At 43.0% G+C, this 72,089-nt stretch overlaps 2 protein-coding genes across 3 annotated transcripts; one reads left to right on the top strand and one right to left on the bottom strand.

Moving 5' to 3' along the window:
- Positions 1-26,979: 26,979 nt before the first annotated feature.
- Positions 26,980-46,284, bottom strand: LOC106563020 (TNF receptor-associated factor 2). 2 transcript variants are annotated; one of them, XM_014128212.3, is made up of 12 exons: positions 46,081-46,284; positions 43,643-43,853; positions 42,240-42,318; positions 40,063-40,161; positions 39,639-39,800; positions 39,416-39,490; positions 39,126-39,200; positions 38,875-38,961; positions 37,738-38,217; positions 31,013-31,190; positions 30,643-30,791; positions 26,980-30,433 (listed from the first exon to the last, which is right to left on the bottom strand). In XM_014128212.3, exons 2-12 carry the CDS (start codon positions 43,828-43,830, stop codon positions 30,215-30,217), a joined length of 1,791 nt encoding a protein of 596 aa, XP_013983687.1. In that variant the 5' UTR covers positions 43,831-43,853; positions 46,081-46,284; the 3' UTR covers positions 26,980-30,214. The 2 variants fall into 2 exon arrangements, with proteins under 2 accessions (XP_013983687.1, XP_013983688.1); XM_014128213.3 differs by lacking the exon at positions 46,081-46,284 and adding an exon at positions 45,888-46,074.
- Positions 46,285-65,962: 19,678 nt separating this feature from the next.
- Positions 65,963-68,548, top strand: LOC106563103 (ankyrin repeat domain-containing protein 34B-like). The gene has a single exon (XM_082958134.1). It carries the CDS (start codon positions 65,984-65,986, stop codon positions 67,715-67,717), a length of 1,734 nt encoding a protein of 577 aa, XP_082814260.1. The 5' UTR covers positions 65,963-65,983; the 3' UTR covers positions 67,718-68,548.
- Positions 68,549-72,089: the final 3,541 nt, after the last annotated feature.

The following is a 72,089-nucleotide window of genomic DNA, read 5'->3' as shown; positions in this document are numbered from 1 at the left end:
CGATACAGACTAGACGTCATGTTGGGGAGATCTAAAATCGAAAATACTATGTAAATAATCCATTACCTTTGATTCTCTTCATCAGATGTCACTTCCAGGTATCACAGGTCCATAACGAATGTAGTTTTGTTCAAAAAAGCTCATCATTTATGTCCAAAAATCTCCGTCTTGTTAGCACATGATCTAAGCCAGCCGGACTTCTCGTCATGAACGAGGGGAAAAAATATATTTACGTTCGTTCAAACATGTCAAACGTTGTATAGCATAAATCATTAGGGCCTTTTTTAACCAGAACATGAATAATATTCAAGGTGGACGAATGCATACTCTTTTATAACGTATTGGAACGAGGGTACCCAACATGAACTCGCGCGCCAGGTGTCTAATGGGACATCATCGTTCCATGGCTCTTGTTCGGTCAGATCTCCCTCCAGAAGACTCAAAACACTTTGTAAAGGCTGGTGACATCTAGTGGAAGCAATAGGAAGTGCCAAAATATTCCTCAGCCCCTGTGTTTTTCAATGGGATAGGTTTAAAGGTAATACAACACATCAGGCATCCACTTCCTGTCAGAAAATGTCTCAGGGTTTTGCCTGCCAAATGAGTTCTGTTATACTCACAGACACCATTCAAACAGTTTTAGAAACTTTAGAGTGTTTTCTATCCATATATAATAAGTATATGCATATTCTAGTTACTGGGTAGGATTAGTAACCAGATTAAATCGGGTACATTTTTTTATCCAGACGTGCAAATGCTGCCCCCTAGCCCTAACAGGTTAATGAATGTCGCTTTGAAAGATCCATTCTAACCGAGAGAGAGAGAACAGGACAAAAACTCTCCAACAGGACAAAAACTCTCCAACAAGGATCCCGACGACACACTGAGCGTAAATATATATATTGATTGCAATTGTTCCCGAATGAGTGAGCGTTCATGTGCAAAGGCTTAGCATATCAATTGTTAATATTAATGAACTCTGTGTGCCTCCTCAGCTGCCCTTTATGACCCTTTGTTTAACAAGACACCAGGCATGCCTGTTTAGCCCACTAGGGCACATTACTCTACCAATTCTTTGTGACGATAACTACTGTTTGTATGCTTTCTGTGAATTACTTAGTTTAGTAAATAAATTATTTTAAGACAATTGATGTATGGATGACTTTAGTAAAGGCTAGATTCATGCAGATACAACAATTTACGACGTTTGGAATGAGACTGGACGCGAGGTAAAATACACCATTTAAACCAGAAGATAATCGGCCTATACTATAATATAATATAATATATAATGTTATAATATAGGAAAGTTATATTAGGAAAATTATAACTTTGTAATCTGAATATTTTCCTTGGTGCCCCGATCTCCTAGTTAATTACAATTAAACGATTAATCCGTTTAATCGCGTGATAATAATTACACAGAGTTAATTGATAAACATGTCTTCAGTTGAATGGTGCCCCAAAGACACGACACCGACGTCTTGCTTCCAGACAAACTAAATACCTTCTTTGCCTGCTTTGGGATCTCCTTCTCCGTAGCTGACGTGAGTAAGACATTTAAATTGTGTTAACCCTCTCAAGGCTGCCGGCCCAGACACCATCCCTAGCCACGTCCTCAGAGCATGCTGGCTGGTGTGTTTACGGACATATTCAATCTCTCCCTATCCCAGTCTGCTGTCCCCACATGCATTGTTCCTGTACCTAAGAAGCCAAAGGTAACTGAGCTAAATTACTATCGCCCCATAGCACTCACTTCTGTCATCATGAAGTGCTTTGAGAGGCTAGTCAAGGATCATATCACCTCCACCTTACTTGTCACCCTAATCCACTTCAATTTGCTTACCGCCCCAATAAGTCCATAGATGATGCAATCGCCATAACACTGCACAATGCCCTATCCCATCTGGACAAGAGGAATACCTATCTAAGAATGTTTTTCATTGACTATAGCTCAGCATTCAACACCATAGTACCCTCCAAGCTCATCATTAAACTAGAGGCCATGGGTCTCAGCCCCACCCTGTGTAATTGGATCCTGGACTTCCTGACGGGCCGCCCCCAGGTGGTGAAGGTAGGAAACAACATCTTCACTTCGCTGATCCTCAACACGGGGGACAAGGGTGCGTGCTCAGCCCCTCCTGTACTCCCTGTTCACCCATGACTGCATGGCCATGCACGCCTCCAACTCAATCATCAAGTTTGCAGACGACAACAGTAGTAGGCTTGATTACCAACAACGATGAGACAGCCTACAGGGAGGAGGTGAGGGCACTCGGAGTGCGGTGTCAGGAAAACAACCTCTCACTCAACGTCAACAAAACAAAGGAGATGATCGTGGACTTCAGGAAACAGCAGAGGGAGCACCCCCCTGTCCACATCAACGGGACAGTAGTGGCGAAGGTGGAAAGTTTTACGTTTCTCGGCGTACACATCACAGACAAACTGAAATGGTCCACCCACACAGACAGTGTGGTGAAGAAGGCGCAACAGCGCCTCTTCAACCTCAGGAGGCTGAAGAAATTTGGCTTGTCACCAAAAACCCCCATAAACTTTTACAGAGGCACCATCGAGAGCATCCTGTAGGGCTGCATCACCGCCTGGTATGGCAACTGCTCCACCCACAACCACTGCCCACACACAGACTTGAAATCATTGGCCACTTTAATAAATGGATCACAAGTCACTTCAATAATGCCACTTTAATAATGTTTACATATCTTACATTACTCATCTCATGTATATACTGTATTTTATGCCATCTATTGCATCTTGCCTGTTAGATATTGCTGCACTGTCAGAACTAGAAGCACAAGCATTTCGCTACACTCGCAATAACATCTGCTAACCATGTGTATGTGACCAATAGAATTTGATTTGATTTATTGTGTTGATTGATGAGGAAAAAACGTTTATTTAATCCATTTTAGAATAAGGCTGTAACAAAATGTGGGAAAAGTAAAGGGGTCTGAATACTTTCCGAATGCACTGCATACTCTACTGTTTGAATACTTTCTTAACTTCTTCCAAAGGCATGATTGAGCCCTAGACTGATACACACATCATCCTTCTGTCTATGATTCCAACCCAAGGATACACATTTTGCCAATGCACTCGCAAGTCTATTTGGCAACCTTTCCCTGACAGTCTTACAGAGTCGGGGCTATGACTGGAAGTCACCTTAGCTGCCCTCTAACATCTCCCAGAGAGTGATACTTTAGCCTAGTAGTGGTTGGATGAGTCATGATTCAAGATGAGACCGTGGAACTGAACTGGCAGTGCCAAGGCTTTCCTACAGGAAGTGGTGGGAAGGGAAGAGGTCTGGCCCACACAGATGTCAAAGCTCCTGTAGCTTTATTGTTGGCAAATCTCCCCATTGGGCCTGGACTATAAGCGCTTGGAGGCTGGACGAATCAGCTTTTGTCTCCCAGGGAGCAGTATGTTTATTACATGCCTAATTGAAATCAATTAATGAGTTTGAAAAATGTCTAAGGATTTTTATAATCTCCTAGATTCGTTTTTTTTAACTTTGTTCTGGACATGCTAGAAAGGATGAAAGTACACTATATTACAAAAGTATGTGGACACTCCTTCCAACTGGTGGATTCTGCTATTTCAGACACACCCATTGCTGACAGGTGTATAAAAATTGAGCACACAGCCATGCAATCTCCTAAGACAAAAATTGGCAGTAGAATGGCATTACTGAAGAGATCTTAACGCAACAGCATACAATGACTTTCTAGACGATTCTGTGCTTCCAACTTTGTGGCAACAGTTTGGGGAAGGCTTTTTCCTGTTTCAGCATGACAATGCGTCCATGAACAAAGCGAGGACCATACAGAAATGGTTTGTGGAGATTGGTTTGAAGAACTTGACTGGCCTGCACAGAGCCCTGACCTCAACCCCGCCAAACACCTTTGGATTGAATTGAAACACTGGTTGCGAGCCAGGCCGCCCAACATCCGAACCTCACTAATGCTCTTGTGTCTGAATGGAAGCAAGTCCCCGCAGCAATGTTCCAACATTTAGTGGAAAGCCTTTCCAGAAGTGTGGAGGCTGCTATAGCAGCAAAGGGGGGACCAACTCCATATTAATGCCCATGATTTTGGAATGAAACGAGCAGGTGTCCACATACTTTTGGTCATGTAGTGTATGTGTATGATGCACAACTGCGGTGTTCATGGTCTTGTTAATCAACAATGTTCAATAGCGCCACTTCTGTCTATTCTAGCATGGCCTGTCTGTTGGGCCAAAACCCAAGCCCTGGATAGCAGTCCAGTCCTCTGGCATGTTGTTGATGGGTAGGAGTCAGGGAACAATAAGGTTTGCAGGACTGCCCTCCAAAAAGAAATAAGAGTTTGCTGATGATAATTGATTAAGTCTGGAAGAGACAAGTGGATGGACGGGACAATGAACTCGCACCTGGCACCTGACATTATTGGGTTTACAGCACCAACTGGTTAGCAATGAGTCAGTAAGACACACAGTTGAAGTCGGAAGTTTAGATACACCTTAGCCAACTACATTTAAACTCCGTTTTTCACAATTCCTGACAATTCAAATCAAATCAAATCAAATGTATTTTTATATAGCCCTTCGTACATCAGCTGATATCTCAAAGTGCTGTACAGAAACCCAGCCTAAAACCCCAAACAGCAAACAAAGCATGTGAAAGAAGCACGGTGGCTAGGAAAAACTCCCTAGGAAAAACTCCCTAGAAAGGCCAAAAACCTAGGAAGAAACCTAGAGAGGAACCAGGCTATGAGGGGTGGCCAGTCCTCTTCTGGCTGTGCAGGGTGGATATTATAACAGAACATGGTCAAGATGTTAAAATGTTAAAATGTTCATAAATGACCAGCATGGTCAAATAATAATAATCATAGTAGTTGTCGAGGGTGCAACAAGCACGTAGAAATATATTCCCTGTTTTAGGTCAGTTAGGAACACCACTTTTTTTAAGAATGTGAAATGTCAGAATAATACTAGAGATAATTATTTATTTCAGCTTTTATTTCTTTCATCACATTCCCAGTGGGTCAGAACTTTACATACACTCAATTAGTATTTGGTAGCATTGCCTTTAAATTGTTTAACTTGGGTCAAACGTTTCGGTTGCCTTCCACAATAAATTGGGTGAATTTTGGCCCATTCCTCCTGACAGAGCTGGTGCAACGGAGTCAGGTTTGTAGGACTCCTTGCTCGCACACACCTTTTCAGTTCTGCCCACACATTTTCTATAGGATTGAGGTCAGGGCTTTGTGATGGCCACTCCAATACCTTGACTTTGTTGTCCTTAACCTCTCTAGGGTCGGCGCGCCGAAATCGTCCCACCTACGTAACAGCCAGTGGAATCCTGTGGCGCGTTATTCAAATACCTTAGAAATGCTATTACTTCAATTTCTCAAACATATGACTATTTTACACCATTTTAAAGACAAGACTCTCGTTAATCTAACCACGCTGTCCGATTTCAAAAAGGCTTTACAACGAAAGCAAAACATTAGATTATGTCAGCAGAGTACCCAGACAGAAATAATCAGACACCCATTTTTCAAGCTAGCATATAATGTCACATAAACCCAGAAGACAGCTAAATGCAGCACTAACCTTTGATGATCTTCATCAGATGACAACCCTAGGACATTATGTTATACAATACATGCATGTTTTGTTCAATCAAGTTCATATTTATATCAAAAATGCACCTTTTTACATTAGCATGTGACGTTCAGAACTAGCATAACTAGCCCTCTGTCATACCTAGAGACCCTGGACGGACACACACACACACACACACGTGAACCACGGTACACACACACCTGGTATGCACTGGAAACATACAGTTTGCACTCTCCCCACACACACACATCGCTGCACACATACGTAGATGGTAGTTTGCACAAGCCTGGTGTGCGGCACGTTGATGTCACTACTGCTGTACTTTCTGTCTGCTGTACTGTTTCTATTTAAACTTCCGGTGAATTTACAAAAAATGTACTAAATTACTCACGATAAACGTTCACAAAAAGCATAACAATTATTTTAAGAATTATAGATACAGAACTCCTCTATGCACTCGATATGTCAGATTTTAAAATAGCTTTTCGGTGAAAGCACATTTTGCAATATTCTCAGTAGATAGCCCGGCATCACAGGGCTAGCTATTTAGACACCCAGCAAGTTTAGCACTCACCAAAGTCAGATTTACTATAAGAAAAATGTTATTACCTTTGGTGTTCTTCGTCAGAATGCACTCCCAGGACTTCTACTTCAATAACAAATGTTGTTTGGTTCAAAATAATCCATAGTTATATCCAAATAGCGGCGTTTTGTTCGTGCGTTCAAGACACTATCCGAATGGTAAAGAAGGGTGACGAGCACGACGCATTTCGTGACAAAAGATTTCTAAATATTCCATTACCGTACTTCGAAGCATGTCAACCGCTGTTTAAAATCAATTTTTATGCAATTTTTCTCGTAAAAAGAGATAATATTCCGACCGGGAATCTGCGTTTAGGTAAAAAGACGAAAGAAAATAAAGCATGGGGTCGACTCGTGCACGCGCCTAAGCCCATTGTCCTCTGATCGGCCACTTGCCAAAGGCGATAATGTGTTTCAGCCAGAGGCAGCCTCGATATCATTCAGCTTTTTCCCGGGTTCTGAGAGCCTATGGGAGCCGTAGGAAGTGTCACGTTACAGCAAAGATCCTCAGTCTTCAATAAACAGAGACAAGAAGCTCAGGGCACTTCCTGTAAGGAATCTTCTCAGGTTTTTGCCTGCCATATGAGTTCTGTTATACTCACAGACACCATTCAAACAGTTTTAGAAACTTTAGGGTGTTGTCTATCCAAAGCCAATAATTATATGTATATTCTAGTTTCTGGGCAGTAGTAATAACCAGATTAAATCGGGTACGTTTTTATCCGGCCGTGTAAATACTGCCCCCTACCCCCAACAGGTTAAGCCATCTTGCCACAACTTTGGAAGTATGCTTGGGGTCATTGTCCATTTGGAAGACCCATTTGCGACTAAGCTTTAACTTCCTGACTGATGTCTTGAGACGTTGCTTCAATATATCCACATAGTTTTCCTGCCTCATGATGCCATCTATTTGTGAAGTGCACCAGTCCTTCCTGCAGAAAAGCACAACCACAACATGATGCTGCCACTCCCATGCTTCACGGTTGGGGTGGTGTTCTTCGGCTTGCAAGTCTCCCCCTTTTCCTCCATACATAACGATGGTCATTATGGCCAAACAGTTTTGTTTCATCAGACCAGAGGACATTTCTCCAAAAAATACAACCTTTGTCCCCATGTGCAGGTGAAAACCGTAGTCTGGCTTTTTTATGCCGGTTTTTGGAGCAGTGGCTTCTTCCTTGCTGAGCGGCCTTTCAGGTTATGTCAATATAGGACTCGTTTAACTGTGGATATAGATACTTTTGTACCCATTTCCTCCAGCATCTTCACAAGGTCCTTTGCTGTTGTTCTGGGATTGATTTGCACTTTTCGCACCAATGTACTTTCATCTCTAGGAGACAGAATGTGTCTCCTTCCTGAGCGGTATGACGGCTGCGTGGTCCCATGGTGTTTATACTGCGTACAATTGTTTGTACAGATGAACGTGGTACCTTCAGGCGTTTGGAAATTGCTCCCAAGGATGAACTGGACTTGTGGAGGTCTACAATGTTTTTTTCTGAGGTCTTGGCTTATTTCTTTTGATTTTCCCATGATGTCAAGCAAAGAGGCACTGAGTTTGAAGGTAGGCCTTGAAATACATCCACAGGTACACCTCTAATTGACTCAAATGATGTCAGTTAGCTTATCAGAAGTGTCTGAAGCCATGACATAATTTTCTGGAATTTTCCAAGCTGTTTAAAGGCACAGTCAACTTAGTGTATGTGAACCTCTGACCCATTGGAATTGTGATACAGTGAATTAGAAGGTGAAATAATCTGTATGTAAACAATTGTTAGAAAGATTACTTGTGTCATACACAAAGTAGATGTCCTAACCGTCTTGCCAAAACAATAGTTTGTTAACAAGAAATTTGTGGAGTGGTTGAAAAACAAGTTTTAATGACTCCAACCTAAGTGGATGTAAACTTCCGACTTCAACTGTATGTGACTCTATGCTAATGATAATTGAAAAGCAGATCTGGTTTCCCTACTCTGGTTAAAGGGAAACCTACCAGCAGATGATACCCTCAGCGGGCAGAGGCCATATGCCATTATGCCATTATATTATTCATGTTAGTGTGCATGTCTGTGTGTGTCTGTGTACATGTGTGCGCACACGCATGTTTTGTGTGCGTGTTCGTGTGAGAGCCATTATGACAGTGAGTCAAATCAAAATCAAATCAAATGTTATTTGTCACAATAAGGTCTACACAATAGGTGTAGGCATGACAGTGAAATGCTTACTTACAAGCCCTTAACCAACAATGCAGTTTTATGAAGAAAAAAAAAAAATATATATATATATATATATATATATATACAAATAACAAATAATTAAGGAGCAACAATAAAATAACAGAAGCGAGGCTATATACAGGGGCTACCGGTACAGAGTCAATGTGCGGGGGCACTGGTTATTCGAGGTAATTAAGGTAATATGTACATGTAGGTGGAGGTGGAGGTAATAATAATAATAATAAACACAGAGTAGCAGCAGCGTAAAAATGGGGGTGGGAACAATGCAAATAGTCCAGGTAGCCATTTGATTAACTGTTCAAGAATCTTATGGCTTGGGGGTAGAAGCTGTTAAGAAGCCTTTTTGACCTAGACTAGGCGCTCTGGTACCGCTTGCCGTGTGGTAGCAGAGAGAACAGTCTATGACTAGGGTGGCTGGAGTCTTGGCAATTTTCTGGGCCTTCCTCTGACACCGCCTGGTATTGAGGTCCTGGATAGCAGGAAGCTTAGCCCCAGTGATGTACTGCGCCGTACGCACTACCCTCTGTAGTGCCTTGCGGTCGGAGGCCGAGCAATTGCCATATAAGGCGGTGATGCAACCAGTCAGGATGCTCTCGATGGTGCAGCTTTAGAACTTTTTGATGGTGTTAGAGATGTGCTTGGCCATGCAGTCATGGGTGAACAGGGAGTACAGGAGGGGACTGAGCATGCACCCCTGAGGGGCCCCTGTGTTGAGGATCAGCGTGGCAGATGTGTTGTTACCCACACATACCACCTGGGGGCAGTCCGTCAGGAAGTCCGGGATCCTGGACCTCCTGACGGGCCACCCCCAGGTGGTAAGAGGGAGGTATTTAGTCCCAGGGTACTTATCTTAGCGATGAGTTTTGAGGGCACTATGGTGTTGAACGCTGGGCTGCAGTCAATGAATAGCATTCTCACGTAGCTGTTCCTTTTGTCCAGGTGGGAAAGGGCACTGCAATAGAGATTGCATCATCTTTGGATCTGTTGGGGCAATATGCAAATTGAGTGGGTCTAGGGTTTCTGTGATAATGTTGTTGATGTGTGCCATGACCAGCCTTTTCACTAACTCTGTGCAGCCTATAACCTCTTCATCTCATGCTAGCGGACAATTATACAGGCTGTGGAATGGCTATGGAATTTAGCTTTTATTTTAATAGACATGTAAGTGGAGATGATCCTCCTTGTGCATTGTGGTGGATTGTTTGTGAAATTGTTCCATTGAATTACTTATTGTCCATATTCACATTAACACATACATATTCATCTTTTAACATCCATCCAAAACAACATACTGCAATATACCTTAAGTCACCAACCCAATATTCCCGCCATAGGAAATTAACCTGGATTGTATCAAGGCATGTTTCGATATCTTGCAGTGTTGCAAAGCTGCAGCCAGATGCCGGCCAATTACTTTTACTGTTTGTTTCTGGGCAAACGTGAAAGGAGTTAGTCTGACCATCTGCTATGTATATTTCAATATGACAATGTTTTATTAGAGAACAATGTAAACTGTTGTTTTGAGGGTGAAATTTAAACCACAGGATTATGTCATCATCAAATCAAATTGTATTTGCCACATGCGCCGAATACAACAGACCTTACAGTGAAAAGCTTACTTACAAGCCCTTAACCAAAAATGCAGTTTTAAGAAAAATAAGTGTTAAGAAAGTATTTACTAAAATAAACTGAAGTAAAAAAAAGAAAAAAGAAAAGGAGAAAATAGAAAATAACTAATAATTAAAGAGCAACAATAAAATAAGAGTAGCAAGGCTATATACATGGAGTACCGGTACAGAGTCAATGTACAGGTTAGTCGAGGTAATGCAACGAGTCAGGATGCTCTCGATGGTACAGCTGTAGTACTTTTTGAGGATCTGAGGACCAATGCCAAATCTTTTCAGTGTCCTGAGGGGGAATAGGTGTTGTCATGCTCTCTTCACGCCTGTCTTTGTGTGTTTGGACCATGATAGTTAGTTGGTGATGTGGACGCCAAGGAACTTGAAGCTCTCAACCTGCTCCACTACAGCCTCATCGATGAGAATGGGTCCAAACACACCAAGACAGCCGTGAAGAGTGACGACAACACCTATTCAGTGTGGAGTGCAATAGAGATGACATCATCTGTGGATCTGTTGGGGCGGTATGCAAATTGGAGTGGGTTTAGGGTTTCTGGGAAAATGGTGTTGATGTGAACCATGACCAGCCTTTCAAGGCACTTCATGGCTACGCGAGTGCTAAGGGTCTGTAGTCATTTAGGCAGGTTACCTTGATGTTCTTGGGCACAGGGACTATGGTAGTCTGCTTGAAACATATTGGTATTACAAACAAGGTCAAGGACAGGTTGAAAATGTCAGTGAAGACACTTGCCAGTTGGTCAGCGCATATTCGGAATACATGTCCTGGTAATCCGTCTGGCCCTGCGGCCTTGTGAATGTTGACCTTAAAAGGTCCCACTCACATCGGCTACAGAAAGCGTGATCATACAGTCGTCTGGAACAGCTGGTGCTCTCATGCATGCTTCAGTGTTGCTTGCATAGAAGTCATTTTGCTCATCTGGTAGGGGCAGCGCATCCCTTTGTAGTCCGTAATATTTTGCAAACCCTGCCCCATCCAACAAGCATTGGAGCCAGTGTAGTAAGATTCAATCTTAGTCCTCTATTGACCCTTTGCCTGTTTGATGGGTTGTCGGAGGGCATAGCGGGATTTCTTATAAGCGGCCGGGTTTGAGTCCCGCTTCTTGAAAGTGGCAGCTCTACCCTTTAGCTCAGTGCGGATGTTGCCTGTAATCCATGGCTTCTGGTAGTGGTATATACGTATGGTCACTGTGGGGATGACGTCATCAATGCACTTATTGATGAAGCCAATGACTTCAAAGCCTGGAGCCTCCAGCGACACCTCTCAGCCAGGGGCCTCCAGCGACGCTCCCCAGTCAGGAGCCTCCAGCGACGCCTCTCAGCCCGGGGCCTCCAGCAATGCCTCTCAGCCTGGGGCCTCCAGCGACGCCTCTCAGCCTGGGGTCTCCAGCGACGCCTCTCAGCCCGGGGCCTCCAGCGACGCCTCTCAGCCCGGGGCCTCCAGCGACGCCTCTCAGCCCGGGGCCTCCAGTGACGCCTCTCAGCCCGGGGCCTCCAGCGACGCCTCTCAGCCCAGAGTCTTCGGAACGGGAGCTATGCCCAGAGCCAGAGCCACCTCCATAGTGGGAGGATTGGCAAAGGGGGGTGTAGCACAGGAACCGTCGTTGACGGTGGCCACCCTCCCTTCCATCCCTTTAGGTTTGGGGATGGTTTTGTGGTTTTTTTTGTTTTGGAGGTGCAGTTGGGGTCTGCACCTTTGGGGAGGGGGTACTGTCACATCCTGACCAGTAAAGGGGTCATTTGTAATTGTAGTATGGTCAGGGCATGGCAGGGGGTGTTTGTTTTGTGTGTTTTTTTGTTTTTTTTGGTTCTAGGGGATTGTGGTTCTAGTTTTCTATTTCTATGTTTCTTTTCTATGTGTGGCCAGGTATGGCTTCCAATCAGAGGCAGGTGTCTTTCGTTGTCTCTGATTGGAAGACATACTTAGGCAGCCTGTTTTTCCTGTGTTTTTGTGGGTGGTTGTTTTCTGTATAGCCGTGTGCCTTGCAGAAATGTTGATTGTCGGTTTATTGTTTTCGATTAAGTGTTCTCTTTATTAATAATGAAAGAAGATGAGCACTATACCCGCTGCGTTTTGGTCACCATTCATCAACGCATGTGACAGTTGCGATATAGGAAGCCAATTCTAGATTTAATTTTGGATTGGAGATGCTTAATGAGAGTCTGGAAGGAGAGTTTACAGTCTAACCAGACACCCAGGTATTTGTAGTTGTCCACGTATTCTAAGTCAGAGCCATCCAGAGTAGTGATGCTGGACGGGCGAGCAGGTGCGGGCAGTGATCGATTGAATAACATGCATTTAGTTTTACGTGCGTTTAAGAGCAGTTGGAGGCCACAGAAGGAGAGTTGTATGGCATTGAAGCTCGTCTGGAGGTTAGTTAACACAGTGTCCAAAGAGGGGCCAGAAGTATACAGAATGGTGTCGTCTGCGTAGCGGTGGATCAGAGAATCACCAGCAGCAAGAGCAACATCATTGATGTATACAGAGAAGAGAGTCGGCCCGAGAATTGAACCCTGTGGCACACCCATAGAGACTGCCAGAGGTCCGGACAACAGGCCCTCCGACTTGACACACTGAACTCTATCAGAGAAGTAATTGGTAAACCAGGCGAGGCAATCATTTTGAGAAACCAAGGCTGTCGAGTCTGCCAATAAGAATGTGGTGATTGACAGAGTCGAAAGCCTTGGCCAGGTCGATGAATACGGCTGCACAGTAATGTCTCTTATCGATGGCGGTTATGATGTCGTTTAGGACCTTGAGCATGGCTGAGGTGCACCCATGACCAGCTCTAAAACCAGATTGCATAGCGGAGAAGTTACGGTGGGATTCGAAATGGTCGGTAATCTGTTTGTTAACTTGGCTTTCGAAGACCTTAGAAAGACAGTGTAGGATAGATATAGGTCTGTAGCAGTTTGGGTCTAGAGTGTCACCCCCTTTGAAGACGGGGATGATCGCGGCAGCATTCCAATCTTTGGGAATCTCAGACGATATGAAAGAGAGGTTGAACACGCTAGTAATAGGGGTTGCAACAATTCCGGCAGATCATTTTGGAAAGAGAGGGTCCAGATTGTCTAGCCCAGCTGATTTGGGTGAAGGAGAAATGGTGTGGGCTTTGGCGGGTTGCTGTGGAGGGTGCCGGGCAGTTGACCGGGGTAGGGGTAGCCAGGTGGAACGCATGGCCAGCCGTAAAGAAATGCTTATTGAAATTCTCAATTATAGTGGATTTATCGGTGGTAACAGTGTTTCCTAGCCTCAGAGCAGTGGGCAGCTGGGAGGAGGTGCTCTTATTCTCCATGGACATTACAGTGTCCCAGAACTTTTTTGAGTTAGTACTACAGGATGCAAATTTCTGTTTGAAAAAGCTAGCCTTAGCTTTTCTAACTGCCTGTGTATATTTGTTCCTAACTTCCCTGAAAAGTTGCATATCACGGGGGCTATTCGATGCTAATGCAGAACGCCACAGGATGTGCTGGCCAAGGGCAGACAGGTCTGGAGTGAACCAAGGACTATATCTATTCCTAGTTCTACATTTTTGGAGTGGGGCATGCTTATTTAAGATGGTGAGGAAGGCACTTTTAAAGAATAGCCAGGCATCATCTACTGACGGGATGAGGTCAATGTCATTCCAGGATACCCTGGCCAGGTCGATTAGAAAGGCCTGCTCGCAGAAGTGTTTTAGGGAGTGTTTGACAGTGATGAGGGGTGGTCGTTTGGTCGCAGACCCATTACGGATGCAGGCAATGAGGCAGTGATCGCTGAGATCTTGATTGAAAACAGCAGAGGTGTATTTGGAGGGCGAGTTAGTTAGGATGACATCAATGAGGGTGCCCGTGTTTACGGATTTGGGGTTGTACCTGGTAGGTTCATTGATAATTTGTGTGAGATTGAGGGCATCAAGCTTAGATTGTAGGATGGCCGGGGTGTTAAGCATGTCCCAGTTGGGTCACCTAGTAGCACAAGCTCAGGAGATAGATGGGGGGCAATCAATTCACATATGGTATCGAGGGCACAGCTGGGGGCAGAGGGAGGTCTATAGCAAGCGGCAACAGTGAGAGACTTGTTTCTGGAAAGGTGAATTTTTAGAAGTAGAAGCTTGAATTGTTTGGGTACAGACTTGGATAGTAATACATAACTCTGCAGGCTATCTTTGCAGTAGATTGCAACACCGCCCCTTTTGGCAGTTCTATCTTGGCGGAAAATGTTATAGTTAGCGATGGAGATTTCAGGGTTTTTGGTGGTTTTCCTAAGCCAGGATTCAGACACGGCTAAGACATCCGGGTTGGCAGAGTGTGCTAAAGCAGTGAGTAAAACAAACTTAGGGAGTAGGCTTCTAATGTTAACATGCATGAAACCAAGGCTTTTACGGTTACAGAAGTCAACAAATGAGAGCACCTGGGGAGTGGGACTGGAGCTAGGCACTGCAGGACCTGGATTAACCTCCACATCACCAGAGGAACAGAGGAGAAGTAGGATAAGGGTATGGCTAAAGGCTATATGAACTGGCCGTCTAGCACGTTCGGAACAGAGAGTAAAGGAGCAGGTTTCTGGGCACAATAGCATAGATTCAAGGCATAGTGTACAGACAAAGGTAAGGTAGGATGTGAGTACATTGGAGGTGAACCTAGGCATTGAGTAATGATGAGAGAGATATAGTCTCTAGAGACGTTTAAACCAGGTGATGTCATCGCATATGTAGGAGGTGGAACAACATGGTTGGTTAAGGCATATTGAGCAGGGCTAGAGGCTCTACAGTGAAATAAGACAGTAATCACTAACCAGGACAGTAATGGACGAGGCATATTGATATTAGAGAGAGGCATGCGTAGCCAAGTGAACATATGGGTCCAGTGAGTGGTTGGGCTGACTGGGGACACAGCGATTCAGACAGTTAGCAGGCCGATGCTAACAAGCTAACAGTTAGTAGGCCGGGGCTAAACAAGCTAGCAGTTAGCAGACCGGGGCTGGCAAGCTAGCAGTTAGCAGACCGGGTTAGCAAGTAAGCAGTTGGCAGACCAGGGCTAGCAAGTTAGCCTTTGGGGGACGTTGCGATGGGGGTAAGTCTGTTTTTGCCTCTTCGTGCGGTGACGTCGATAGACCAGTTGTGCAATTAGTAGGGTTCCAAATAGCTCTAGGTAGCTAGTAGGCCGCAGTTAGCAGAATGGGCCTTCAGCGGACGTCGCACCTGAGGGGCCTGTTGGAATCCTCGGGCAGATTATGTCGGTATTCCAGTCGTAGAGGATCGGCGGGGTTCCGTGCCCCGTACCGGCAATAGAAGGGGTCCGGATATTGTAGCCCAGGAGTGGGCTTCGGTGGTAGCACAGGAGCCCTGGCCGGGCTAGCTTCAGGTTAACTGGTGCTTGCTCTGGGATGGAAACGCTAGCCAGGAATAGACACCCGGGATTGCGGTTAGCTAGTTGCGAAGATCCAGATGAAAATGTTCAGAGTTTGCGGTAGGAATCCAGGGATATGGGGGGAATTTTTTTTATAATAATAGGTCCGTTGTGCTCTGGTTTGAGTCACGTTGTTCGAACTGGCGAGAGCTTTCCGAGCAAAAGGTTAGCTGATGACCGCTAGCAATGGTTTGCTGACTGATAGCTGGTAGGTAGTTAGCTGGCTAGCTTCAGTTGAGGGATTCCAGATCCGAAGTAAATAGAAATACTTTAGAAAAAAAACAGATCCACGCCACATTGGGTGAGGCGGGTTGCAGGAGAATATTTAGGAGTTGAGGTTTAGGAAAATATTTTTAAAAGATATGCGAAGAAAAAGATGTAAAAAGATATATACAAGAGACACGACAGGACAAAGACAAAGACGTCTGACTGCTACGTCATCTTGCTATGCCATTTCGGTCATAAGAGATGGTGGCAGAAACATTACGTACAAAATAAGATACAAATAACTCGAAAAAACACACACAATAGCACAATTGGTTAGGAGCCCGTACAACGGCAACCATTTCCTTCGGCGCCATTAGTGATCTCAAGATCATGGTAACCAATTTTCAACATAGACAAACCTTATATAAAATATGTTGAATTTGTACCTTTGAAACAGCGTTAGATCTTCAACTTTATATCCACTATCAGAAAAAAACAATAGTCTATTATTAGAATGAACTGAATTCCATCTGGTTATTGGGACAGACATGAATGCCATTTTGGACATGCGAGACAATCCACACACAAGCAAGGCTCTCCAGCATATACTCTCTGATTACAACCTCCTTGATGCCTGGCGATCACATAATTCTAAAGCAAAAGAGTACACTTTTCTACTCAAACGGCATAAAACATTGTCACAAGCTGATTTATACTATCATCTACACCTCTATTTCTTTAATCAAGAAAATATAAATTCACCATACCTGATCACCACACTTACTACTGCCAACTTCAAATCTTAGAATCTACATAAAGAGTCACAAGATGGCGTTTCATGTTTCATTTCTACAAAATCCTACATTCTGTGATCCATTTCAAACAAACTAAATTAATTCCTGAGGATCAATAAAAATGAAGTTGACGACCCCCAGATTCAATAGGATGCCACCAAAGGTTTCATAAAGAATAATGCAACTACATTTGCATCTGGCTTGAATAAATCACAATTAAAGAAGATATAAGAATTGGAAATGTTAACTGCATTAGAGCGTTCTCAACAAACACTCTTTTCAGACCAGGTAGCTACTACTCTTTCCAAAGTCAAGACCGAACTTAATTTACTGATAAGACAGAGAGCAGCATTTTCCATCCATCGAGTTAGACTCAACCATTACCTTCATGGTAACCGTCCTAGTCATTTACCGGCCAACAAGCTACGCAGTAATAATCAATTAGCTGATATAGCAACTATTGAATCTGAAACAGGGGAATTACTATCAGAACCCAAATTAATCAATCAAAAATTATCCCGCTTCTATAAAGAACTGTACACCTCTGACTGTAAATCACACCAAGCCAGACTAAGTCCTTTTAAAATAATTAAGAACACCTCTCTCAACAGAGGAAGCCACCTTACTGGGAACCTAAATCTCTCTCAATAAACTCAAAAGGGCATTGGATAGCATGAATAAAGGCAAATCCCCTGCGCAACGCCTGTTTTGTGTGTGTGTCTTTGAGTGTGTTTGTGTGTGTGTGAGAGAGAGAGAGCCATTATGACATGATCTCACTTGGGTCCCTGCTCATACTCACAATGTGGCGTTTTCAGTAACAGGCTACCAGTGAGTCACTTCCTCTGTGCAGCCGACAACCTCTTCATCTCATGCTAGTGGACGATTATGCAGGCCCAGTATGGCTGGGGAATGGAGCTTTCATTTCAGTAGACATGTAACTGGAGATGATTCTCCTTGTACATTGTGGTGGCTATTGTTTGTGAAATTGTTCCATTCCATGACTTATTGTCCATATTCACGTTTACACATATTCATCTTTTAACATCCTGCCAAAACAATATACTGCAACATACAGTAAATCACCAACCCCATATACCAGCCATAGGAAATGAACCTGGGTTATATCAAGGCGTGTTCAGATATCTTGCAGAGTGTTTCAAAGCTGCAGCCAGATGCTGGCCAATAGGTTTTACTGTTTGTTTCTGGGCAAACTTGAAAGGAGTTAGTCTGACCATCTGTCATGTATACTTCAATATGACAGCGTTTTATTAGAGACCATGAGAAGGAGCTGCCCACTGGCCACAAACTGGATGAATAAACATTGTTTCAATGTAATTTGTCAAAGTATTGTGACATGGAATGTACACGGACAATACATTGGATTTGAAAAAAGTAATCAACTGTTATTTTGAGGGTGAAATTTAAACCACAGGAATATGTCAACATGGTAACCAATTTTCACCATAGACATGTGTACAGAGAAGTTGTACATTTGAAAAAATGTCAGATATTCAACATTATATCATCATCAGAATAAAACTATAGTCTATCATTAGAATTAACTGAATTGCATCTGGTTATAGGGACAGACATGAATGCCATTTTGGATACGCGAGACAAATCTAATAAGACAAACTACAATCCACACTCAACCAAGGCTCTCTAGCATATGCTCTCTAATTACAACCTCATTGACGCCTGGCGAGCACATAATCCTAAAGCAAAAGAGTACACTTTCTACTCAAGCAGGCACAAAACATCCTCACGAATTGATTTCATGCTATTATCTACACCTCTATTTTCTTTAATCAAGAAAATAGAAATTCAACATATGAGCTTGTCTGACCACCACGCTTACTAAGGCCAACTTAAGTCTTAGAATATACTAAAAGAGCCACAAAATGGAATTTCAATGTTTCATTTCTACAAAATCCTACATTCTGTGATCAATTTAAATTGAACTAAATTAATTCACAATGATCAATAAAAATTATATGGGTTGCTACCAAAGGGTTTATTTAAAATAACGCAACTGCATTTGCATCTGAGTTGAATATATCACAATTAAAGAAATGTTGTTAAATGTGTTAGAGTATTCTCAACAAACACTCCAGACCAGGTAGTTATTACTCTTTCTAAAGTTAAGACAGAGCTTAATTTATTCATGAGACAGAGAGAAGAATTTGCCATCCATCGAGTTAGACTCAACCATTACTTCCATGGTAACCGTCCTAGTCGTTTACTGGCCAACAAGCTACACAGTAATGATCAACCATCTGTTATAGCAACTATTGAATCTGAAACAGGGGAATTACTATCAGAACCCAAATTAATCAATCAAAGATTCTCCCGCTTCTATAAAGAACTGTACACCTCTGAATAGTAAATCACACCAAGCCAGACTTTCTAAAATAATTAAGAACTCCTCTTCTGGTAACAGAGGAAGCCATCTTGCTGGGAGCCCAAATCTCTCTCAATGAACTCAAAAGAGCACTGGACAGCATAAATAAAGACAAATCACATGGATGAGATGGGATTCCTCCTGAGGTCTATTGACAATTTGGGAATCAGTTAGGTCCACTATTGCTCAAAATGATTAATACAGCCGTTCACAAAGGTTAATTTGGGAGAGATGTGAATGCAGCACCAATTTTGCTTTTATATAAAAAAAAGGTAAGGATGCCACCCAGTGTTGTCATTAAACACAGATTTTAAACTGTTGGCCAAAATGTTGTCCTCCTGTCTAAAGACTTACTTACCCAAATTGGTCCACACTGACCAAATCAGGTTTGTTAAAAAGTGTTTATCGTCTGATAACCTCCATCGACTATAAATTATCTTAGATGCTTCAACAGAAACAACAGTTTATTGGACTGTATATTATCTCTCGATGCAGAAAAAGCTTTTGATAGTCTAGAATGGTCATATCGCTGGTCTGTCTTGGAACATATGGGAATTGGCTCCAATTTCTCTAATATGACAAAAAACATATATATGTCAATCCCTCAGCTATAGTTTTAACAGGCAAAATCTGCTCTGCTCCATTCAGAATCACTAGAAGCAGCATACTAGGCGATCCGATTTCTCCTTTGCTTATTACCCATGGAACCCCTGGCCTAGGCAATTTTTCAATCGATGGAATTAACACCAATTTCCTAAAATGTACTGATCACTTCATCTCATTACACTCTGATGATATTTGAATATGTCTACACAATGTATCTCAGTTGCTCCAAAACACATTGAGGATCATAGATACATTCAGCTTCATCTCAAATGATAAAGTTAATCTTACAAATTCTGCCCTACTGTCTCTCAAGACCCTCTTGGAGGACCATCTCTATTTAAGGAATCCCAATCATTTCCCATTTTAAATATTTGGGAGTAGATGCATTTCCTTCCTAAGATAACACCATTGACAGAAATAACAGAACGCTCAAATCAATTAATCCAACCTCAGTAGATTGAATAACATCCCATTTGTTTTACCGGGATAATACCTATTGACAAAATGAATTTATTGCCAGGGCTGAATTTCTTTAGTTCAATGTTTACCATGGCTCCCCCTTCTAGCTATTGAGATCAAATTCATAGTGCTGTTTCAAAATGTGTATGACAAGATAAAATTAACACATTTACAAAGAAGGAAAGGAGGACCATCCGTACCAAACTTTAAATTGATTTTCCAGGCACTAGAATTTTGCCCCATCCTAAATTGGTTAAGACAGGATTCTAAATGGTATGCCCATACTCCAATATTTCACAATAATGCCTTGCGATCAGGAGGGTGGCCTTTTGCATCCCCCCAATGGTCAAAATGTGAAATCCATACCCTTACCGATGTCATGGAAAGAACATTCCAAGATTTGAAAGATACATGCACATTACCAGGCAACTCCTTTTTTCTATATTTACATCTTAGGTCAGCTATGCTGGTCAATGGAGTCCCTTGAGAAACCAAACTCCTAAACCATCTAATGATGGGATTTATAAATAAATGATCTGTGCACCCGAAAGGACTGATCTCTATAATATATAAACAACTTTTGGAATGCTCATACTCTGAGCTAGCCATTTAAAAAGTATGGTCCACAGATCTAGTTGAATCTGAACAACCCTTTAATAAACAAATTAGGCACATTTGGGCAGTCTTGATACAACATTTTGAACAGGAATGCAATGGTTCATTGGATCATTCTAAAACTTTGCCCATACACTGCTGCCATCTAGTGGCCAAAATCTAAATTGCAGTTGGGCTGGAATTCTACATTATGACCTTTCTCTTGGATTTCGAAGATGATGGTACATAAAAATACAAAAGAACAGTTGGTTTTTTCTTTGTATTATCTTTTACCAGATCTATTGTGTTATATTATACTACATTCTTTTCACATTTCCACAAACGTCAAAGTGTTTCCTTTAAATTGGTACCAAGAATATACATATCCTTGCTTCAGGGCCTGAGTTACAGGCAGTTAGATTTGGGTATGTCATTTTAGGTGAAAATTGGAAAAAAAGGGACGGATCCTTATTAAAGTGCATTTCAAGTTTGATTCGATTTTTGGTTGAGATGGAAATGTGAATCCAACGTATCAATTATTCATTTGTAGATAAACTGGATATTGAATTGTGTTTGGTTGTCAACGCAACCAAATATCAACATTTGAAGGAGATGTATCTTTGCTTGGATATTTCCATCTGTGCAGCTGACGTAGTCCAGCTTTAATTCCAGTTTGTCTACTAATTAACTATTGATATGTTGAATTCACATCTCCATCTCAATCAAAAATCTGAGTTAAAGAAGTAGGGATAAATAAAATCTAACTTTAAATAAAAAAACATTTAAGAGGGATATATGATGCGGTTTGGATAACACATTGGAATGATATAAACTTTTCAGCTAGTTGTGCCTGTTATACAGATCATGGGAAAAGAAAAGCATGTGTGTGTGCGTGTGTGTGTGTGTGTGTGTGTGTGTGTGTGCTTGTTTGGAAAGGCAAATTAATAAGTGTGGAAATTATGTGTCTAGTTACACTATTTGATTGAAACTATGCACTGTAAAGTAAAAAAAAAGTTCAAAACACCTACAGTAACTCATCTTCTTCAAGAATGTTTTCCTCTTCAAAAGTGACATTTAAAAACAGCTACAAAAAGTACACAGAATATGAGACTGTATTGAAGAAGCAATAACTACACAGCTGATTTGGTAGTGACACTAACATTTTATCACACTAAAGGCAGTTGCTTAAAGTTTTCTAAGAAAATGTCCTTTCCTAAGGCTCCACACAAAACTTTCAGTCTCAAATCACCTTTTATGCAACACCCTCAGTCGCCACCCCCCATCTTTATTAGTGCAATAACCAGCCCCAGGTATGCTCATTAAGAGGGCGCGGCTCCCTCTAACAAGCACTCTGATTGGCTCTCAGAGAAAACGTGATATCACAGACAGCCCTCTATATTACCAGGTCACAGGTCAGCCATAGTGTTTGTTTACATTTACTTTGTTTACAAACATTGGAGTAAAACAAGCTAATGATTTGGGTTCTGATGGGGTATGGCAGTTTAACTAATCTCATAAGGCATTTATAAGATATATTCTTCAAGAATAAATGGCTACATTTCAATAAATGTATGTAGCAACTGCAGATTTCCCCTTTAAATTGCGCAATCTGTAACACTTCAGCGATACAGATTAAATAGTCCCAAATCTTTGAATGAGGTATTAGACTCCATCTAACAATGAGAGCCCTAGACCGTTACATGTTCCATTGCATGCCCTAATGAACACAATCATGGTGACGGCTTGTTGGAACACTTCTTGCAAAGCCATATTTTTCATGATATCTCTATGTAACACGGTTAGCTGGCAAAAATAGGGATATCTTTGAAGTGTGCCGTATGTCACCATAATGAGGCAGTAGGAAAATGGAAAAACAGAATGCGTGTAAGTCCCTAGTGCGATAATGATCCCATAAGACTGCCATACATCTATGGTTCCACATGCAGGGGCCGGGTAGGAAACCTCAGTTTTTGGCCTGCATACTAGACCTACGGGCCTTCCTCAAATTAATGGGTGGAGCACTGGGGTGATAGGCCCTGACACAGTCCCCCATTCCTCATGAAAATAACACACGGTTACCCATAGCAACCACTTTTACAAGCCCTCTTCCCAAATGTAAAACACCTGGCTGAGTTTTCCAGTGCTTTGGGTCTCATTTTAGACCTCAGTAGAGAGAGGCGAGAAGGAGGGTCAGTCGCTCACACACTATCAGCGATTCCTATACCAAAAAAGTGACATGTCAAAGGCAATAAATCATGAGTTCCCCACTGTGATGATTTGGTACTTGTTCAGGTCCAGGCACCAGATGTACTGAACTGAGGTGAGGAGGGCTATAGAGGGTACATTGTTGATTTATTTGCCAGCATTTTAAAATTGGTTTCACTGTAGATTATTCATACATGGCTATGTTCCACAAGGAATTAAAATATTTTATTTACCGTAGATGGTTATTTGAGAAATAGTAACTGTTTCCGCCTGAATTCTCAATACAGTTGAGTTATTTAGGAAAAAAAGAAAGTCAATGTTTTTCCACTTTGAACCGACAGGTTCCTTGTTTTAATTCCCTGATAATTCCACCACCTTAATGCACAGAGGAAATTATGAGTAAGGTCAAGGAACCTGTCGGTTCAAAGTGGAAAAACATTCACTTTCTTTTTTCCGAAATAACTCATTTTTAAATTCATAAGAGCTAGGTAAATGGGTAATCCGTTTGGATACGGCATTATTCTTTTCCTTTGAGAGCTTTACTTAATTGTTTTATTTATTGATACCTTAAAGTGGCTAGAGATTTGAGTCAGTATGTTGGCAGCAGCCACTCAATGTTAGCAATGGCTGTTTAGGGATAGGCATTCCGCTAGCGACCCACCTTGACAACATCATGTGAAATTGCAGAGCGCCAAATTCAAAATACAGAAACACTCATAATAAACATTTATAAAAAGATACAAGTGTTATACATCGGCTTAAAGATTAACTTCTTGTTAATCCAGCCGCGGAGTCAGATTTCAAAAAGGCTTTACGGTGAAAGCATACCATGCGATTATCCGAGGACAGCGCACCGCTTACAAAAGCATACAAACATTTTCAAGCCAAGTAGAGGAGTCATGAAAGTCAGAAATAGCGATAAAATTAATCACTTACCTTTGATGATCTTCCTCTGGTTGCAGTCACAAGAGTCCCTGTTACACAATAAATGTTCATTTTGTTCGATAAAGTCCCTCTATATATCCCAAAAACTCAGTTTTGTTGGCGCGTTTTGTTCAGTAATCCACTGGCTCAAAGGCGGTCACAACATGCAGAAGAATACATCCTAATAGTACCGGTGAAGTTCGTCGAAACATGTCAAACGATGTTTATAATTCATCCTCAGGTTGTCTATTGTCTAAATAATCGATAATATTTCAATGGGACAATAGCGAATTCAATAGAAAGGAAAAACAATGAAGGGCGTGCAATCGCTCACGCGTGCAAACCAGCTCTCCTCCATTTGAGTGTTTTCTTTCCAATGGTACCAATTATATGCATATCCTAGCTTCTGGGCCTGAGTAACAGGCAGTTTACTTTGGGCACCTCAGTCATCCAAACTTCCGAATACTGCCCCCTATTCCAAAAAAGTTAAGTCTGATTTTCAGTATATCGGTCCCAGCTTCGATGCACCTGTACTGACCTCGCCTTCTGGATGATAGCGGGGTGAACAGGCAGGGGCTCAGGTGGTTGTTGTCCTTGATGATCTTTTTGGCCTTCCTGTGACATCGGGTGGTGTAGGTGTCCTGGTAGTTTGCCCCCGGTGATGCATTGTGCAGACCTCACTACCCTCTGGAGAGCCTTGCGGTTGTGGGCGGAGCAGTTGCCATACCAGGCAGTGATACAGCCCGACAGGATGCTCTCGATTGTGCATCTGTAAAAGTTTGTGAGGGTTTTTGGTGACAAGCATAATTTTTTCAGCTTCCTGAGGTTGAAGAGGTGCTGTTGCGCTGTTGCACCTTCTTCACCACGCTGTCTGTGTGGGTGGACCATTTCAGTTTGTCCATGATGTGTACGCCGAGGAACTTAAATCTTTCCACTTTCTCCACTACTGTCCCGTTGATGTGGATAGGGGGGTGCTCCCTCTGCTTTTTCCTGAAGTCTACAATCATCTCCTTTGTTTTGTTGACGTTGAGTGTGAGTTTTTTTTCCTGGCACCACACTCCGAGGGCCCTCACTTCCTCCCTGTAGGCCGTCTCGTTGTTGTTGGTAATCAAGCCTACTACTGTAGTGTCATCTGCAAACTTGATGATTGAGTTGGAGGCGTGTATGGCCACACAGTCATGGGTGAACAGGGAGTACAGGAGAGGGCTGAGAACACACCCTTGTGGGGCCCCAGTGTTGAGGATCAGCGGGGTGGAGATGTTGTTTCCTACCCTCACCACCTAGGGCCGGCCCCTCAAAGTCCAGGACCCAGTTGCACAGGGCGGGGTTGAGACCCAGGGTCTCGAGCTTAATGACGAGTTTGGAGGGTACTATGGTGTAAAATGCTGAGCTGTAGTTGATGAACATCATTCTTACAGTTATTCCTCTTGTCCAGATGGGCTAGGGCAGTGTGATTGAGATTGCGTCGTCTGTGGACCTATTGGGGCAGTAAGCAAATTGGAAGGGGTCTAGGGTGTCAGGTAGGGTGGAGGTGATATGATCCTTGACTAGTCTCTCAAAGCACTTCATGATGACGGAAGTGAGTGCTATGGGGCGATAGTCGTTTAGCTCAGTTACCTTTGCTTTCTTGGGAACAGGAACAATGGTGGCCCTCTTGAAGAATGTGGGAACAGCAGACTGAGTTAAGGTTTGATTGAATATGTCCGTAAACACACCAGCCAGCTGGTCTGCGCATGCTCTGAGGACGCGGCTAGGGATGCCATCTGAGCCTGGCAGCCTTGCGAGGGTTAACACGTTTAAATGTTTTACTCACGTTGGCTGCGGTGAAGGAGAGTCTGCAGGTTTTGGTAGCGCGCCGTGTCGGTGGCACTGCATCATCCTCAAAGCGAACATGAAGTTGTTTAGTTTGTCTGGGAGCAAAACATTGGAGTCCGAGAACGGGACTGGTTTTCTTTTTGTAGTCCGTGATTGACTGTAGACCCAGCCACATACCTCTCGTATCTGAGCCGTTGAATTGCGACTCTACTTTGTCTCTATACTGATGCTTAGCTTGTTTGATTGCCTTGCAGAGGGAATAGCTACACTGTATTCGGTCATGTTTCCGGTCGCCTTGCCCTGATTAAAAGCACTGGTTCGTGCTTTCAGTTTTGCGCGAATGCTGCCATCAATCTACGGTTTCTGGTTGGGGAAGGTTTTAATTGTCGCCGTGGGTACAACATCACCGATGCACTTGCTTATAAACTCGCTCACCAAATCAGCGTATACATCAATGTTGTTGATCGACGCTATCTGGAACATATCCCAGTCCATGTGATCGAAGCAATCTTGAAGCGTGGAATCAGATTGGTCGGACCAGCGTTGAACAGACCTGAGCACGGGCGTTTCCTGTTTTAGTTTCTGTCTATAGGCTGGGAGCAACAAAATGGAGTCGTGGTCAGATTTGCTGAAAGGAGGGTGAGGGAGGGCTTAGTATGCATCGCGGAAGTTTGAGTAACAGTGATCCAGAATTTTTCCAGCCCGGGTCGGTCATTCGATATGCTGATCAAATTTAGGGAGCCTTGTTTTCAGATTAGCCTTGTTAAAATCCCCAGAAACAATAAATGCAGCCTCAGGATACGTGGTTTCCAGTTTACATAGAGTCCAATGAAGTTCTTTCAGGGCCGTCGAGGTGTCTGCTTGGGGGGATGTACATGACTGTGATTATAATCAAAGAGAATTCTCTTGGTAGATAATGAGGTTGGCTTTTGATTGTAAGGAATTCCACATCTTGGAAGTTCCGCTTTAATATTGTAATTTAACAGCAACGTTCCCGCTTTTGCGGAGATTACATTCCTGGTAAATGCTGCATATATCAATCAGCTCAATCGGAAATTACCTTTACATTTCTATTGCATAATCTGTAACACCTCACTCAGTTTTACAGATTGAACAGAGCACATAGTTCCTTTAGAAGGTACAGAATACGGTCAAGGGGATATTTGCCTCAGAGTGAATCCGAGATTCTCAGAATCTCTGGCAGATGACCAAATCTCATCAAATGGAATGAAATAATTTCTGTTTGAAGATCATGCATTTTAACTGTACGGCTGGTGACAAGTGTCAAATAATGGTGAGCAGCACCCCCTTCTGGTTGAATACAGGAACAGCAAAATCATTGACAACTACCTCCGTCTAACATGGAGGAAGAGACGGAACTCAGAGGCTGTCCTACTGTAAATGGCACCCTATTGGCCAGGGCCGATAGGGGTCAGATCAAAAGTAGTGCACTATAGGTTCCATTTGGGACATAGACAGACGGTTGGTAAAAGACAAACAAAACCCAGAAATCCAAAGACAGATTTATTGCATACTGCATGTTCTGTAAGAGCCTTTATAGAGTTTATAGAGAACATCAATGAACACATTAGAATGTATATAGATCTGACTTCACAGTTTACCAATCACAGAACAAAGTTGTACCCTGTGGATACCTTTAAATAATACAAAGTGCACAATTAAAGTTAATTCAATTCAGCTGCATCAACAACTTAAAACGGAACTGCCGAACTGTTTTCCTCTCACAGAAACAGTGGAGAGGACCACTGCATTAAGGCTTTACATTCAGACACCTAAGGAAAGATATATGATTGTACTGTAAGGAGATATTTTGCTTAACATACTAAATTGACATCTCTATCAGTCTAGCTGGTTCCAAAAGTGACCCATGCATTATACTGGAATGAAGCAAGAATACAAACCATAAACCTTAAATAGGCATTATTCTCCAAGCATATTTGGCACCATATTTGAGCATAGAATACAAGTACAACTTACAATGCAACGTTTGTAATAATATGGAGGTAATATAGCATTTTGGCACAACACAAGAATAAGTATTTATGTAAAGGACTGATCGTTATGTGCACTATACTTACTGATCAACTTCCCCTGTTTGAAGCTAAAAAGCTACCTCTGCAGGAACGATTCTTCCTATAATGAACATGGTCAGAATCTACTCCCGCAGAACCAAACCCTGTCTATAACCATCAGAGGACCAAACAACACCGTATTCACCAAATACTACCCATTTAACAACCAAAGCACCCTTTCTCAGAGGAAAATTATATCAGTGGTCCTCAACCTCTGGTCCGAGGACCGGCACTGGTCTCTGGGATGCTGCTGACTGGTCCCTCAGATTGTTAGCTGACAACAATGTAGCCAGAAGTGCCTTCAAGGACCATAGCAGCTTGTCAGTTCTTGGTACAAGAGGGTCCATTGTTTTCTGGTCCCAGTGGCATATAAAAGGTTGAGAAACAGAGTTAAATTACACAGAATTACTGCAGGAACCTTTAAAGGGTCATTTTGAGGAATGTAAATATAGTGTTTTTTTCCCACCCACAGTTAACCCAGAAGAATAGGGTGCCATGGTTGGTATTATGTGGCAGAGCTTTTGTTGTTGCACCATAATATGGCAATTCAACCAATATATGTTACTTTAAGGGGGTTTCCAGACCTGTCTTAAACCATCTCATAAAAACAAAAAGTAGGTATATAGATATCATTAATAATATATTCAACAATTCTATGTTTATTAATAACAATACGTGTATAGTAACATCAATATATTGAATTGCTCAACATTATGATATTATATGTATAAATTCTTATGAATATATTTAGGCATCTGCTTGTGTTATACAGAAGCAGTGAGAGATATGACATAATAATAACTCTATCTTTATTTATACTCCTCCAAACGAATGCAAATAAATGCGTTCGCCATTGTTCTACGAGGTAAGACAATAACGAACTGCGATACTGAATATGAATTGAACCCTCCCATGCACAGAGAGGTTTCAACACAGGTCAAGACTGGTTTCAAAACAGGCCTGTGAAAACCCTGACGCAAGTCCAGAGGGGGAAGACTATTGGGGTAAATCACCACCCCCTGGTGGACATGCATAGAACCTACAGAAATATTCAGATCTAAAGGATTTCCTCTGATTTAACATTTTGGTAAGCGTCATTTGTGGGGCTTCATGAATAATAACCCCACCTAGGCTAAGAGGATTCACTGTCACCCACAGGTTAATGGGATTTATGTAGAGTTACATCAAACATCAATTAATGATTTTCAACCACTATGGTCCAATGGAAAAGTATACCACCACATTCACTTGTTTTCACTTCGAGGCTACATCCCTCATTATCCTTCCACTTTAACCTCTTCAACTAACGCTCAACTGTCTATGCTAAAATTCGCATTGATCGCCACACATTTGTTTTACACCGGAAACAAAGCTGAGAGAGCAGCAAAACTACATACAAATGTACCGTACTGTAATACGGACAGAAAACAAGGAACACACCATTCCTTCAGTTCATTGAACCTGTATTAACCTCCCTCTGTGGTGGGGCACAGTACTATGTGTTGAGATGTGAGCTACTGTACTGAGCATATCCTGGGGGGGAAAGCTCTTCCAGGTTGGTGTATTTACCAGTGACAGAAATACACTTGTCGTATGCCTCAGGCTTTGATTGGCAAGCTGCCTTATAACACCCTGATAACTCCACTGTATCTTCCACAGATGTACCGAACCACCAATCCCGTAACCCTCGACCCCTAAAGAGAAACAAGAAACGCAACACTAAGTATATGTTAAAAATATATGCCTGGATACAAGACATGCAGGCAATGTCCACCATCACAGGTGGTTTAACTCACTAACAAGTGTAACAACTAACAAGGAAGAGCCCTCCAGCAACTCAATGAAAGGAGAGAGAGAGCACTTCAACACGAACAGGTCAATCAATAAAAGATAGCAGGCATGCAATTTGCGCAAAAAGGCAAACAAATGCCCATATTCTTATTCATAACATAACTCCACGTTTGTCTATGCAAATGTACTCAACAATGGCATTGAGAAGCTCACGACATCCACAATCAAAATCACTCGCGTTGAGATCGGAAACAAGAAAAGAAATGTAATACCCTGCTACACCAAGCCAAGCTCTACTTCTACGATAAGCAGTGGGTCAGTTTTATCCACTGACAGGGAAAAGGTTCATATCCCTCTTTTCACTACCCTCTAAAGGCTACAATTCACTCACTCCAAGGTCTTATGGAAAACAAAGCGAGAAAAAAGATGCCCTCCAACCGTCACGTATCCCCATTTCAATACCACAGGTTCTGTCCTACTCAATATTGAGACTATGTTCTGGAGCTGCTTGTTTGTTCAGTTGCCTTTTCCATGGATTCAAATAATACAGAGCTAAAGTGGGGTTCAAGCACCATGAGGAACCAATATGTAGAGCTACAACAGAATTGCTCTGCAAAGGACCGCCTTGTACAACAGTGCAAGGGCCTCCTGAGCTGGGCAAACTGGAGCCGCATGCAGCACACAGTGTGCACAGTAGCAAGCATGTCAGTCTCCCTACTACTGGAGGGGACTGAAATAGGCCAGAATGGATCCCAAATGGTACCCAAATAGAGCCGAAATGGTGACCAACAGCAGCCAAAACAGAGCCTGAATTGCCACAATGCTGCTTAGTTGCCTCGCACTTCCACTTCAAAGGGTGCATCTAAAGGCCTGTGAGATCCACAATGGCCTTGATGAAGATGATGTCGTCGCGGATGTAGGAGTTCTTGGCGTCAAGCTTTGAGAGAGGGCAGAACAGCGGGCAGCCGCTGGCGATGTTCATCTCGCTCACAGGCCTCTGGAAGGAGGAGGAAGTGATGTCAGGCCGGAAGGCGTCGATGATGTGCTCCCTGCTACTCTGGTCCAGCAGCATCAGAGTCACCTGGTGAGTGGGAGAGAAAGAAAGAGAGAGAGAGAGAGACAAAAAGTGTGAATTCCACATGAGCATGTCTGATTTATACATCACAAATCTTTATGCAAAATCTACATTTATTAAACATTTTCAAACCAATTTGAAGATTTATAAATTACAAGATTGCCGTGAATTTCAGTATGTAAAAAAATATTATAAACGAGTCCACCGGTTCTTACCTTCTGGTTGAAGGGCCACTTCAGCAGAGCATCACTCAGTCCTCTCATCACCACAAAGAAAAGAGACAGGTGACTGCCACGCCCTGTCCCGTCCCCATTCAGGTAGATCCGCAGACACATCTTATAGCCGTATTTACTGGTGTAGAATGCTGTTGGGGAAGAATACATATTTTACAGCCATATTTATTGGTGTAGAAGGCTGAAAGAGGAAAATTGGGATCGGAAACACAATAGCCTACGTTTTGTGCTGTCCTTATGACTTACACTACTACGGAACAATGTAGTCTCGGATTAGACTCAGTTTGTTCTGGCTTCAGTCTTGAAACAGACTGGAATAGCTCTGGTCTATATCACTGGTTCTGGGAGATACCTGGTGAGAACATGGCGGGGGCTCGGCCAGCGATGGCGTCCTGTCTCTTCTTGGTGAAGTCAGAGATCCTCCAGACGAAGACGCCGTCGAATGTGGTGGCCGACATCTCTCTCAGCCTGCCCTCCATCTCCGCTACCGTCAGGTCCTTCAGCCCCACCGTCCTCTCCAGCTGCCGCACCTGAGACACACGTACGCACACCAATGTGCTAGCTTCTACGAATTCAAAAAAACCTCTGAATCTCCAGCTTTATACCCCATTATACAACGTGTGGTTTGGAATTCCCATTGTTAGAGCCTCTCCCGCCCATGATATATGAGACAACATACACATTCATATTAAGTGGCATCGTTTACGTCGTCACCTAGCAACCCCACTACCACTACTACTAGTCTTAGCACCTGTAATTCGTCATGGATGATTTTAAAGTTACTTTTAATTTGTTTTATCTACTAATGTTTAATGAATGGTGCCAACAAGAAGAGAAGGAGGATTTTAAAAGAAATTAAACACGAAGAGCAAGTGGACCAGCAACCCGAGCCTAGCGTTAACGTTAGACATGCAGAAATCAGTAACGTTAGCACTGCTATAGACGACATAGAAAAAGAGAGAAAATGAAGAAGCTTGCGACATCAAGACAGACCAACTGGGCAGTGAAGTGCTTTCTGGAATGGCTGTCAGACAAGGGGATAAACATCGATCTGACAACCGTTTCAAAACACGAGACGTGTGATATTCTCCGGAGTTTCTACGCCACCTACTGAATAAGGTGTGACTTGATTTGCAGTTGCACTTTGGCCGAAAAGGCAATGAAGGAAATTGCAAACTGAAGCCAGACTCATTCGTAATAAAAGAAGACAAAAATTAAGAAACCAGGAACCACAAAAATCCAATGGAAAGAGACAGAGAGAATCGTTGTGCCTGCATGTATGAGAAACTAGGGGAATGAGCTCTGCCCCACGTGGAAATGTGCAATTCAGCATCAGAAATAAAGCTGTCGATGCTGTGACCATCCGAAAAACAACGTCATTGTGGTTTCTTTTCTGATCTGCCTTATCAATGTCTTTGCTACAATGTTTCAGCTCTGTATTCAGATCCATGGACAGCGTCACCATAAAATGTTTCAAACTGGCATTCAATTTCCCTATGGATAGACCAGACGTGCACTGTTTTCAGAACCATGGACAGCATCCCTAGAAACCAAGGATCTGGAACTACCAGTGCCTGGGTAGTTTTGCTTTACATGGCAGTCAACTAACAACCATAGAATGCCTAAAATGTCACTTGACAACCACTTTTAGTGAATGTAGGATCACGTTTTGTTGAAAAATGTATGGTTTGGGAAATAATATAGATTTTTTTATGCTGGTAACCCATTGTATAAAAGCAATAATACACTCGAGGCCATGTGTTATGACATTTCTATCATGGCTGTGGTTGTGTACGCCCCTCGGCTTCGCCTCGTGGCTATGCCCATTTCACAGCCATGATAAAAATGTAATAACACTTGGCCTCTCATGTATTATTGCTTAAGTGAGTCATGGCATTGAATTTAAAGTGGCACTCCAGTCTCCTTTTCACCATATTTAACACCTGATTTACTTAACAAAAAGGCACATCTCAATAGGTGGTCCAGGTACAGTTGAAGTCAGAAGTTTACATACACTTAGGTTGGAGTCATTAAAACTCGTTTTTCAACCACTCCACAAATTTATTGTTAACAAACTATAGTTTTGGCTAGTCGGTTAGGACATCTACTTTGTGCATGACAAGTAATTTTTCCAACAATTGTTCACAGACAGGTTATTTGACTCATAATTAACTGTATCACAATTCCAGTGGGTCAGAAGTTTACATACACTAAGTTGACTGTGCCTTTAAACATCTTGGAAAATTCCAGAAAATTTGGTCATGGCTTTAGAAGCTTCTGATAGACTAACTGACATCATTACAAACAATGGTACGCAAGTATAAACACCATGGGACCACACAGCCGTCATACCGCTCAGGAAGGAGACGTGTTCTGTCTCCTAGAGATTAACGTACTGTGGTGCGAAAAGTGCAAATCAATCCCAGAATAAGAACAAAGGACCTTGTGAAGATGCTGGAGGAAACGGGTACAAAAGTATCTATATCCAGAGTAAAATGAGTCCTATATCGACATAACCTGAAAGGCCGCTCAGCAAGGAAGAAGTCACTACTCCAAAACCACCATAAAAAAGCCAGACTACGGTTTGCACCAGCATATGAGGAATAATATTGTATTTTTTTAAGAAATGTCCTCTGGTCTGATGAAACAAAAATAGAACTGTTTGGCCATAATGACCATCGTTATGTTTGGAGGAAAAAGGGGGAGGCTTGCAAGCTGAAGAACACCATCCCAACCGTGAAGCACGGGGGTGGCAGCATAATCCATGCTTTTGTTACTTCTAGGCTGGACTACTGCAATGCTCTACTTTCCGGCTACCCGGATAAAGCACTAAACAAACTTCAGTTAGTGCTAAATAAAAATTTGATCATATTACTCCAGTGCTAGCCTCCCTACACTGGCTTCCTGTTAAGGCAAGGGCTGATTTCAAGGTTTTACTGCTAACCTACAAAGCATTACATGGGCTTGCTCCTACCTATCTTTCCGATTTGGTCCTGCCGTACATACCTACACGTACGCTACGGTCACAAGACGCAGACCTCCTAATTGTCCCTAGAATTTCTAAGCAAACGGCTGGAGGTAGGGCTTTCTCCTATAGAGCTCCATTTTTATGGAATGGTCTGCCTACCAATGTGAGAGACGCAGACTCAGTCTCAACCTTTAAGTCTTTACTGAAGACTTATCTCTTCAGTAGGTCCTATGATTAAGTATAGTCTGGCCCAGGAGTGTGAAGGTGAACGGAAAGGCTGGAGCAACGAACCGCCCTTGCTGTCTCTGCCTTGCCGGTTCCCCTCTTTCCACTGGGATTCTCTGCCTCTAACCCTTTTACAGGGGCTGAGTCACTGGCTTACTGGTGTTCTTCCATGCCGTCCATGGGAGGGGTGCGTCACTTGAGTGGGTTGAGTCACTGACGTGGTCTTCCTGTCTGGGTTGGCGCCCCCCCCCCCTTGGGTTGTGCCATGGCGGAGATCGTTGTGGGCTATACTCGGCCTTATCTTAGGACGGTAAGTTGGTGGTTGGAAACATCCCTCTAGTGGTGTGGGGGCTGTGCTTTGGCAAAGTGGGTGGGGTTATATCCTGCCTGTTTGGCCCTGTCCGGGGGTATCATCGGATGGGGCCACAGTGTCTTCTGATCCCTCCTGTCTCAGCCTCCAGTATTTATGCTGCAGTAGTTTATGTGTCGGGGGGCTAGGGTCAGTCTGTTACATCTGGAGTATTTCTCTTGTCTTATCCGGTGTCCTGTGTGAATTTAAATATGCTCTCTCTAATTCTCTCTTTCTGTCTTTCTCTCGGAGGACCTGAGCCCTAGGACCATGCCTCAGGACTACCTGGTATGATGACTCCTTGCTGTCCCCAGTCCACCTGGCCGTGCTGCTGCTCCAGTTTCAACTGTTCTGCCTGCGGCTATGGAACCCCGACCTGTTCACCGGACGTGCTTGTTGCACCCTCGACAACTACTATGATTATTATTATTTGACCATGCTGGTCATTTATGAACATTTTAACATCTTGACCATGTTCTGTTATAATATCCACCCTGCACAGCCAGAAGAGGACTGGCCACCCCTCATAGCCTGGTTCCTCTCTAGGTTTCTTCCTAGGTTTTTGGCCTTTCTAGGGAGTTTTTCCTAGGGAGTTTTTCCTAGCCACCGTGCTTCTTTCACATGCTTTGCTTGCTGTTTGGGGTTTTAGGCTGGGTTTCTGTACAGCACTTTGAGATATCAGCTGATGTACGAAGGGCTATATAAATACATTTGATTTGATTTGATTTTGATTTGCTTTGCCGCAGGAGGGGCTGGTGCACTTCACAAAATAGATGGCATTATGAGGGAGGAAAAGGATGTGGATATATTGAAGCAACATCTCAAGACATCAGTCAGGAAGTTAAAGCTTGGTCGCAAATGGGTCTTCTAAATGGACAATGAAACCAAGCATACTTACAAAGTTGTGGCAAAATGGCTTAAGGACAACAAAGTCAAGGTATTGGAGTGGCCATCACAAAGCCCTGACCTCAATCCTATAGAACATTGGTGGGCAGAACTGAAAAAGCATGTGCGAGCAAGGAGGCCTACAAACCTGACTCAGTTACACCAGCTCTGTCAGGAGGAATGGGCCAAAATTAACCCAACTTATTGTGGGAAGCTTGTGGGATCCTACCCGAAACGTTTGACCCAAGTTAAACAATTTAAAGGCAATGCTAACAAATACTTATTCAGTGTATATTAACTAGAGGTCGACCGATTAATTGGAATGGCCGATTAATTGGGGCCGATTTCACGTTTTCATAACAATCGGTAATCGGCATTTTTGGGCACCGATCATGGCCGATTACATTGCACTCCACGAGGAGACTGCGTGGCAGGCTGACTACCTGTTATGCGAGTGCAGCAAGGAGCCAAGGTAAGGTGCTAGCTAGCATTAAACGTATGTTATAAAAAACAATCAATCTTAACATAATCACTAGTTAACTACACATGGTTGATGATATTACTAGTTTATCTAGCTTGTCCTGCGTTGCATATAATCGATGCGGTGCCTGTTAATTTATCATTGAATCATAGCCTACTTCGCCAAACGGGTGATTTAACAAGCGCATTCGCGAAAAAAGCACTGTCGTTGCACCAATGTGTACCTAACCATAAACATCAACGCCTTTCTTAAAATCAATACACAAGTATATATTTTTAAACCTGCATATTTAGTTAATATTGCCTGCTAACATGAATTTCTTTTAACTAGGGAAATTGTGTCACTTTTCTTGCGTTCTGTGCAACAGAGTCAGGGTATATGCAGCAGTTTGGGCCGCCTGGCTCTTTCCGAATTGTGTGAAGACTATTTCTTCCTAACAAAGACAGCCAACTTCGCCAAACGGGGGATGATTTAACAAAAGCGCATTTGCGAAAAAAGCACAATCGTTGCACGAATGTACCTAACCATAAACATCAATGCCTTTCTTAAAATCAATACACAGAAGTATATATTTTTAAACCTGCATATTTAGTTAAAAGAAATTCATGTTAGCAGGCAATATTAAACTAGGGAAATTGTGTCACTTCTCTTGCGTTCATTGCACGCAGAGTCAGGGTATTGGCAACACTTTTGGCCGCCTGGCTCGTTGCGAACTAATTTGCCAGAATTTTACGTAGTTATGACATAACATTGAAGGTTGTGCAATGTAACAGCAATATTTAGACTTATGGATGCCACCCGTTAGATAAAATACGGAACGGTTCCGTATTTCACTGAAAGAATAAACGTTTTGTTTTTGAAATGATCGTTTCCGGATTTGACCATATTAATGACCTAAGGCTCGTATTTCTGTGTGTTATTATATTATAATTAAGTCTATGATTTGATAGAGCAGTCTGACTGAGAGGTGGTAGGCAGCAGCAGGCTCATAAGCATTCATTCAAACAGCACTTTACTGCGTTTGCCAGCAGCTCTTCGCTGTGCTTCAAGCATTGCGCTGTTTATGACTTCAAGCCTATCAACTCCCGAGATTAGGCTGGCAAAACTAAAGTACCAATTAGAACATCCAATAGTCAAAGGTATATGAAATACAATTTTTATAGAGAGAAATAGTCCTATAATAACTACAACCTAAAACTTCTTACCTGGGAATATTGAAGACTCATGTTAAAAGGAACCACCAGCTTTCATATGTTGTCATGTTCTGAGCAAGGAACTTAAACGTTATCTGGCACATATGGCACTTTTACTTTCTTCTCCAACACTTTGTTTTTGCATTATTTAAACCAAATTGAACATGTTTCCTTATTTATTTGAGACTAAATAGATTTTATTTATGTATTAAATTAAGTTAAAATAAAAGTGTTCATTGTTCATTCAGTATTGTTGTAATTGTCATTATTACAAATATATATATATATATCAAAATATCAAAATATATATAAAAATCGGCCGATTAATCGGTATCGGCTTTTCTGGCCCTCCAATAATCGGTATCGGTGCTGAAAAATCATAATCGGTCAACCTCTAATATAAACTTCTGAACCACTGGGAATGTGATGAAAGAAATAAAAGCTGAAATAAATCATTCTCTCTACTATTATTCTGACATTTCACATTCTTAAAATAAAGTGGTGATCCTAACTGACCTAAAACAGGGAATTTTTACTAGGATTAAATATCAGGAATTGTGAAAAACTGAGTTTAAATGTATTTGGCTAGTGTATGTAAACTACTGACTTCAACTGTACATGTAAGTCATGACATTGGACCAGTGAGGGGGCGGGGCCTGTTTTGCTCTTCATTTCTCCTCTTTGGTTCATTAAGTAAGGAGAAGGCTGATGACATCACGGATTCCTATCAGACCAACTGCTTGAATGCCCTACTGTTTGAAGTTTGCAGCTGTGTAAAAAAAAATATATATATATTTTTTTTTCTAAAAACATTTTTTTACCCTTTAATGTGTGTACTTTACTGTATTTATAGTTGGGAAATCGCTTTTCAACAATAAAAGTAAAACAAATCACTGGAGGACGTCTTTAAATGTTGGAAAGGGACTCTATAAAGCAAATTACAATTTAATTTCTGCTTCAGGGTCTTCATTCCTACCTTGTTGCTCAGGGCCTCAATCTTATCCTGGTCCAGGCGATGCTGTCTGTTACCTGCCTCCATGGTGGTGGTGAAGCGTTCTACCTCTCGGTTCAACACACACACCACATTCTCAAACGTCCCCACCTTCACCTCCAGGTCAGTGCACCTGCGTCCCAGCTCCGCCACCTTGGTCTTCTCACTGTGGAGCTGCAGCTCCAGGGCCGCCCCCACCGAGCTAGGCAGGGGGGTGAAGGAGGTGGACACGGTCAGGGTTGGGACCGGGGCGGGAGGTGGAGGCAGAGGAAGAGCCGGGGTAGGAGGCCCGGGGAGACCTAAGGAGGAGGAAGAGGAGGAGGTGGCCCCCTGCACGGGAGGCCCGATCGAGGTGGTGCTGAGCTGGGAGACGCGGACCTCCAGCTCCCTGAGGGAACGGTGGAGATCCAGGAGCTTGTGTCCGGCTAGCTCCAGTCCCTGCGGCTGCAGGCCCTCCATGCTCACCTTCAGGGATACGTAAGTAAACACAGAGAAAATAACCACACCCTCAACAAAACAAAAGGAGCTGATCATAGACTAGGAGACGGAAGATACTGTGGATTTAAATACTGTATTCTCGACAAAGCTCATTCTAATACTTCTACTACTGTACATTGCATTTTAGTTACACTGTTTATACGCACCAGATATTTATTTATATGCTGTATTCTCGACATAGTTCACTCGAATATATCTACTGCCTACATACCATTTTGGGTGAACATATCCGGTGTACATACGCATAGATTGCATTTGGATTACTGTTACTGTGCTATTTCATGTTAATTCGATTTGTTTTCCGAAGTTTCTTGATTTACAATTTTTTATTTTAATTATTTGTCTACTTCATTGACATTTTACTGCATTGTTAGGAGCTAGTAACAAACATTCTGCTGCACCCGCTATAACATCTGATAAACTGTGCATGCGACCAATAAACTTTGATTTGACCAGGCAAGTAAATGCTAAAGCTAATCTAAATGCTAACGCTAACGTAACTGCTAAGTAAATGCTCATGCCACCAACCATAATTTAGCGTAATAGGTGTGTACACTGCTATTCACCAAATAAAAAGGTGTATAAACAGCATTTCCGCTCCACTACATCCATGCTCACCCTCACCTTCATGCCCATAATGTAGTGTAGCAGCAGGTTGAGGTGCTCGTATGCGCAGGCCCTCTCGTGGTCGTGGATCCTCTCCTTCTCCACCTGCACAGAGAGCAGGGGAGAGGACAGCTGTTTTAACAGTAGCACTTTAACCAGGTATTAACTAAGAAATAACATGGTCAAATGGTAACTACACAGTAACAACCTTGTTGTTTCATTAGGATTGGTTAAAACCATAGCTCTGAAAAGATAAGAAAGCTACTTACTGACATATCACACCCAACAACATGGAATCTGCATGGCGTTCTGAATTTGCTGCAGAACTTAATGTGGTCCACATACTTGGGGGAAAAAGCCAAAGAAGAAAAAAAGACAATGATTTGACAAGTTCTACATCCATTTCAAACATCCTCCTTCTTAAAATAGTGTGGATTATTTTTCTCTCAATACTGTGCTTCCTTTTCTGTCATGCATTTTCCAAATGCATTCAGTCACAAGTTCCCAATTACAATATAAAATCGGCTATATTGTGTGTGTTGAAGATTTAAGAACTCACCTTCTCCCTGGGGATTTTCTTCTTGGCACAGCCTTCACAGATCATGGGGTACTTGGGGCAGATCTCGTCGTGGGCCTAAAAAGGACGTGTTTTTGTATAGCTTCTTACACAAATTGAGGCTACAACTCCTTGCAATCTTGACGCGATCATAAACCAGCCATTTGAGAGAGTTAACAACCAACAGACAGATGGACGTTCTCTCAGAGCCTGCATTATTTCTCACCTTGATGTTTTTGAAATGAAATGGTTCCTTGCAGTACTTGCAGTTGAGGGTTCTCTCCGGGCACTCTCGCTCGTTGTGGCGTTCCTGTTCGTTGAAGCGGATCCGCTCTTTACAGGAAGGGCAGGGGATGATCGTGTACTCACACTTCTCTTCGTGGCTCAACTGTAAGAGACCGAAAAGAAAGTTAGGATTCACTTGGCTTTAGTATACGTTCATAACAGTGTAACCAAGTATCTTCGGTCAAACTGATCGTGACAAAAGAGCAAAGCAAAACCCAGACATACACTACAGTACTGAGATGCATTGCTTACAAGCATTTCTGCCACATGGGTGGTGCTCCTTCTTTCAATAATGCCTGTCTGTCTAAATGCATCGTTTGAACGATGAAAAGGTTGATAATCAGTCTAAAAAACAGGCAACCAACCTCGTATTCTTTAATATTGCCTTTCCAAGTGCAACCTTCGTTGATGCAGACAGCAGAGAGGTTTTCGACCTCTCTTCGAGCTGCGTTGTCAGGAAAAGCCTGCAGAAGTGAGAGCAAACAAAAATGGAGGCTTTTGCTGTTACAGTTAATCTGTCCTGTTTTCCAAACGCATCATTTATGATTGCGAGGTGTGTGTGTGTGTGTGTGTGAGCGCGTGTGTGTGTGTGTGCGTGTGTGCGAGAGAGAGATAAGTGCACACGCTCCAAATAACGTGGACGCACTGGCACTACCTTTGCATTATACAACACAAGGAGAAGCTACTGTACACACGGATAACACCAGCTAGACATTACTTCTGAATGACAGCGCTTTTATAAAACCAGTGTAAAAAAGTTGAATGACATCACCAGTATTTAAAGGATACATTTAGATCTCACTTTTTCTTTGGGACGATGAACTGACACTGGAATAAAAGACTGAAGAAGAAGCTCCAAGAGATTGACATCTTTTAAATACAGTGCATTTGAAAACCCCTTGATTTTTTCCCCACATTCTGTTAGGTTATAGCCTTATTCTAAAATGTATTAAATAGTTTTTTTTCCCCCTCATCAATCAACAAACAATACCCCATAATGACAAAGCAAAAACTGTAAGACATTTTTGCACATTTCTAAAAAATGTTTTTACTGAAATATCACATTTACATAAGTATTCAGACCCTTTACTCAGTACTTTGTTGAAGCACCTTTTGGCAGTGATTACAGCCTTGAGTCTTCTTGGGTATGACGCTACAAGCTTGGCACACCTGTATTTGGGGAGTTTCTCCCATTCTTCTCTGCTGATTCTCTCAAGCTCTGTCAGGTAGGATGGGGAGCGTAGCTGCACAGCTATTTTCAGGTCTCTCCAGAGATGTCTGATCAGGTTCAAGTCCGGTCTCTGGCTGGGCCACTAAAGGACATGCTGAGACTTATCCCGAAGCCACTCCTGCGTTGTCTTGGCTGTGTGCTTAGGGTCATTGTCCTGTTGGAAGGTGAACCTTTGTCCCAGTCTGAGGTCCTGAGCGCTCTGGAGCAGGTTTTCATCAAGGATCTCTCGGTACTTTGCTCCGTTTATCTTTCCCTCAATCCTGTCTAGTCTCTCAGTCCCTGCCGCTGAAAAAAAAAAACACAACATGATGCTGCCACCACTATGCTTCACCGTAGGGATGGTGCCAGGTTTCCTTTAGACGTGATGCTTGGCATTCAGGCCAAAGAGTTAAATCTGTTTCATCATACCAGACAATCTTGTATCTCATGGTCTGAGAGTCTTTAGGTGCCTTTTGGCAAACTCCAAGCGGGCTGTCATATGCCTTTTACTGAGGAGTGGCTTCCGTCTGGCCACTCTATCATAAAGGCCTGATTGGTGGAGCGCTGCAGAAATGGTTGTCCTTCTGGAAGGTCACCCCTTCTCTACAGAGGAACTCTAGAGCTCTGTCAGAGTGACCATCGGGTTCTTGGTCACCTCCCTGAGGCCCTTCTCCCCAGATTGCTTAGTTTGGCTGGGTGGCCAGCTCTAGGAAGAGTCTTGGTGGTTCCAAACTTCTTCCATTTAAGAATGATGGAGGCCACTGTGCTCTTTGGGACCTTCAATGCTGCAGACATTTTTTAGAACCCTTCCCCAGATCTTTGCCTCGACACAATCCTGTCTCGGAGCTCTATGGACAATATCTTCGACCTCATGCCTTGGTTTTTGCTCTGACATGTACTGTCAACTGTGGGACCTTATATAGACATGTGTGTGCCTTTCTAAATCATGTCCAATCAATCGAATTTACATCAGGTGGACTCCAATCAAGTTGTAGAAACATCTAAAGGATGATCAATGGAAACAGGATGCACCTGAGCTCAATTTCAAGTCTCATAGCAAAGAGTCTGAATACTTCTGAAAACGTATGTTTTTTATTTTTAATACATTTGTAAACAATTCTAAAAACCTGTTTTCACTTTTTCAATTATCGGGTGTTGTGTGTGGATTGATTAGGATTATTATTTTATTTTTTACATCCATTTTAGAATACGGTTGTAACGTAAAAAAATGTGGAAAAAGCCAAGGGGCCTGAATACTTTCCTAATGCACTGTATGTGTTCAAGGGCAAGTGTGCCTATATGTTCACAAAGACCAACATTGTAGACACTTACACAGCCTTGTTTTAGAATTGACGTGGGCTCTTCAAAAATGTCCTCTTTGATACAAGCATTGCATTTCTGAGGTCCATCTCTGCAATGGGAATACGATGTCAACAAACAGTACAAAAGAACAGTACAGTGTGTCATATTGTCAAATGTGTAACGTACACTGAGTGTACAAAACACTCCTTACATTGAGTTGCACCCAGCCCCCCTCTTTTGCCCTCAGAACATCAATTCGTCGGGGCATGGATTATACAAGGTGTCGAAAGCATTCCACAGGGATGCTGGCCCATGTTGACTCCAATGCATCCCACAATTGTGTCAAGTTGGCTGGATGCAGTGGTGGAAAAAGTACCCAATTGTCATACTTGAGTAAAAGTAAAGATACCTTAATAGAAAATGACTCACCCAGTAAAATACTACTTGAGTAAAAGTCTAAAAGTATTTGGTTTTACATATACTTAAGTATCAAAAGTAAATTGAATTGCTAAAATATACTTAAGCATCAAAAGTAAAAGTAAAAATCATTTCAAATTCCTTATATTAAGCAAACCAGATGACACCATAATTTTTTTTTTTTAAATGTACGGATAGCCAGGGGCACACTCCAACATCATTAACAAACGAAGCATTTGTGTTTAGTGAGTCCGCCAGATCAGAGGCAGTAGGGATGATAAGAGATGTTCTCTTGATAAGTGTGTGAATTGGACCATCTTCCTGTCCTGCTAAGCATTCAACATGTAACTAGTACTTTTGGGTATCAGGGAAAATGTATGGAGTAAAAAGTACATCATTTTCTTCAGGAATGTAGTGAAGTAAAAGTTGTCCAAATTATAAATAGTAAAGTAAAGTACAGATACCCTAAGAAAATATTTAAATAGTACTTTAAAGTATTTTTACTTAACTACTTTACACCACTGGCTGGATATCCTTTGGGTAGTGGACCCATATTGATACAGGAAACTGTAGAGCGTGAGAAACTCAGCAGCGTTGCAGTTCTTGACACAAACCGGTGCACCTGGCACCTACTACCATACCCCGTTCAAAGGCACTTAAATATGTTGTCTTGCCCATTCATCCTCTGAATGGCACGCATACACAATCCATGTCTCAGGGCCTAAAAATCCTTATTTAACCTGTCTCCTCCCCTGCATCTACACTGATTAATGTGGATTTAACAAGTGACATCAATAAGGCATCATAGGTTTCACCTGGATTCACCTGGTCAGTCTATGTCATGGAAAGAGCAGGTGTCCTTAATGTTTTGTACACTCAGTGTATTCATCAAGCATCATATCTTGGGGGGCATTTCAATAGTCAAAAGTTTTACCAGACCAGCACATACACATTACAGGGAAAGGAGACAATAAAGACGATTGTATACAATTGAGATACACTCTTTGAACTCCTACCTCACAGTCATATTGAAGCAGTAGGAACAGAAGCGGTGTCCACACTGGGCTTGGAAGGGCCTTCGCAGCAAGTTGTGACAGCAGTTACAAAGGTGCTTATCCTCCAGCTTATTGGCCAGGATCTTCTTGGGGAAGCCAGGTTTGTTGCTCTCCATGGACGATGGAGGGGATGGTTCTTGCGTGGCCATGATTCACTCAGTACGCCTCAGACCTGGCAACAACAATGTCACAGAGTCAAAATAAATATGAAAACACTACTATGAGGTATTGACATGACAAGGTAGGTTTTTCTATGTGTTGATGACATGATAAAGCTAGAATGATCAGTGTGCGCAGGTTTCCATTTGCCATCTTCTTCTGAGTCTCTTTTTGAAATCAAACTATAATACTGGTTAATACTGGTTAAGCTAAAGGAAGGTGCAGAAGGTACCGCTACATACTGATTTTTCTTGATATGACACTAGGGTCATTTCACCAATTCGGTGCCTTTTGAGAAGTGTAACTTTGTCAATTTCTTTTGTAAAAAAACACATTTCCCCATCAAGGGGTTAAAGAAAAAAAATACTATAGTAAGTGACAATTAAGTGCCGAAATAAAATAACAGGGTTGACTGTATCAGGTCTGACAAATTAATCTAAATATGCCATAAATCCCCTTGTGACAGGGGGAACGGAAGCATGTTGTGCGCAACAGGGAGGGACAAAAGATTGTTAAAATATTTCTAGCCTATCTATAGGTAACAGGGTTGATGTGTTATGCTCGACCCGCTCAGCTTTCCACTGCTACAGGCATTGGGTTTTCCATGTATATTTCGAGGTTGGACGTTAGCTCTTTAGCTGCACTGATTGGCGTCACCTCGTTTAGTCAGTGTGCTAACTTGTCATCTCGTTAGTTGGAAGGTGTTCCACCTGTGCTGGCCCAGTTGATATTTAAGAGTGGCTGGCTCAGTGCTCTTGAGAGATGTGGAGGGTTAACAGCTTTAGTTGGAGTGCCCTATTTGATTTCTCAAAAAACAATCCTTTATCTGATCTTCCTTGTTTTGCTTCCTCTCTTTAAGGTGTGGGTAATTATTTTGTTCTCCCGTTCTTGGGAAAATTTAGTGGGTGCTCATGGTGGGTCTTTTAGGTCCCAGTTGTTCTTAGTCAACTTCAGTGGATACCCACATGAGTCTTTCAGAACCCCTCCTAAAATCCCACCTTTTCTGTTTTGGTTGTTGTCAGTGACAATGTTGATAGTTCCACCTTCTGTTTGAGTGACAATTTTTAATTTTCTTGCTGGGGAACGTAACACCACAAAACACTAGATAATGGCCAATGCGAGGAGAACCATCTGCCCTGCGTTTACACTGATTTGACTATTAGATGTTCAATGTTTTTTGAAAAAAAGTATTTAAAAAGGAATAGTTCCACCATATAACGAGCAGTTCACATAACTGGGTTAACCTTAAAATGAGACAGGAATAAATTAATCACTAATCACATAAATAATACTCTTCAGAAATGACTCAAAGCAACAAAATAACCAGGGCTTTACGACGCTGGTGAAAACTTGGGAGTTGGGGTTCAAATCTTCGTAGAAGGTACAGAGGGTGCATGGAGGGACATGTCAAAATGCTGAGATTGTATTGAATTCTCCATGAGGTCTGTATTAAATGGCATTTCATTTAATATAACATGCTTTTAAAATTCAATAAGTGTGCACAAGTTCTACTTAAAATATCAAAGGGATGAAAAATGCACTCTTTTCATGGAAAGACCCACTAATATAATACTACTTCAGTCATGTCAGAGAGAGACAATTTGGCAGATCTGATAGGTTACAAAAGCGAGCCAATATTGCTTGTTTAAATGGTGGCATTATAGCCAAATAACTGCAAGGTATGGCATCTAGCCTAATCCTTTGACATTCCAAAAAGCTTGTCATTGTTGTACTAGAAAATATAGAAACAAATCATTTTAAAACACCCATTTGAAACATTACGGTACAACAGACACACGATCCATCACATGGTATGCTTGTACTAGTACATGTACCGTGCATAAAGACAAGTCTTTGACACTATCAACGACAACTTCAATGCCAGGCCTATAGAGATAGCATAAGGCCCGTCTCCCTTTGTTTACATTTCGAGTCAGCAGTCATAGCGCCATGTCGCTCGAGCTACATTCGTGTCGGGAACAGTTGATCGTCATGTCACCACAAACGAAATGCTCGGCGTAGTCAAGACAATCCGAATGATGCTTACAAATCGCAAATCCATTGTTGTCGCCCTTCCGCTTTCCCCTGTTGTCGTTGCTATAGCTATCAGCATCTTTAGCTGGAAGTGGTACCCTACACGTCTGCCGCCACGCCTCTTTAAAAAGCAGGTGCACAAACCAGTTTGATGTCGAAAAGGTTTCGTATTGAAAATGGACGAAGGGCAATTACGCGACATTTACCAGCGTTTTAAACCCTCATCGCTTGCAGGGGTAGTAGAATGCTCCTTCTCGTCGCAGCCCCGCGGGCGTTAAATGTACAAATGTTGCATGTGACTCTGCAGAAGAATGATTCGGTTTTCTTTAATGTTAACGACATAATACATATGGTACCGAGAAGCTAGCTAGGGCTGTTATTGTTCAACTTCGCCATTGCACTGTGCTGTGTGGGTGTTACGTCATGTGCAGCCTGAACATGGGCTGACCAATGACGTGCAGGCTCTATATAAATCATTAGGATTGGCTTGACAGCCAGACCAAACGTGAGCCTGTAAAGGGGGATGCATTCCTAACGGTATTCCTTTTCTAAAAGTTTCATATTAGACTCAAATTAAAGTATATTCATACAAAAAATATAGAGATATGGATCAATTCTACATTTTAGATTTGCATAATTTTATATGTTATACAATTTCTAACACTTGACCATTATTTATACCAAATTCCAGTATAGTTACTATATAAGCATACCTCATGAGATACAGTTCCTCAAGTCAGCATTTGAGGTAGCTATAAATTGTAGGCCTAGCAACTGCCACCGCAACTGGTAAAAGGAAAACATTCAAAATAATAGGTCAACAGGACTATCTTCAGAAGTGAAAAGTGACCTGTATCAAGGTTGTGTGAGGTGTTTCCCTGGTAAGTCAACAGTGCTCTGTGTATTCAGAGATATGAACACTGAAAGAGGATACAAATATTTCATTCACTTGACACTGTCAAAAAGTACTAAGTCAATATGAAGCAAGTCTATAGTTTGCTCTGTGGGAAGGTTGAATGGCCGCACTCAAGGTTAATTAGCAGTTAACCCACTGTTCCCCGGGCGCCGATGACATGGATGTCGATTAAGGCAGCCCCCGCACCTCTCTGATTCAGAGGTTGAGTTAAATGCGGAAGACATTTCAGTTGAATGCATTCAGTTGTACAAATGACTAGGTATCCCCTTTTCCCTGCTTTGCCTGAATGCAAATCCTACTCAAAATAGGGGACCATTGTTGGACAAGGTGAGGGAGCCACCAACACTATTGAGATGCACCCCATCTCCCTATGCATCTGTGCCACTCCAGTAGAAAGGGGAGTAGTAGGGTCACTGACAGGACAGAGGTCAGTATCTGGGCTTTCACTCTGACAAAGATTTAAAAAGGAAATTAGGAAAGGAGTAATGAGAGAAACCACTAGCAAAAACAAAACAAAAAACATGAATAAATGAGAATTAGCAACATCTGCTGGTTTGGAGGTGCTACGCCTCGACACATGGCATTGCACAATTATGTTAAATCCTTAAGTGCTTATTGAAAATGCAAGCTATTCACCGAGTTATTAGTGGCATTTAGGTATGTTGAATGACAGTTTGAGATGAAAAATGAAGCAAGAACTATAAATATTGTATTGGCATTGCATCTGTAACAAATGGGAACATGAACAGCAGGCATTACATTTTGCCTTTAGAAAAACATTGAAATAGATGGGTCCTTGGGACCTACTCATATCTGAAGAAATCCCATTAATATTGAAAATGTTCGGATACAGTACTACACATAGGCTAAAGCTTATGGCTTGTCTTCACTAACGGTTGCATCTTGACTTCAAATCTGCACACTAAACGCTAATTTAAATTACAATCTCCCATTGACCTCCAGGCATGATTTAACTGAAATTCTGAGTTATTAGCCGCATGAGTTTGAAGTTAGGATTCGGACCAAGCTAGCTACATTTGCTGAAATGTCTCGATTACTCTGGCACGCAATCAGATACAAAATAATGGGTTTAGTCCTGAGTAGAGAGAGAAGGAAGATACTGCTATTGCACAGAGAGAGAAGGAAGATACTGCTATTGCACAATTAAGAAATGCTCTCTTTTCCAAAGTGGCCGTCTGTTATTTGGCAACAGATTGCAGATCAAATCTGCAGTGTTTTCACCCGCGTTTTAAGAAGGAACTGCTTCGGTCCAGCGACGCGACCAACCGGTCCTTCAGTCAGGTCTCTTCAAATAGCTGCCGGAGATTTCGCTGAATCTGGTTTGGTAGGATTATAGATAGGTTAAATGCATATAATTTGTAAACAATAGAATGCATTAGAGGCTGATGAGCGAAGAACACTCTCACAATGGACTCTTGACAATCCCCAACAAGATCATTATACTATTCACCCATTATGTAACCAAATGGAGAATGGTCACAAAAAATATATGTTATTGTGAAAGCAGAGCTATTGTCCCACTTAATGAAAAGTTGTTAGCTCAGTGACAGAGCTGACTGCGTGGCATGTTTGAGCAGTTTCATGGACAGTGGCGAGGTGACAATGACAAGAGTATTTACAGTGCCTTCAGATAGTGTTCACACCCCTTGACTTTCCACATTTTGTTGTGTTACAGCCTGAATTTAAAATCTATTAAATTGAGATTGTGTCACTGACCTGCACACTACCACATCATGTAAAAGTGGATTACATTTTTTTTATTTTTTTTACAAATTTGTTAAAAATGAAAAGCTGAAATGTCTTGTGTCAAGTATTCAATGCCTTCGTTATGGCAAGCCTTAAGTTCAGGAGTAAAATGTGCTTAACAAGTCAAATAATAAGTTGCATGGACTCACTGTGTGCAATAATAGTGTTTAACATAATTTTTTTAATTCATCATCTCTGTACCCCACACATACAATTATCTGTTTGGTTCGTAAGTCGAGCAGTGCATTTCATACAGATTCAACCACAAAGACCAGGGAGGTTTTCCAATGCCTCACAAAGAAGGGCACCTATTGGTAGATGGGTAAATGCGGCATGGTGTTGTTATTAAGTGCACTTTGTATGTTGTATCAATACACCCAGTGACTACAAAGATAAGTATCCTTCCTAACTCAGTTGCCAGAGAGGAAGGAAACCACTCAGGGATTTCACCGAGGCCAATGGTGACTTTAAAAAGAGTTAGCATTTAATGCCTGTGATAGGAGTGTTGGATTCTGGGTGAAACTTTGAACATTGTTATACTCAGAAGTATAGGAACATTAGTTACAAAAGAGACATGGGGGGTGCCATAAAGAAGCTTGGGAGGGGCTGAGTGCAGGGAACACGATTGCATGTGGCAGTACTGATAAGGGGAGAAACCGTTGAAGGCTCATATAACTTAGTTCCCTGCTCAGCAATAAAGATGCAATGTTTAGTAATGAGGAGACTCCACCCAAAGTGGGGTATGAATACTACCACGGGGGAAGCCATGTCTGTATCTGAATTACAGCTGTATTGACCCTTTGGGAAGAATTCAACTTAGTTAAGCTTCTCTAGTGTACGTGAGTTATTTACTCTGAAAATAAGAACCTAACAGGAGAAAACTGAGGATGGATCTACATTGAAGTTACTCCACAATACCAACTTAAATAACAGAATGAAAAGAAGGAAGCCTGTACAGAATACAAATATTCCAAAACATGCATCCTGTTTGCAATAAGGCACTGAAGTAAAACTGCAAAAATGTGGCAAAGAAATTAACTTTATTTCCTGAATACAGAGTGTTATGTCTGGGGCAAATCCACCAAAACACATCATTGAGTACCACTTCATATTTTCAAGTATAGTGGTGGCTGCATCATGTTATGGGTATGCTTGTCATCGGCAAGGACTAGGGAGTTTTATAAGAATATAAATAAATGGAATAGAGCTAAGCACAGGGAAAATCCTATAGGAAAAACCTGGTTCAGTCTGCTTTCCAACAGACAATGGGAGACAAATTCACCTTTCAGCAAGACAATAACCGAAAACACAAGGTCAAATACTCACTGGAGTAGTTTACCAAGACGACATTGAATGTTCCTGAGTGGCCTAGTTACAGTTTTGATTTAAATCGTCTTGAAAATCTATGGCAAGACTTAAAAATGGCTGTCTAGCAATGATCAACAAACAACTTGACAGAGCTTGACGAATTTTCAAAGAATAATGTTGTACACTCCATGTGTACAAAGCTCTTGTAGACTTACCCAGAAACACTCACAGGTGTATTCACTACCAAAGGTGATTCTAACATGTATTGGCTCGGGGGTGTGAATACTTATGTAAATTATATTTCTGTATTTCATTTTCAATAAAATAGCAAAAATGTCTTAAAACATGTTTTGACTTTGTCATTATGGGGTATTGTGCGTAGATTAAAAAAAAATATATTTAATCCATTTTGAATTTAGGCTGTCACACAACAAAATGTGGAATAAGGCAAGGGGTGTGAATACTTTCTGAAGGCACTGTACACACCCACCCAAACATGGCACAGGAGCTGGGTAAACTAGGACACGCTAGATTAGTAACTATTAGCTACTCCCAAAGAGTGAACTTTAATGAAGTGGATGAAACTACTTTTAGGAGTAGCAAACAGTGAGCAGATGTTGACAGTCTTTTGTTGGCATGGCGACAAACCTTTTCTAGCTTGAAAAGGTTTGTCGACAACTCCCCATAGATTTCTGCATTGAAGTCGGCCTGAAACAAAATATGCTCAGAATTAGCCGTCATGTCTGAATCCAGGTGAATTCAGTTTCAGCTCATTCCCATGGCATGATGCAAATGAAAGACGACAAATGCAAAAGTCCATTTTACTTTATCCCGTCATTAGGATACATTTACGTATTAAGTATTGTAAAATAGCGCTTAAATTTAACACCAAAAGCAATTAACATTTAAATTGTATGGATTTTTAACACAAGTGGATTTTTACAATTTTCTATGGGAAATGTTTGGAAAAATTACATCAAAACCTACACATTAGACATATTCATAACATGATATAGAATGACAGAGATTCTTGACTGACCAAGTCATTCTTTGGGTTTTCCAACTGTTTGTTAAGACAAATTCCAGATTTATCATGCATTAGAACGCCATCTACAGTATAGCAGGGCTAATATGGCTGGATTCTTATTGCATTGCAATTGTTAATATGTTAACTAATTCCCATTGCTGCACTGTTATCTCAGACAAAGCTCTAGTGGCAGCTCTTACTTGGTGTATGCATAGTCCCCTACGGAACCCAACGAGCTCAACTGCTTCTCAAGAACCACAATCTTGAAGTCCATGTAACACGAGGACAAGACAAGGACACTTACTCTGCAAAGACAACACAAAAAACGTCACACACCCATATGAGGGCTGGAATCCCCAGGAACAATTTGGCTTTCAATAAGTAACAAGTATTTACAATTCAACTCCCATTGTTGAATCATCTCCCACATGACACAAACACACAATCCCTCAACCAAGTTAACACCCAGGCCGGGACAAAACGGCCAGTTCGCTTGCCTTGTTTCGACATGCCCAGCGACAAGTGAAATGATTAGCGAAATGACTTGTCAGGTGACTTCGACACCACCTTATCACCCATAATGAGAGGTTACTCACAGGAACAAAAAGACAAGTAGAACGATGTTCAATGATGTCGGCTGTAGCGATTTCACTTTGAATTCAACCCCCCTGGGCAGGCTTGGACGGCCCTACAGATGAGACAGGATTAGTGCACAGGTCAGCGACACAGATGGACGGATTTACTAAGAATTTACACCTACGTATGAAAGGTTTCTTTTTTTCTCCAGAATGGACTCAAATCCCAAAAAGACAAAGCTAAACAAATCTTTATCGACACTTGCAGAACTGCATCTTTAAGATCTTAACCTTCTATTAATGTTTATTTACATTCTGTTCCACTCTTCAGCTTCCATTCCCTCTGGAAAATGATATGTGCCTGGCCCAGAGAATGGATCATTATCACTGCGCAAACAAACACAGAATGCTCTCTGTGAACACCACAGGCCGCTAAGCATGTAAACATTAATAACGTCGCTTCTCATCTCCTTTCAATGCCTAACTACTAACATTTTCAGATGTGGCCTTGTTAATGGGTATCTAATCCGGCTCGCTTGTGCGCACTGAGACCATGTTAGCCCACCGAGCTAAAGCCTAGGCATTCACTTGGGGGGCGAACAGGAGTCTTTAGGTCTCAGGCAAGATTACATTTCACGTGCATGTGGCTCACTCAACCACCTCTGTGTTATACTCAGCCCTCCAATAAGCACATGCAGTGAACAGGTGAAATTACGTACAGGTCTCTCATTGATGTTTGTACGAAGACAATCCGCCTACAACCAATCAATACTTTATCTTTTCAAATAGACGTTATTGATTTGTTCAAACAAACCTTAAAGTCATGACTGTATCACCATGTAAAAAGTAAATAGTGTCTGTTTAAATACAGTTGAACTCTTAGGTCAACAGGCTACAAGAAAAAGTGAGCCTCGAAACAGTAACATTTGGCTACAACTGTGTTTGGGCAGAGAAGCTTAAGTAGCTGAAAGCATCTGATTGCACCTGGCAGTCCAACTCATAACTCAACACTACTTGTGATTCCAACTTATCTATTAGGCTATTGGAAGCTGTTAGTACTGCTCTTTGTTAATCTGTATAGATAAGATTCCTAACTCATGGACAATATCTTAAATTTCTCTTTTATTCTTTCTCTCCACTCATGTAAGGGTATAGTCATAGTTTATTTCTGTCTCCATGATGTTGCATATCTCTGTCTTTGTGTGTAATGATTGTATTGTCTTTCACCAGGAGGATGGTTGGATACCCCTGCCATCATAGAGGGAGAACCAACCCGCCATTTTTTCATAGTCTGGGGTCTGGGAGCCCGAGCTGCTGCTCTCCAGCATGTCCTGCCTCTTGTGGCGCACCACCCCATCTAGGTCTGAGAAGTCTCCAGAGGAATCTTACACACACAGAATATTTACGTTCATTTGATCCAATTGAAATAAAAAAAAGTTCAACTGTCCGACCAGACACAGAGGGTACAATAGAACAATTACAACACACAAACACACTTTGCTGTATGGTCATATATGAGGAAGATTTGGGAGAAAGGCAACCGTCTCAGTACTGACCAGAGGAAGTGATGAGGGACAATCGGCTCTGAAGCTGTTCTCAGCAGAGGAAGTTATGGGGCGGCTCCCTGTATTGTCCCCCTACAATGGTGTCCAATGAGTTAGACTTGAAAAGGCCAACTGCACAATACTAACGCTATAGTTTAAAAATATGTTAAGCCTCACAATGCTGTTGTCTATGATTGAAAAAAAGGAGGAAGAACTTAAATCCAGATGAATGCATCTGAAGCATGCACGAGAGCACCAACTGTTCTGGATGACTGTGTGATAACGCTCTCGGTAGCCAATGTGAGCAAGACCTTTAAACAGGTCAACATTCACAAAGCCGCTGGGCCAGACGTATTACCAGGACGTGTACCCAAAGCATGCGCGGACCAACTGGCAAGTGTCTTCACTGACATTTTCAACCTCTCCCTGACTGAGTCTGTAATACCTACATGTTTCAAGCAGACCACCATAGTCCCTGTGCCCAAGGAAGCAAAGGGAACCTGCCTAAATGATTACCGCCCCGTAGCACTCACGTCTGTAGCCATGAAGTGCTTTGAAAGGTTGGTCATGGCTCACATCAACAGCATCCTCCCGGATACCCTAGACTCACTTCAATTCACATACCGCCCCAACAGATCCACAGACGACGCAATCTCAATCGCACTCCACACTGCCCTTTCCCACCTGGACAAATGGAACACCTATGTGAGAATGCTGTTCATTGACTACAGCTCAGCGTTCAACACCATAGTGCCCACAAAGCTCATCACTAAGCTAAGGACCCTGGGACTAAACACCTCCCTTTGCAACTGGATCCTGGACTTCATGACGGGCCGCCCCCAGGTGGTAAGGGTAGGCAACAACACGTCTGCCACGCTGATCATGAAGACTAAGGCCCCTCAGGGGTGTGTACTTAGTCCCCTCCTGTACTCCCTGTTCACCCACGACTGCGTGGCCAAGCACAACACCATCATTAAGTTTGCTGACGACACAACCGTGGTAGTCATGCTTATCGGTCTATAGGTTAGTTTGCATATTTTTGTGGAATTAAATTGCCGCGTGTGTATTTTCGTTAGTTCGCCATGTATCTCATCACACGCGCAGACTATACAGAGCCTTTCAGCAGAATAATATCACCTGTCGGACAGCGATAGATGCGCAGCGGTCTAAAGGCACTGCATTACGGTGCTAGAGGCGTCACTACAGACCCTGGTTAGTTCCCAGGCTGTGTCACAACCGTCCGTGATCGGTTGTCCCAGTGGCCGGGGGGGTAGGCCGTCATTGTAAATAAGAAATTGTTCTTAACTGACTTGCCTAGTTAAATAAAAAATATTTTTTTAAAGTCTAAACTGCTATTTTGGTGCCAAATGCACTCGTTATCCACAAACGAGCGGGTTAGACCAGCTTTATTTGTAGATATTCAATGGTCAAGTTTGTTCTTAATTAGTAACAATATTATTCTTTCATTGTAATTTGTCATGTGACATCTGTTTTTTCCAGCACGTATTTGCATCCTTCCTGTCACGAGATACATCAAATCAAACTTTATTTGTCACATGCGCCGAATACAACAAGTGTAGGCCTTACCGTGAAATGCTTCCTTACAAGCCCTTAACCAACCATGCAGTTCAAGAACAGTTAAGAAAATATTTACCAAATAAACTAAAGTAAAAAAATTATTAAAAATAACATAATAACATAACAATAACGAGGCTATATACAGGGGGTACCGGTACTGAGTCAGTGTGTGGAGGTACAGGTTAGAGGTAATTTGTAGGTAGGGGTGAAGTGACTATGCATAGATAATAAACAGTGAGTAGCAGCAGTGTACAAAACAAATTAAACCTGATCAGGATACCATTTACAAAAAGACTATTGTGAGCTCAAATTTGTAATCAGTACCTCAACCTGGGATAGGGTTGAAAACACAATGCTAGTTTTGCAAGTCGCTACTAAGCTACAGTGGGGGAAAAAAGTATTTGATCCCCTGCTGATTTTGTACGTTTGCCCACTGACAAAGAAAGGATCAGTCTATAATTTTAATGGTAGGTTTATTTGAACAGTGAGAGACAGAATAACAACAAAAATATCTAGAAAAACGCATGTCAAAAATGTTATAAATTGATTTGCATTCTAATGAGGGAAATAAGTATTTGACCCCCTCTCAATCAGAAAGATTTCTGGCTTCCAGGTGTCTTTTATACAGGTAATGAGCTGAGATTAGGAGCACACTCTTAAAGGGAGTGCTCCTAACGCAGCTTGTTACCTGTATAAAAGACACCTGTCCACAGAAGCAATCAATCAATCAGATTCCAAACTCTCCACCATGGCCAAGACCAAAGAGCTCTCCAAGGATGTCAGGGACACGATTGTAGACCTACACAAGGCTTGAATGGGCTACAAGACCATCGCCAAGCAGCTTGGTGAGAAGGTGACAACAGTTGGTGCGATTATTCGCAAATGGAAGAAACACAAAAGAACTGTCAATATCCCTCGGCCTGGGGCTCCATGCAAGATCTCACCTCGTGGAGTTGCAATGATCATGAGAACGGTGAGGAATCAGCCCAGAACTACACGGGAGGATCTTGCCAATGATCTCAAGGCAGCTGGGACCATAGTCACCAAGAAAACAATTGGTAACACACTACGCTGTGAAGGACTGAAATCCTGCAGCGCCCGCAAGGTCCCCCTGCTCAAGAATACATATACATACCCGTCTGAAGTTTGCCAATGAACATCTGAATGACTCAGAGGACAACTGGTGAAAGTGTTGTGGTCAGATGAGACCAAAATGGAGCTCTTTGACTCAACTCGCCGTGTTTGGAGGAGGAGGAATGCTGCCTATGACCCCAAGAACACCATCTCCACCGTCAAACATGGAGGTGGAAACATTATGCTTTGGGGGTGTTTTTCTGCTAAGGGGACAGGACAACTTCACCGCATCAAATGGACGATGGACGGGGACATGTACCGTCAAATGTTGGGTGAGAACCTCCTTCCCTCAGCCAGGGCATTGAAAATGGGTCGTGGATGGGTATTCCAGTATGACAATGACCCAAAGCACACGGCCAAGGCAACAAAGGAGTGACTCAAGAAGAAGCACATTAACCTGTTGGGGCTAGGGGGCAGTATTGAGAATTTTGAAAAAAATATGTGCCCATTTTTAACTGCCTCCTACACCAACTCAGAAGCTAGGATATGCATATTATTACCAGATTTGGATAGAAAACACTCTGAATTTTCTAAAACTGTTTGAATGGTGTCTGTAAGTATAACAAAACTCATATGGCAGGCAAAAACCTGAGAAAAACAAAATAATTTTGTGGCTGTACTATTTTTTCGAGTCATTGTTAATAGATCACACAGTGAGAAAGGATTCATTTCGCACTTCCTACGGCTTCCACTAGATGTCAACGATCTTTATAAAGTTGTTTGAAGCGTCTATGATGAACAGAGACCGGATGACAAGGAAGAGAAGTTGACCTCCCTGGGATGTCGTCACTTCATTATTGCCTGCACCTGCGCAATCATGTGATGCGAGACATTTTTCAAAAATGTTTTTCAAGACACAGGAGAGGTCGGGTTGAAACATTACTGATGTTTCACGTTAAAAATGGCTCTAAAGATTGATGCTAAACAACGTTTGACATGTTTGAACGAACTTAAATAGATTATTTTTTTTACTTTTTGCCGTGACTTCCCCCCCCCCCACGCTACTTTTTAGTAGCCTACCGAAGCGCTAACAACTTGGAGTTATTTGGACATCAATTATGAACTTTGTTGAAAGAAACCACATTTGTTGTGGACCTGGGATTCCTGGAAGTGCCAATGGATGAAGATAATCAAAGGTAAGGGATTATTGACAATAGTAATTTTGATATTACATGGTTACAAGATGGTGCTAACCTGTATAGCCTAGCCTATTGTTCTTAGCACAGCACCCGGTTTATTGCAAATTGTGATTTCCCAGTAAAGTTATTTTGAAATCTGGCAATGCAGTAGCATTTACGAAATGTTAAACTATAATTATTTGAATGACAATATTATAATTTACCAATGTTTTCGAATAGTAATTTTGTAAATTGTAATGTTGTTCACCGGAAGCATTTGAGAGAAAAAAAAATCTGAATTTCACCGCTACTGTAAAATGCTGTTTTTGGATATAAATATGAACTTGATGGAACAAAAAATGCACGTATTGTATAACATAATGTCCTAGGAGTGTCATCTGAGGAAGATTGTCAAAGGTTAGTGCATAATTCTTGCTGGTTATCCGCTTTTGGTGACGCCTGTCTTTGAATTGACAAGACATTACACACAGCTATTTTCAATGTACTCTCCTAACATAACCTAACTTTATGCTTTCGCTGTAAAGCCTCTTTGAAATCGGACAATGTGGTTGGATTTAGGAGATGTTTATCTTTCAAATGGTGAGAAATAGTTGATTGTTTGAGAAATTGAAATTATTAGATTCTTGCAGTTTTGAATTTCCCGCCATGGTCTCTTGACAATGAATCCCATTACCGGGCAGGGATCCCCAAGAATTAAGGTCCTACAGTGAAGAAGTGTGTGTGTTAATGATATATATACACACATACACACACACAAGGAGGTTGGTGGCACCTTAATTGGGGAGAACGGGCTCATCGCAATGGCATGCATGGAATGATCATCCAACTCATCAAACACATGGTTTCCATGTGGTTCATACCCTTCCATTCACTTCATTTCAGCCATTATGAGCTGTCCTCCCCTCTGCAGCCTCCTGTGATGTACACAGCTATGTACCGCAAACTCCTGTGTGTGTGTCATGAAATCTACCCCAACCCCAGAATTATTATTTATTAGTGTAGCATATATTTGGCCTCTAATGAAATCTCTCTATTTGGCTGAATTTGTGTGGTTTGATTATTGTTCTAATACTGCTGTGATTAAATCAGATTTTATCAACCAAAGCCCCAAAATATGTTAATTCCACTTTATCTGCTGAGGCAGCCAGGTGGGTGATTTTCACTCAGACTCGCTATTGTTAATAATACAGATTACTCATTCATGTGTAATTTACATGTGGCTTTATGTGGCTGGCTGTCTTTTCAGAGTTTCTGAATAGAAGGTGTTGTGCCTGTCAGGGTCTTTCAGCAGTGGAGTAACAGTTTCCACTGTATCATAGCCACGGAGGAACAGTTTCCTCTGTATCATAGCCATGGAGGAACAGTTTCCTCTGTATCATAGCCATGGAGGAACAGTTTCCTCTGTATCATAGCCATGGAGGAACAGTTTCCTCTGTATCATAGCCACGGAGGAACAGTTTCCTCTGTATCATAGCCACGGAGGAACAGTTTCCTCTGCATCATAGCCACGGAGGAACAGTTTCCTCTGCATCATAGCCACGGAGAAACAGTTTCCTCTGCATCATAGCCACGGAGGAACAGTTTCCTCTGTATCATAGCCACGGAGGAACAGTTTCCTCTGTATCATAGCCACGGAGGAACAGTTTCCTCTGTATCATAGCCACGGAGGAACAGTTTCCTCTGCATCATAGCCACGGAGGAACAGTTTCCTCTGTATCATAGCCACGGAGGAACAGTTTCCTCTGTATCATAGCCACGGAGGAACAGTTTCCTCTGTATCATAGCCACGGAGGAACAGTTTCCTCTGCATCATAGCCACGGAGGAACAGTTTCCACTGCATCATAGCCATGGAGGAACAGTTTCCACTGCATCATAGCCATGGAGGAACAGTTTCCTCTGCATCATAGCCATGGAGAAACAGTTTCCTCTGTATCATAGCCATGGAGGAACAGTTTCCTCTGCATCATAGCCATGGAGGAACAGTTTCCTCTGCATCATAGCCATGGAGGAACAGTTTCCTCTGTATCATAGCCACGGAGGAACAGTTTCCTCTGCATCATAGCCACGGAGGAACAGTTTCCTCTGCATCATAGCCACGGAGGAACAGTTTCCTCTGCATCATAGCCACGGAGGAACAGTTTCCTCTGTATCATAGCCACGGAGGAACAGTTTCCTCTGTATCATAGCCACGGAGGAACAGTTTCCTCTGTATCATAGCCACGGAGGAACAGTTTCCTCTGTATCATAGCCACGGAGGAACAGTTTCCTCTGTATCATAGCCACGGAGGAACAGTTTCCTCTGTATCATAGCCACGGAGGAACAGTTTCCTCTGTATCATAGCCACGGAGGAACAGTTTCCTCTGTATCATAGCCACGGAGGAACAGTTTCCTCTGCATCATAGCCACGGAGGAACAGTTTCCTCTGTATCATAGCCACGGAGGAACAGTTTCCTCTGCATCATAGCCACGGAGGAACAGTTTCCTCTGTATCATAGCCACGGAGGAACAGTTTCCTCTGTATCATAGCCATGGAGGAACAGTTTCCTCTGTATCATAGCCACGGAGGAACAGTTTCCTCTGCATCATAGCCACGGAGGAACAGTTTCCTCTGCATCATAGCCACGGAGGAACAGTTTCCTCTGCATCATAGCCACGGAGGAACAGTTTCCTCTGTATCATAGCCACGGAGGAACAGTTTCCTCTGTATCATAGCCACGGAGGAACAGTTTCCTCTGTATCATAGCCACGGAGGAACAGTTTCCTCTGTATCATAGCCACGGAGGAACAGTTTCCTCTGTATCATAGCCACGGAGGAACAGTTTCCTCTGTATCATAGCCACGGAGGAACAGTTTCCTCTGCATCATAGCCACGGAGGAACAGTTTCCTCTGTATCATAGCCACGGAGGAACAGTTTCCTCTGTATCATAGCCACGGAGGAACAGTTTCCTCTGTATCATAGCCACGGAGGAACAGTTTCCTCTGCATCATAGCCACGGAGGAACAGTTTCCACTGCATCATAGCCATGGAGGAACAGTTTCCACTGCATCATAGCCATGGAGGAACAGTTTCCTCTGCATCATAGCCATGGAGAAACAGTTTCCTCTGTATCATAGCCACGGAGGAACAGTTTCCTCTGTATCATAGCCATGGAGAAACAGTTTCCTCTGTATCATAGCCACGGAGGAACAGTTTCCTCTGTATCATAGCCATGGAGGAACAGTTTCCTCTGTATCATAGCCATGGAGGAACAGTTTCCTCTGCATCATAGCCACGGAGGAACAGTTTCCTCTGCATCATAGCCACGGAGGAACAGTTTCCTCTGTATCATAGCCACGGAGGAACAGTTTCCTCTGTATCATAGCCACGGAGGAACAGTTTCCTCTGCATCATAGCCACGGAGGAACAGTTTCCTCTGTATCATAGCCACGGAGGAACAGTTTCCTCTGCATCATAGCCACGGAGGAACAGTTTCCACTGCATCATAGCCATGGAGAAACAGTTTCCTCTGCATCATAGCCATGGAGGAACAGTTTCCACTGCATCATAGCCATGGAGGAACAGTTTCCTCTGTATCATAGCCACGGAGGAACAGTTTCCTCTGTATCATAGCCACGGAGGAACAGTTTCCTCTGTATCATAGCCACGGAGGAACAGTTTCCTCTGTATCATAGCCACGGAGGAACAGTTTCCTCTGTATCATAGCCACGGAGGAACAGTTTCCTCTGTATCATAGCCACGGAGCCAACAAAGGACTGATCTTAGTCATGCACAAGGAGCTGTAGATGAGACGACACACAAAACAGCACAGCACAGAGCACTGCCTGCCTGTCTGTTCATCCATATAGCACTATGCCAGTGAAGCCATGCTTTGATTTTGTCATGAGAACTCCTCGAAAACCCCTAATTATTCACGATGGCCTACCCACACGTGTCCAGGAAACCTTGAGGATCTATTACCAAAGGGAACCTACACATGCATGAGAAAACACACACACTACGGGCTCGAGTGTGTCTGGTAGAAGTCAAATATCAGTGAACACAACCTGCGAACACAATCGCCTTTGCAGACGGTTGTCATGGAAACATTGATGAAATGCACAAACAAATGTCTTTTCGCCTGTATACTTCACCCCTCTACTGCCATTTCACCTCTCCACTGGCCCTGCTTAATTCTAGGGCTGTAAATAGAAAAAGTAGTTTGGCCGTTCTGATTTCTAAACCACAAAAGATGATGATGCTCTCTCAGGTGACAGTATATCAATCCCAGGATGTTGGTGGCATCTTAATTGGGGAGGATGGGCTCGTGGTAAGGGCTGGGAGCGGAATCTGTGAAATGGTATCAAATACAGTACACCAAACACATGGTTTCCATGTGTTTGATGCCATTCCATTTGCACCGTTCCGTCCATTATTATGAGCCGCCCTCCCCTCAGCAGCCTCCACTGATATCAATCCATAACAGACACGTTTAATGAGATGGACTTACAGGGCAGAAGTGAAGTGCCCCTCTGTAGGTCTCTCTCCTGGTGAGTGCAGCTGTTTAATGCAGACCCCCAAAGGACAATACAGGATAACACTGTAATGTTGGTAGTGCAATAGAACATGGACATAATACATTTTATGAGTCTGAATTGATCATCGTTCATCTACAGCTGGTACGTAGATGCCACAATTATCCCCTCTTTTTTTCCTTTCTTCCACTATTTCTCATCTCCTCCCTTACCTCATCACATCAATCTCTCTCTTTCACCCTCTCTCTCCCCTTCTCACTGCTCTCCTGAGCAGCTCGCAGGCAAGCGATTGATTGCTTCCCAGACCTGACTAACGTCACAGCTGCGTTACTCTCTCTCACACACACACACTCACTCACTCACTCAATCACTTACACACACTCGCACAGAGAAAGAAAGAGGCACACACACACATACATCCTCCTTAACTATCTTCTCACGCTTTCACAGGTTCACAGTCATACACACAGCACTGCCCTCCTCTCACAAACTGGATAGTTCTTGCAAGATTTTGACAGTGTGCACGAAGTGTCAAGGAGCGCTGCTGCTGCCGATAGACTGGTAAGTAACAATAACATGTCACCGGCACAATGTTACTGTTCCAAATAATTCAGGCAATTGTTTTTGAGTTACACACACAATAATTAGAATCTCGATGATGACTTGAGATGAAAATATCCAGCAAAGCTTCCCATTGAGTTACCCTTGTGTTGTACATCTCGTTTTGTCCTTGGATAACCACGGTACAATTACATGTATATATTTACAGCTGTAAACGGCAACTGCATAACGTGTAAAACTACTACCGCTGTATGGTAGTGACCACCATCCACTGGTGGAGAATGTAGTGAATCCCTAGCCTGGGTGCTGATCTGCATGTTGTTGCCAATTTAATTGTTGTGTTGCGCCAATCATGACAACTACAAAGCAGTAGGCTATAGCAGAGAAGACTAGCAACCAGGCTAGTGAGGGATTCTCTCTGTGGCTCTGAATGCTATGCCTTTTGAGTTTGGTTAGGGAGAACAGCATGAGTGGGCTCTAGGGCCCTCTTTACTACACACACACACACACACACACACACACACACACACTGTTTGGTGCGTTCTTCTAACATTAGAGCTGGCCTCTTCACTCTGGAGTGGATCTTCCCACTGAATCCCCTACGGAGGGGTGGAGCGTGACATTACTCTGCTGACAGAGTAACACACGGATGAGAGGAAGACAGCCTTATTCTAAAATTGATTAAATCATTTTTTCCCCTCATCAATCTACACACAATACCCCAAATGACAAATCCAAAACAACTTTTTAGAAATTGAGACCTAAATGAGACCTATAGGGAGGGGGTCAGAGAACTGGCAGTGTGGTGCCAGGACAACAACCTCTCCCTCAATGTGAGCAAGACAAAGGAGCTGATCGTGGAAAAGGCGGGCCGAACAGGCCCCCATTAACATCGACGAGGCTGTAGTGAAGCGGGTCGAGAGTTTCAAGTTCCTTGGTGTCCACATCACCAACAAACTATCATGGTCCAAACACACCAAGACAGTCGTGAAGAGGGCACGACAAAACCTTTTCCCCCTCAGGCGACTGAGAAGATTTGGCATGGGTCCCCAGATCCTCAAAGTTTGATTTGAAGTCTTCTTGGGTATGACGCTACAAGCTTGGCACACCTGTATTTGGGGAGTTTCTCCCATTCTTCTCTACAGATCCTCTCAAGCTCTGTCAGGTTGGATGGGAAACGTTGCTGCACAGTTACAGTATGTTCAGGTCTCTCCAGAGATGTTCAATCGGGTTCAAGTCCGGGCTCTGGCTGGGCCACTCAAGGACATTAAGAGAATTTTCCCAAAGCCACTCCTGCGTTGTCTTGGCTGTGTTCTTGGTGTCGTTCTCCTGTTGGAAGGTGAACCTTCGTCCCAGTCTGGAGCAGGTTTTCATCAAGGATCTCTCTGTACTTTATTCCGTTCATCTTTCCCTCCATCCTGACTAGTCTCCCAGTTCCTGATGGTGCCTGGTTTCCTCCAGACGTGACGCTTGGCATTCAGGCCAAAGAGTTCAATCTTTGTTTCATCAGACCAGACAATCTTGTTTCTCATAATCTGAGAGTCCTTTAGGTGCCTTTTGGCAAACTCTAAGCGGGCTATCATATGCCTTTTACTGAGGTGTGGCTTCCGTCTGGCCACTCTACCATAAAGGCCTGATTGGTGGAGTGCTGCAGAGATGATTGTCCTTCTGGAAGAATCTCCTATCTCCACAGAGGAACTCTAGAGCTCTGTCGGGTTCTTGGTCACCTCCCTGACCAAGGCCCTTCTCCCCCGATTGCTCAGTTTGGCCAGGCAGCCAGCTCTAGGAAAAAATCTTGGTGGTTCCAAAATTCTTCCATTTAACAATGATGGAGGCCACTGTGTTCTTCGGGACCTTCAATGCTGCAGACATTTTTTGCTACCCTTCCCCAGATCTTTCCCTCGACACAATCCTGTCTCTGAGCTCTACGGACAATTCAACCTCATGGCTTGGTTTTTGCTCCGATATGCACTGTCAACTGTGGGACCTTATATAAACAGGTGTGTGCCTTTCCAATCAATTAAATTTACCACAGGTAGACTCCAAGTTATAGAAACATCTCAAGGACGATCAATGAAAACAGGATGCACTGGAGCTCAATTTCGATACCCATAGCAATGGGTCTGAATACTAATGTAAATAAGGTATTTCTGTTTTTGAGAAAAAATATATTTAATACATTTTAAAATAAAACTGTAACAAAACAAAATGTGGAAAAAGTCAAGGGGTTTGAATACTTTCTGAAGCCACTGTACACAGAGCGTAAAAAACATTAGGAACAGCATCCTAATATTGAGTTGCACCCCTTTTTGCCCTCAGAACAGCCTAAATTCATTGGTACATGGACTACAAGGTGCAGAAAGCTTTCCACAGGGATGCTGGCTCACGTTGACTCCAATGCTTCCCACAGTTGTCATGTTGGCTGGATGTCCTTTGGGTGATGGACCATTCTTGATACACACGTGAAACTGTTGAGCGTGAAAACCCCAGTAGTGTTGCAGGTCTTCACACTCTCAAACCTTGCGCCTGGCACCTACCATACCCCGTTCAAAGGCATTTAAATATTTTGTCTTGCCCATTCACCCTCTGAATGGCACACATAAACAATCCATGTCTCAAGTCTTAAAAATCCTTCTTTAACCTGTCTCCTCCCCTTCATCTACACGGAAACGGAAAAGAGCAGGTGTTCCTAATGTTTTGTACACTCAGTGTATTTACAAGGACAGAGTGATGTGAGTGAATCACATCTCTGTGTGCCCAGAATGAGACAAAGGTGCCTTCCCCTCCTCTTCTCTCCTCTCCTGACGCCCACACATGACACTGTGCCTGAGTCTCCTCCATGCTGTTTGTCATCCATTCTGCATAGGAAATAGTGATTACCACTATGGCCTGCACAGACTCATGGCCAGAGAGAGAAGTAATGACAAGAGACACAGACACACACACATTTTGGAATGTCAATATCATAAAACAATAATTAAAATTAGCCAGATCTATCCCCTCATCATCCTCTCATTCTTGCCGAACTTAAATAGTATTTTTTGACTTTTTTTTAAACAGAATCATTTACTTATTTATTTTCAGTTCAAATGAAGGTTCTCCCACAATGCACTATGTTTTCTCACAATGCACATGTCTCACTGCCATCCTTCAGACCCTCAGAAAAGGCAAGGACGAGTAGCACAGTGGCCTATAGAAACCAGCTGCCTCTGGCTGAGGCTGGAGAGGACAGGCGCAGAGCTGAATAGGCTCCCCATGAAAAGAAGCTGTCGCTTCAAAGGATCCTTTCTGCCCAGGTTGGAAGACAATTAGCCCAAGGCCTCCGCATCTCATCCATCTGGGGTTTTAAACAGTAAACTGTTCTGACATGAGCAGCTAATACATTGGGAGGTTTTGGATTGTGGTTAAAGACTTTAATGATTTGGATACATAACCAGATAAACAGCCCAATGGGCACAGATGTCATTTCAACATCTAGTTTTCATTAGTTTTGGTTGAGTTGTCAACTAATGTGAATTCAATTTGAAATCAACAAAAAATGCCATTGTATTTAAGTTAAAAGTTGGGTAAAAAAAAGAAGAAAAGACGATGACTTTTCACAAATCGAATCAATTTTCAACATTGATTCAACGTCATCACATTTCATTATTTTGTTGAAATGACGTGGAAACAATGTTGATTGAGCCAGTTTTTGCCCAGTGTGAGACCACCGATTACATGTTGCACTCATAACCCTGTCTACTTTTTGTTTGGTACAGTATGTTTTCCAGTGTTGTTAATGCTTACATGATCTGATGCCTGTCTTCGTGTAATGGCATTATCTTCCCTTTTCTCCCACCTCACTTAATGACCAATCAACCGAAAGACCTAAATCAGTTGAATCATGGCTGTTGCACCCAGAACCAAGGGTTGGTGATGTAAACTCTAATGAAACCAAACAGACCATTCCTTCTCTCTCATCTCCACAGACCACTGCCCTGTCTGAGTGCCTGAGATCCATCCCTACCTGTGCAGGTTGACTCCCCAAGTCAGAGAGTGAGAGATCATGGAGGGGGAGGAAGGTGTGACAGGGGACCCTCCCGAGCCGGGAAACGCCCTCCTCCAGGCCGTGTTCCTCTGCCGCCTGCGCCTTACACGTCTCCTCTTGGAGGGTGGAGCCTACATCAACGAGAGCGACGGGTGTGGCCAGACGGCCCTGATGGTGGCCTGTAAGACGCGGCACGCTGACCGGCAGAGCGCCAGCCGCACCCGCATGGTCCAGTACCTGCTGGAGAGCGGAGCCGACCCCAACATCCAGGATAAGGCGGGCCGCTCAGCCCTGATGCATGCCTGCCTGGAGAGGGCTGGGGCCGGGGTGGTGTCCCTGCTCCTGGCCAGTGGAGCGGACCCAGGCCTGGAGGACCATTCTGGGAGCTCAGCGCTGGTCTACTCCGTCACGGCCGGCGACAAGGAGGCTCTGAAGGTGCTGCTGGACACCTGCAAGGCCCGAGGGAAGGAAGTGATCATCATTACCACCAACACACTCCCCTGTGGGACGTCCAGGACCAAACAGTACCTCAACGTGCCCCCGCTCACCCCCCTCGACCAGGGGGGAGGGCTGCACCTGACGGCTGCTCCTCCCTGCGCCTCACCCTCTGAGATCCAGCTCCTCACCTCCCCTCAGTGCACCTCCTCCTCCTCTTCTCATCCCCCTCACCAAGTCTTTAACTTTAAGGAGGACCAGTGTTCTGGGTGTGTGACAGTGAGCTCCCAGCCTGACCCCCAGTCACATGCTCCCGTTCTGGAGCAGAGCAGGGTGGAAAGGCTGATGCAGCCCCTCCAGAGGCTGAACTCGGAGCCCTGGCTGAGGATTCCTGCCTCACTACTGGCCCTGCATCCCGACGCTGCTCCCTCGTCCTCAGATGACCTCCCAGACATCAGCCCAGAGGAGGAACTCTCCCTCATGACCAGCAGGTTGGGCTGGAACAACTACGACAACAGCGCCCCTATCTGGTACAACTGCAGTACTGACGTGGATAACAACACTGCTAATGTTATTAGCTTTAGCAAGTCTGAGGGGAGGTTGAATGAGGAACAGGTAGGGGAAAGGGGTCAAAGGGAGGAGGAAGAGGGGCTGTTGGTGCGTAAGTTGTCCTTTGCCGGCCTCTCTTCGCCACACTCTGCCTCCAACCCAAACCTCCACTCATACAGCATCGGCACAGGCCAGGGGCCCCCTTTCCCATCTTTCTCCACTGGTACCAGACTCCCCGGCTGCCCCCTCCCCCTTCCTATGTCCAGCCTGCGCAGCATCATCCAGAGACGCCACCTGGGTGCCGACCACTACAACTCTGACCCGCAGCTGGCTGTGCCTACCGGGGGCTTCCCTGAGGAGGGCCGAACCCCGCTGGAGAGCAGGAGACAGGCCACTTCCCGCTCCTCCACCATGCTGACCTCCAGGGAATCACTGGTGGCCCCAAACCTGACCAAGAGAGCCCTCTCTGGGCTGGAGCGTCAGGGCTCAGGGGCCCTCCTCCTGGGCCACATCTCCCAGACCCGCCCAGGGTGCCTACCACCCCTGAACTCTCACAACCACACCCCCATCCCTCACATCGTTGGAGTGGCCAACCCCTGCCCCAGCCCCTGTGTCCTGGGCAGCAGTCCCAGCAGTAGGGCCGTCTGCCGGGAGGTAGCAGGCCTGAGGCCCCTCCTTCCCTCAGCTCCCTCCGGCCTTCCCAAAGACCTGAGGACCAGGAGGATGCTGCTGAGGAGACACTCCATGCAGACAGAGCAGATCAAGTAGCTGGGAGACATTGATGGGATGTTTGGCCACTGAGAGGCAGCAGTGTCTGATAAACCAGTTTCTCGATATTGATCCTGGGGACACATAGCACATGAGTGGAGCCTATATCTGCTGACTTAAAGGCATTGAAAAACACCTACAGTGCATTCGGAAAGTATTCAGAACCCTTACATTTTTCACATTTTGTTACGTTACAGCCTTATTCTAAAATTGATGAAATTACATTTGTCTCCCATCAATCTACACACATTACCCCACACTGACAAATCAAAAACAGGTTTTAAGAAATGTTTGCACAAAACAGAAATACTTTATTTAATAATTATTCAGACCCTTTGATATGAGACTTGAAATTTAGCTCCGGTGCATCCTGTTTCCATTGATCATCCTTGAGTCTACCTGTAGTAAATTCAATTCAAATCAAATTTATTTTTATATAGCCCTTCGTACATCAGCTGATATTCTCAAAGTGCTGTACAGAAACCCAGCCTAAAACCCCAAACAGCAAGCAAAGCATGTGAAAGAAGCACGGTGGCTAGGAAAAACTCCCTAGGAAAAACTCCCTAGAAAGGCCAAAAACCTAGGAAGAAACCTAGAGAGGAACCAGGCTATGAGGGGTGGCCAGTCCTCTTCTGGCTGTGCAGGGTGGATATTATAACAGAACATGGTCAAGATGTTAAAATGTTAAAATGTTCATAAATGACCAGCATGGTCAAATAATAATAATCATAGTAGTTGTCGAGGGTGCAACAAGCACGTCCGGTGAACAGGTCAGGGTTCCATAGCCGCAGGCAGAACAGTTGAAACTGGAGCAGCAGCACGGCCAGGTGGACTGGGGACAGCAAGGAGTCATCATACCAGGTAGTCCTGAGGCATGGTCCTAGGGCTCAGGTCCTCCGAGAGAAAGACAGAAAGAGAGAAAGAGAGAATTTGAGAGAGCATATTTAAATACACACAGGACACCGGATAAGACAAGAGGAAATACTCCAGATGTAACAGACTGACCCTAGCCCCCCGACACATAAACTACTGCAGCATAAATACTGGAGGCTGAGACAGGAGGGATCAGAAGACACTGTGGCCCCATCCGATGATACCCCCGGACAGGGCCAAACAGGCAGGATATAACCCCACCCACTTTGCCAAAGCACAGCCCCCACACCACTAGAGGGATGTCTCCAACCACCAACTTACCGTCCTAAGACAAGGCCGAGTATAGCCCACAACGATCTCCGCCATGGCACAACCCAAGTGGGGGGCGCCAACCCAGACAGGAAGACCACGTCAGTGACTCCACCCACTCAAGTGACGCACCCCTCCCATGGACGGCATGGAAGAACACCAGTAGGCCAGTGACTCAGCCCCTGTAAAAGGGTTAGAGGCAGAGAATCCCAGTGGAAAGAGGGGAACCGGCAAGGCAGAGACAGCAAGGGCGGTTCGTTGCTCCAGCCTTTCCGTTCACCTTCACACTCCTGGGCCAGACTATACTTAATCATAGGACCTACTGAAGAGATAAGTCTTCAGTAAAGACTTAAAGGTTGAGACTGAGTCTGCGTCTCTCACATTGGTAGGCAGACCATTCCATAAAAATGGAGCTCTATAGGAGAAAGCCCTACCTCCAGCCGTTTGCTTAGAAATTCTAGGGACAATTAGGAGGCCTGCGTCTTGTGACCGTAGCGTACGTGTAGGTATGTACGGCAGGACCAAATCGGAAAGATAGGTAGGAGCAAGCCCATGTAATGCTTTGTAGGTTAGCAGTAAAACCTTGAAATCAGCCCTTGCCTTAACAGGAAGCCAGTGTAGGGAGGCTAGCACTGGAGTAATATGATCAAATTTTTTGGTTCTAGTCAGGATTCTAGCAGCCGTATTTAGCACTAACTGAAGTTTATTTAGTGCTTTATCCGGGTAGCCGGAAAGTAGAGCATTGCAGTAGTCCAGCCTAGAAGTAACAAAAGCATGGATACATTTTTCTGCGTCATTTTTGGACAGAAAATTTCTGATTTTTGCAATGTTACGTAGATGGAAAAAAGCTGTCCTTGAAACAGTCTTGATATGTTCTTCAAAAGAGAGATCAGGGTCCAGAGTAACGCCGAGGTCCTTCACAGTTTTATTTGAGACGACTGTACAACCATCCAGATTAATTGTCAGATTCAACAGAAGATCTCTTTGTTTCTTGGGACCTAGAACAAGCATCTCTGTTTTGTCCGAGTTTAAAAGTAGAAAGTTGGCAGCCATCCACTTCTTTATGTCTGAAACACAGGCTTCTAGCGAGGGCAATTTTGGGGCTTCACCATGTTTCATTGAAATGTACAGCTGTGTGTCGTCCGCATAGCAGTGAAATTTAACATTATGTTTTCGAATGACATCCCCAAGAGGTAAAATATATAGTGAAAACAATAGTGGTCCTAAAACGGAACCTTGAGGAACACCGAAATTTACAATTGATTTGTCAGAGGACAAACCATTCACAGAGACAAACTGATATCTTTCCGACAGATAAGATCTAAACCAGGCCAGAACTTGTCCATGTAGACCAATTTGGGTTTCCAATCTCTCCAAAAGAATGTGGTGATCGATGGTATCAAAAGCGGCACTAAGATCTAGGAGCACGAGGACAGATGCAGAGCCTCGGTCTGACGTCATTAAAAGGTCATTTACCACCTTCACAAGTGCAGTCTCAGTGCTATGATGGGGTCTAAAACCAGACTGAAGCGTTTCGTATACATTGTTTGTCTTCAGGAAGGCAGTGAGTTGCTGTGCAACAGCTTTTTCTAAAATTTTTGAGAGGAATGGAAGATTCGATATAGGCCGATAGTTTTTTATAATTTCTGGATCAAGATTCGGCTTTTTCAAGAGAGGCTTTATTACTGCCACTTTTAGTGAGCTTGGTACACATCCGGTGGATAGAGAGCCGTTTATTATGTTCAACATAGGAGGGCCAAGCACAGGAAGCAGCTCTTTCAGTAGTTTAGTTGGAATAGGGTCCAGTATGCAGCTTGAGGGTTTGGAGGCCATGATTATTTTCATCATTGCGTCAAGAGATATAGTACTAAAACACTTTAGTATCTCCCTTGATCCTAGGTCCTGGCAGAGTTGTGTAGACTCAGGACAATGGAGCTTTGGAGGAATACCCAGATTTAAAGAGGAGTCTGTAATTTGCTTTCTAATGATCATGATCTTTTCCTCAAAGAAGTTCATAAATTTATTACTGCTGAAGTGAAAGCCATCCTCCATTTGCGAAGGCTGCTTTTTAGTTAGCTTTGCGACAGTATCAAAAAGAAATTTCGGATTGTTCTTATTTTCCTCAAATAAGTTGGAAAAATAGGATGATCGAGCAGCAGTAAGGGCTCTTCGATACTGCACGTTATTGTCTTTCCAAGCTAGTCGGAAGACTTCCAGTTTAGTGTGGCGCCATTTCCGTTCAAATTTTCTGGAAGCTTTCTTCAGAGCTCGTGTATTTTCTGTATACCAGGGAGCTAGTTTTTATGACAGATGTTTTTAGGGGTGCAACTGCATCTAGGGTATTGCGCAAGGTTAAATTGAGTTCCTCGGTTAGGTGGTTAACTGATTTTTGTCCTCTGACGTCCTTGGGTAGGCAGAGGCAGTCTGGAAGGGCATCAAGGAATCTTTGGGTTGTCTGAGAATTTATAGCACGACTTTTAATGCTCCTTGGTTGGGGTCTGAGCAGATTATTTGTTGCAATTGCAAACGTAATAAAATGGTGGTCCGATAGTCCAGGATTATGAGGAAAAACATTTAGATCCACAACATTTATTCCATGGGACAAAACTAGGTCCAGAGTATGACTGTGGCAGTGAGTAGGTCCAGAGACATGTTGGACAAAACCCACTGAGTCGATAATGGCTCCGAAAGCCTTTTGGAGTGGGTCTGTGGACTTTTCCATGTGAATGTTAAAGTCACCAAAAATTAGAATATTATCTGCTATGACTACAAGATCCGATAGGAATTCAGGGAACTCAGTGAGGAACACTGCATATGGCCCAGGAGGCCTGTAAACAGTAGCTATAAAAAGTGATTGAGTAGGCTGCATAGATTTCATGACTAGAAGCTCAAAAGACGAAAACGTCATTGTTTTTTTTTTTGTAAATTTAAATTTGCTATCGTAAATGTTAGCAACACCTCCGCCTTTGCCGGATGCACGGGGGGTATGGTCACTAGTGTAACCAGGGGGTGAGGCCTCATTTAACACAGTAAATTCATCAGGCTTAAGCCATGTTTCAGTCAGGCCAATCACATCAAGATTATTATCAGTGATTAGTTCATTGACTATAACTGCCTTGGAAGTGAGGGATCTAACATTAAGTAACCCAATTTTGAGATGTGAGGTATCACAATCTCTTTCAATAATGGC

Source organism: Salmo salar, chromosome 11 (assembly GCF_965601325.2).
Source record: "Salmo salar chromosome 11, fSalSal1, whole genome shotgun sequence".
Classification (NCBI taxonomy): Eukaryota; Metazoa; Chordata; class Actinopteri; order Salmoniformes; family Salmonidae; genus Salmo; species Salmo salar.
This window is presented reverse-complemented; position numbering and strand designations above follow the sequence as displayed.

What these genes read in the sequence shown, in the direction of transcription:
- LOC106563020 (XM_014128212.3), bottom strand. Translation starts at nt 43,830, where the DNA reads ATGGCCACGCAAGAACCATCCCCTCCATCGTCCATGGAGAGCAACAAA. An exon ending in CAATTCTAAAACAAGGCTGT is followed by an intron (nt 40,162 to 42,239) that starts GTAAGTGTCTAC and finishes TCACTTCTGCAG; the next exon opens with GCTTTTCCTGACAACGCAGC. An exon ending in GCAATATTAAAGAATACGAG is followed by an intron (nt 39,801 to 40,062) that starts GTTGGTTGCCTG and finishes GGTCTCTTACAG; the next exon opens with TTGAGCCACGAAGAGAAGTG.
- LOC106563103 (XM_082958134.1), top strand. Translation starts at nt 65,984, where the DNA reads ATGGAGGGGGAGGAAGGTGTGACAGGGGACCCTCCCGAGCCGGGAAAC.